At 49.5% G+C, this 57674-nt stretch overlaps 2 protein-coding genes across 2 annotated transcripts; one reads left to right on the forward strand and one right to left on the reverse strand.

Moving 5' to 3' along the window:
- Positions 1-15293: 15293 nt before the first annotated feature.
- On the reverse strand, positions 15294-16175 carry LOC308637321 (uncharacterized protein). The gene has a single exon (XM_081273633.1). It carries the CDS (start codon positions 15950-15952, stop codon positions 15617-15619), a length of 336 nt encoding a protein of 111 aa, XP_081129759.1. The 5' UTR covers positions 15953-16175; the 3' UTR covers positions 15294-15616.
- Positions 16176-21200: 5025 nt separating this feature from the next.
- Positions 21201-48404, forward strand: TOLLIP (toll interacting protein). Its single transcript, XM_081273623.1, has 6 exons — positions 21201-21373; positions 30650-30799; positions 34421-34603; positions 35575-35727; positions 36937-37027; positions 48089-48404. Exons 1-6 carry the CDS (start codon positions 21341-21343, stop codon positions 48301-48303), a joined length of 825 nt encoding a protein of 274 aa, XP_081129749.1. The 5' UTR covers positions 21201-21340; the 3' UTR covers positions 48304-48404.
- Positions 48405-57674: the final 9270 nt, after the last annotated feature.

Below are 57674 nucleotides of genomic sequence, written 5' to 3' on the forward strand. Positions count from 1 at the left end.
TGAGGCCAAGGTCTCCCAGGACCTCCGTGCCACCTCCTCTTGTTCCTTCCTGGTTGGGTGTTTCTGGTTGTGGTGGCTGGTGGGCATCTTTAACCATAAAGCTGGCGGTGGTAAGGAGCCCAGGCAAGCGTGGGTCAGGTTAACCTGCAGCCTAGCTTTGCACAGAACATTTCTCAAGTGGTCAACCAACATACAACATGCAGAGCTGGGGGGACTCAGACCCAAAGTTAAGGCAGTAAAGGGGACAGACACAATGTGAAGGCAGAGATGCCAAGGCTTCCTGTCCCACTCCGGCCACTTTTCTGACCTGGCAGGTTCTAGTAGAGAATCCCTGCCTTCAGCAGAAGTGGATTTTAGGTCCCCAAAATGTAGCCTCAGCTACCACCATCGTGACCCATATGTCAGAGCCATCTACAGCAACGCTGGGGTGGGTCATACTGTGTGGGCCAGCCATGAGACCTCCGCTGGCACTCAAGTCAATGAACAACAAGGAGACAGGACTTCCTCGGGAACAGTTCCTTGATGGGGACCTCATTTGGACTTTGTGACTGGCTTATTTGGCTGACCATAGTGTCCTGTGGTCCGTCTGTATTGTAGCGTGTTGTTTAACTCCAGGGCTCCACCTGGCCTTCAGCCCAGGTGCCTACAGTGCCTGGCAATGACCTCATGCTAACTGATCCCAGAGACAGAGGGGGCAGGACGTGGCGGAGAGGGCCTACACGCTTTACCACTCACAGGCTCCTCCTGGGGGGGGGGGTGATGGAGGACCGCCCTGCGCCCACAAGCAGGGCAGTGTCGGGTAGGGTGCTCGCCCTGCACAGGGGTGTCTTCGGCTGGTTCATGAGCACATTCTCCCACTTCACAACCAGGTCGCACTGCTGTGATCCTCACCTAGAGGCCAGCTGCCGTCCATGTCCGTCCTGTGGCGCTGCCTGGGCCAGGAGCTCTCCCACACGTGTCAGAGCCTCATTCCCTCATAAGGAGGGAGACATGCCACTGTGTGGATGGGCCACTTTGCTCTTCCAACAGGGATGACTGGTCGCCGGCTCGGAGGTCTTGCCACTGCTCACTGCCAGGTGGCTTCTGGCCACATCCTTCCGAACCGTTGCATGTGCAGCTGGGAAATGCCAGTGCCACTGTTGAAGAGCCCTGCCTAAGGGCGGGTGAGTGACCCAGGGCTGCGGACCCACTTCAGGGACTCAGGTGAGATAGCCACAGACTGGGGACTCCATAGAGATACAACTGTTCTCTCCCAGGTCCTAGTCTGGAAGTCTGCAGGTAGGCAGGGCCATTCTTCCTCCCAGTCCCCTGGGGGAGATGGGCTCCTCCCAGGTCCCCCTTGACTTGTGGCCACATCCCTCCTCTGGGCCTGACTCTTCTGCCTCTTATGAGGACACTGCAGAGGGACAAAGAAAACAGAGGCAGCAGCTGGACACCGACTGTCTCCATGTCAGGCCAGACAGAGCAGGTGGGGCCTCAGGGGTGGGGCTTTGTGCTGCTGGCCTGGGGACTGCCACAAATCATCCATCAAAATGAATGTCATTCATCTGAATTCTAATTAGAAAGGGGACCAGAGGGCCTTCTCTGGGACTGCCGTGAGCTTCAAGCTGTCCAGCCAGGGTCATAAAGCCCCATGGGGCCAGGCACAGAAATAGGCTGTCCCCCAGGGAACTGAGTGTGCAGGTCTCGATGGTCTTTCTGAGGACCCCCTTGAATTGCGCCACCTGCAATGGGAAGAGCCACAAACTGCCGCCATCTGCAGGCCCAGCATGACCTCCTCGGACACTGGAGGGTGTTCCCTGCAGCGCGATGGGGGGCTTTCCCTGGGGAGCTCAGTGCAGAGACAGTCCCGCTAGGCCTGAGAAGCAAGCATTTCCTTTGCCACCAGCTGGCCTTGATGTGTAAGTTTAGACTCTCTCACTGGGAGGTGGGTGCACGTCACCCCAGAAACCCAGACAGACACCCTCCAATGCTCACAGGGACTCCCAGCTGGACTGTACGTGCTTGCCACTGTATTTTGGTTTTCATTTGTTCAGAACGTGTGCAGAGAGGAGGGTACTGGCGCTTGGGCCTCAACCCCCTCAGTACCTGGGAGGAGCAGGAGGCAGCTGGTGTACCTGGAAGGCAAGCAGAGACTCCGGAGCAGGCCCCTGCAGCTGCGGCAGGGATCTGGAACCTTATTGCAAAGGAACATCTAACTAATCAATAGGCAGAAATACAGAATCAAGTCAGATCACCTGCTTGGCCACCAGCAATCACTGGGTGAGCGGGAAAGTGCGAGGGAGAAGTCCTGGGCTACTCTTAGCTCTCTTCCCTGTAGGGAGAGGGGCAGGTGGAGGACACCCTGCAGAGGCAGGAGGGAAAGCACAAGAGCTGGGCGGAGAGGCAGCTGGAGATGCCACCTGGAAGTTAATGGCATTTATTAGTAACTGTCCTAACACTGGTGGCAGCTCACATTCTGAGGACAGCTGCTCTTGTACTTCTAATTAATCCTGAGTGTGCATCCACATCGCAAGAGCCATTCCTAGTTACGTTTTAGAGACAAAGAAATGAAACTTACAGAGTCCTGGAACCACAGAAGGCATCCCTGAATGCAGTGGCTTCTGAGTCCACATTCTGCATCCACCACTCAACCACTACAGAAAAAGACCCTTGGAAAAAAGTTGTGACTGTACTGAACACGTGCAGACTGTCCCGATCCCCTCCCGACACAAGGCAGTTTACCAGCTATGACGGGGCCCTCACCCTGTGTTAGGTGTGGAGGGTAATCTAGAGTGACTTACAGTACCGGCAAGGACGTGTGCAGGTTGTATGCTAATACTACACTGTTTTATCTAAAAAACGGATTTCAGTATTCTCAGGGGTCCTGGAACTGATTACCCATGAATATAGACAGTCAGTTGCATAAGCCAAGTCTCATTTTCTCCATAAAAGACCTGATTTTGAAGTTCAGTCAACTTGAACAGCCTAGCCCTGGAGAGCCACATGAAACCAGCAACAGGCGTCTAACCCTGCAATACCCATCTAGAAATGCTGTTTTCTCCCCATTGTCTTTCCAGGGGAGACTTTGGCTCAGACTCAAGGTGTCCACTCCTCCCTGTTGAGGTCATCGTGGTTTTCAGAGCACCTGCTGGGGGCCGGTCTGTACAGCTTGCAGCCCAGCAGGGTCAGAGCTGAGTTCCAGAAGGGTCCTGTCCTTTCCTTCCAAATGGCAGCTTGTCATCCCTGTGGCAATATTAAAGCCCCATCTTTGCCTTTACCTGGCAATGCTCCCCCACAGATGTCTGGCCTCTGACTTGGCTGTCCCTGCACCAAGTGGTATAGTTGCGGATTTTAGGGTGTTCTCACATCTGCAAGGTCCAGCCCTCCAGAGATTTCTTTCCAGCTGTTGGTACAGAGGTGTTTTGCCATGAGAACCTTGCCTGGAACGTGCCCGCTGCCAGGACTCAGCAAGCTGGGTCTTCACTGAGCTCACCTTGAACTCCTAGATCAATGCAGAAGAGCCAGGTCAGCACAAGGCTGGGTCCCACTGCCCACGAGCAGGAGTGCCTTTCCGTTTGCTGTGCACCTTCCTGCATCTGTTGGGTGCATTAAGGAGGTCCCACAAGACTCATGCAGTGTTCTCCCAACAGCAGCCTCTGACATCTTTAGGGCTGTCTTCTAAGCAATCGAAGCCAAATTGGTGAGTTCTGATGCTGGTGCCTAAAAGAAGATCTCCGTGGAGTGCTGAGCCAGGAGGTCCAGCTGGAGTCTAAGCTCCTCCTCCTCCAAATGGTCCTGAAATCACCTTCTAGGGATCATCCACAGCTCCACCCACACCCACAGGAGGACCCCCACCTTCGCCTATGTTTGGGGGGACCCCATGCCACAGCCAGCATCCAGTGAGGGCTACTATGAGATGGCAGCCCCGGCGATGCTCACCCCACATCAGAGGTGGTAAAGGTGGGAAGTGCACCCCTAGAGATTCACAAAGCACAAAGCACAGGACCTCGAGACCAAAGGACCTCAGAGGTATCATCAGAGATTCATGAGGGGCGGCCATGCCCCTCTGAGGCCAACTGAGGCCGGAGGATCACAAGTTCCAGGAGCCTGGACAATTTAGCAAAACAAAATATCAAAAGGGCTGGGGTGTAGCTTAGTGGCAGAGCACCCCTGGTGAAGAATTTTCATCAGCAAAGTTCACCAGGAAAACAGAGAATCATACGGATATGGTCTCCACAGATGCAGAAAAGTTTTTAATACAATCCAACATTCATTCATGATTAAAAGAAAAAAAACCCTAGAAAGACCAATAGAGGAAGGAGAAAGGGAGGAAAGGGGATAGCAGGGGGTGAAAATGAGTAAATCAAGTTTCAGCATACATTGTCAAAATGAACCCAACCATTAGGCATAACTCTAATGCATTAATAAAGAGGGGACCCCTGGCAAAGCAGGAATGGAAGAGAGCTGCCTCAGCCCAGTGCCCGTGAGCCTGTCTCTGAGAGGGGGCTGCCTGGAGCCTCTACTCAGTGTTGGGTGCTGTGGAAAGGAGGAAGAGAAAGAGGAGGGAAGCAGGAGTCGACTGTGTGCTGTGCCCGAGCACATGGAAATCCAAGTCTAAGCCCAGGGCCAGGGACTGTGCCTGTTGGAGATGGGAAATAATATGTAATAGGGTTAAAGTGGGGTCACCAGGGTGGTCCTAATCCATCCATGATCTCCTCTTGGATGACCATCAGGACACAGAGGACCACATGAGGACACAGGGAGAAGACTCTGCCTGCCAGCATGCTACACCTTGATCCTGGACTTCAGCCCCGGGACCCAGGACAGTGAACTTCTGTTGTTGAAGCCACCAGGATCTGATGCTTTGTGGCAGTAGGCCTGAGAACACTACTAATGTGCTTATGGCAAAGTCAATATATAGGGACAGAGTTTCCGTTTGGAGAGATGAGAACACTCTGGCGGAGTTTCTGGGGATGCAGAGCAGGGCGAGTGTGCCTAGTGCCCCTGCACTGTGCACTGAGACGGGGTGGGGGTGGGTGGATGGGGGAACGACAGCGTCAGGGCATCTGGCTTCCTCCGCATACACGTAGGGCTCAGTAAACTGCCAAGTGGACCTGGCAAAGTGGTGCAGCGAATTTCGAGGGTTGCGATCCTCAGCACTACATAAAAATAAATAAAATAAAGGTATTGTGCCCATCTACAACTAAAAAAATTTAAAAAAAAGAGAGAGAGAATTCCACATTGCCTTGGACATGATCAATTCATCAAGATTTTCAAATTGATTGGCATGAGCTCACGTGAAGGCTTGTCTTCTAACTTTCAAAATGTCTTTAGTGGGTTAGGGGTATAGCTCAAAGGTAGTGTGATTGCCTAGCATGCATGAAACCCTGGGTTTGATCCCACAAACTTCTCACACACGAAGTCTTTAGTATCCTATCTGTCATTTCCTCTCCTCTTCTATACAGTTGTTGGCGTTGTCTTTTTTATTTACTTATTTTCTTTCCTTTTTTTGTACTGAGGATTGAAGTGAAGCGTGCTTTACCACTGAGCCACAACCCCTGTCCTTTTCATTTTTTATTTTCAGAAAGGGTCTCTTTAAGTTGCTTAGCGCCTTGCTGAGTGGCTGAGGTTGGCCTCAAGCTTGCAATTCTCCTGCTTCAGCCTCTTGAGTCTCTGTGAGAGAGAGAAAAGTCTGGTAGTTCATTTAAAAATCTACTATTCAGCCTTAATTGCCCCTTCCCTTTTGCCCACCCTAATTCTAAATGTAGCCCATCTGGAGCTTCTCCAATCAGAGTGAAGGGCAGCGCAGCCATTGGGTTAGAGATATAAGCAGGCAGACTGCTCGCCCAGGCCCACCTGCCAGCCAGGTTCTTAGCAGCCCTTCCGCCGGAAGGAAAGGTCTGCCTTGCCCCCCACTTTCCAGCAGCGTCTGACTTCTGGCAGCACCTCGGTATCTCTGACAGCTGGGACCGCAGGTCTGCACCGCTGTGCCCTGCGATTTGTAGAATTCTATTTTGCTTTTATTAATTCTTTTCTGATGGGGTGCGTTTTGTCGATCCACCCTAATTGGCTTCTCATCTCTTTCATTTTATGACACAAGGCTTTATTCTGCCCCCCACCCCCACCCCCCCAGACCTGGGACTTCGTTGGGGGCTTGTTTTCTAAGCAGTTTGCAATCCAAGTACTCATCTCCCCCTACAATGAATCACCTGAGTCACTGTCCACCTTCTTCTACGTGGCTGCCTTCCTCCCTACGCTGCTGCGGGCTTCCAGGGACAAGGTGTGCTCCCTGCACCGGGGCCGCCAGGTGGTGGCAGAGTTGCTCTCCTGCGGCGCCCCCCCCCCCCCCCCCCCCCCGCCCCGCCAGCGCAGCAGGTGGCTAGAAGGAGGGGGTGGGGTTCTCACTTCTCAAATGAGCACGAGTGTATAAACAACTTGTTTGTAATGCAGTGGATCAGGTCAGTGGGGATGGGAGAAACCCTGCGGAGTGGAAGGTGGTGAGCCCTGGGGAACCTAAGACCCATTCCACTGTCCCCAAGGCTGTGCTGTCCCACGGGCTCGGCTCCAGAGTGCCCAAATGCAGCACTGTGGGTACGATGTAGAGAGAGTGAACACAGAGGCGTCTAACAAGGCTGACCTCCTCTCCAGGAAAGCATTCTCTGGAGGAATTTTTAAACCGGTTTTATTTTTAAATTTATTTGCCATGCTTTTTTATTGGTGCGTTATAATTATATATAATAGTGGGATTTGTTTTACCTACTAGTACATGCGCATGATGTTTCGTCCAGCACCGCCCCTTTCCCTGCCCTCCCCCGCCTCCTGTTTTCCTGAGATAAGCCCACCCCATCCCCTTTCCCCCTTTTTCAGAAGAATGTTCCGAAAAATGCCGCCTCACAGCCACAGACGCGCAGAGTTCCAAGTCTAATCTACGTTGTTCACATTCTACCCAACACGGTCTGAAGTCCACGAAGCACCCGCCAAGGCTGATGCAGCATCGCCCAGCGCCGCCTCTGCAGACTGAGCCAGAGGTCCCCAAGGGCGTGCAAGAGATGCCATCCCGCAAGCACCCGAGCGGGCTGCCGCGCACGCACGTGCAACAGGAAGCATAGAAGTTCTGAGTCCCATCGCCTTTGTTTTTGCTAGGATTTGCTCACTTGCGAGCCAGCCTCCTTCCTTTTTTAGTGATGCAGTGTTCGCAGCAGCTCAGAGGCCCTGGAGACTTGGCCAGCAGGAGCTGCTGCAGCGGGAGCCATGGGACCGTGGGTGCTCTGGACGACCTAGCACTTGCTGGCTTCCCGCTTCTCACCACGGAGAACGCAGAGTCCCCATCGGGAACAGTGTTTTTGTTTTAAATATATATATATATCTGCCCAGAGACTAAAAATAAGGGAAAGGCAAGAAAGTGTAAGGAGACAGCTGGTGTGGAGCAGCCCTTGCATGTCAGAGGGAACTCCTAGACAGAAGCACATCAGCTTCTCAACCATGCCACAATTGAGGCAGGGGTCCCAAGGAAGCCAGAGCAAGAAGCAGGGTGCAGCAAGGTGTCCTGGACCTTGGGTACTTCCGTGGAGGACAGAGCTGGGAATATCGTGCCCAGAGAGAAGCTGCAGAAACAGGTAAATTGGGAAGAAGGCCACTCTGTGGGCTGCGTGTCTGGCCCACGGTAAGGCTGGGTGTGAGAACTAGGCCAGGACCTTCAGGGTCTGAGGAACCCAGGTGGAAGGAGATATCCAAGAATATCCAGTGCCCAGCTGGTGCCTTCCTGCTGAGTTACCTCCCACCCACAGGGCCAGCCACCCCCCATCTTCACGTCTGAGTGATCTGCAGTGGCTTCTGGAGCAGCAAGCTGACCGTGGTCAGAGCCATGGTTGATTTGGGCTGATTTTGATTTACGGGGTGTGTTTCCAAGCCTTCCCTATCAGAGGGAGAAGTGATGAGGGAATAAGGAGGTTGCTCCATGCCCCCTGGATTTGGAGCCCTGGGCCCAGGCCAGAGGAACAGACAGCAGGCAGTGGCTGGGGCTGGCCAGGGTGCCAGCATTGGCATGATCTTGAGGCAGGAGGGCACAGCCTTAACACGGGTGGAAGACTGATGGATGCCGGGAAGGACATGGTTGGGCAGGTACGACTGTCCATGCCACCTAGCCCGACCTCACAGGGTGCACTGGCCATTCACAACTGGGCAGGGACACACGGGCCAGCTCCACCTGGAGGAGACCTAAGCACACTGATCGAAGCACAATGCCAGGCTTTGTTACACAGGACATTTGTTCTCAGACGGTGTTGTTCTCAGGGCCTCCAACATCTGAATTAGTTAGCACCTCAGAAAGGAAGAGCTGGTGCTCTCCTGAGCTCTGTGACAGGGATTCTGGGTTCCAGCAGATGTTCTTGTGTGCACAGACTCCCTGATGTGACTATCACCAGCCAACAGCTGCATACTAGGTGTCTGGGTACCTCTGTGGGCACACCTGTAGCACTCCACTGGGGGCTCCAAGCAAGAGCAGAGCTCTGATTTACCCTCATCCTGCAGAATCCATCTCTCCTGCAGATTCACTCCCCACTCACTGCCCACAAGAGCATGGGTGAGTTGCTGCCCCCCAGCCTCAGTTTCTCACCTGTGGCATACAGCTGTTGGCCCTCCTGAAGAGCCCAGGGGGTTGGACAGTCCCCACTCAGAGCCCAGCAGGTGAGCATCATCAATGTTGGCTGTAGGCTTGGGGCACCCTTGTGGGGCCCACGTTCAGCCCACACTCATCTAATGGTACCTGATCCTGCCAGCCTCCACGGCAGCCACCCTTGGTGCTGTGGGAAGACACGTCCCAGGGATGTGTAACAGCAGTAACGTGGTGGCAGGCCAGGGCTGGGTCTTCATAGAAGAACAGGAACTTTCCAGGAGAAGAGCATCAGGGCATGTTCATCAGTTCAGTAGTTCCTAGGAAGGGACCAGAACCTCACACCATGGACAGCGGTCAGATCAGCGTGGATCAGAAACCTCAACAGAGGACCTCAGCTACAAAACACTTGGAAGAAAATACAGGAGTAAACTTTGTGACCTTGAGTTTCTTGGATATGACACCCCCAAGCAAAGCAAAAAAAAAAAAAAAAAAAAAAGGAAAAACAGGTAAATTAGACTTCATCTATATTAAAACATTTCACCAGGTGTCAAGACTACACCTGTGATCCCAGGGACTTGGGAGGCTGGGGTGGGAGGAAGGCAAGTCCAAGGCCAGCCTTGGCAACTTAGCAAGACCCTGTCTCAAAATAACATAAGAAACAGGGCTGGGATGTGGCTCAGTGTTGGAGCACCCTGGGTTCAATCCTTAGGACTGCCCAAATAAAATAAATAAATAAAAATAAAAAATAAAGGGAGGTTATAGAAAGAACTGATAGAACTCAACCATGATAAGACAAACAACCCAGTTAAAAATGGCAAGGGATAGCTGGACACAGTGCCACATGATTGTGATCCCAGCGACTCCAAAGGCTAAGGCAGGAGGATTGTGAGTTCAAAGACAGCCTCAGCAATTTAGGGAGGCCCTAAGCAACTTAAGGAGACCCTGTCTCAAAATAAAACATAAAACGGGCTGGAGATGTGGCTCAGTAGTTAATGCCCCTGGGGTTCAATCCCCAGTCCAAAAACAAAAACAACAAGGCAAAGGATATGAACAGGTATTTCTCCAAAGAAGATAAGTGAATACCCAGTAAGCCCCTGAAAGGAAGTCTGACGTCACCCATCAAAAAATGTAAATCCAAACCCCATTAGGTGTCCCCTTAAGCCCACTAGGATGGCCATAATAGTAACTTTTTTTTTTGTACTAGGAATTGACCTAGGGGTGCTTAACCACTGAGATACAGCCTGAGCCCATTTAATGTTTTAATTTGCAATAGGGTCTCACTAAGTTGCTGAGGCCAGCTTTGAATTTGCAATCCTTCTGCCTTAGCCTCCTGGGATACTGGGATTATAGGCCTGAGCCACCAAGCCCAGTTCATAATAGTAAGTTATTCATTTATTTATTTATTGAAAATGGAAGCCAGCAAGTGTTGGGGAGGACGTGGGGAGCCCTCCCCCTGGGCCTAGGAAGTGGCACAGCTGCTGCGGACCAGTCAGCAGTTGTTCGAATGCTGGGTACAGAGCTGCCATGTGCCTGAGCAGTTCTCTCCTAGGACGTGCCCGAGAGCAATGAGAACCCATGTCCACATAAAAGCTTGTCCACAAATGTTCATAGCAGTCTTATTCACAACATCCCAATGTGACAATGACCTAAGTGTCCAGCAGCTATGGGAGAATGTGTCACACCCCTGTGATGGAGGGTTGTTTGCCCCTGAGGAGGAGTGAGACGTGATTGAAAACAGGGCCTAGGGGCTGGGGAGGTGGCTCAAGCGGTAGTGCGCTCGCCTGGCAGGCGTGTGGCCCGGGTTCGATCCTCAGCACCACATACCAACAAAGATGTTGTGTCCACCGAGAACTAAAAAATAAATGTTAAAACTTCTCTCTCTCTAAAAGAAAAAAAAAAAAAAAAACTCCACATTTATGTTAAAAAAAAAAAAAAAACAGGGTCTAGATGTTCACATCAGTAGTGTCCACAGTAGCCAAGACGTGGAAGCCATCCAAGCATCCTGGTGGGTCAGCTGATAAACACTGGAGTCCACCCACACCATGGGATGTCACTAGGCCCTCAGCAGGAAGGACATTCTGACACCTGCTCCAACACGGGGACCCTCCAGGACACTGCCGAGATGAGCAGACATAGAGGAGTCTGATTCCACTGACGTGAAATGTCCAGAACAGGCCCATCCCCAGAGATAGGGGGCAGTTGAGCAGAGAGGCGGTTGGGTGGCAAGTGGCAGCTGGGGGTGCAGGGCTTCTTTGGGGTCATGAAAGTGTGCAAAAATATATTGTGAGTATGCTGGAGCCACCAACGTGCACACTACATGGGCAGGTGGTGTGTGGATTACAAGAGTGGAGCTCCAGGGGCCTGGAGGAGGGACAGAAGGGACCCAGAGCCCGGAGCACCCAGGCTGGGCTTGCTCTGGGCCACACAGGGGAGAGAAGAGCTGGCAGGTGCACTGGGGGCCACACACGGAGTCTGAGGAGGAGACGGCGGTGGACCCTCTGTGTCTTTCCTTCCCTTCCTCTCTTGATCCCAAAGCTCCTGCAGCTATCTGGCCAGGGCTACTCTGCCCAGTACCCCTCTCCTGTGTCCCAGCTAAGGGAGCCCAGAATTAGGGTGTGTGAGAGAGAGGGAGCCAGGACAGTTGGAGTGACACTGAAATCAGTACCAGCAGGTGACCGCAGTGAAGTCTCAGGTGACAAAGGGGACTAGTGGCTACCTTCAGCAGACTCAGCAGTGTTCCCAGAAAGTGCTGCTTCCAATGCAAACATGTGTGCTTCATGCCTGCGGGTACACTTGTGGGCGTGGGAGACGAGAAGAGGGTGGCCCTGGGCGGTCCTGAGTCCAGTGGCAGAGGAGAAGGCTGTGAGAAGACTTGGGTGAGACTAGAGCGGTGTGACCACAAGACAAGGACGCCTGGGGCCCCTAGAACTGGCAAGGCAGGAAGGTCCCCCGCAGATCTCTCAGTGAGCCAGGCCCTGCAGATCTGATCCCGGACCTTTGGCCCCAGGATGGAGAGGCTGTGGGTGTCTGCTGTCCTGAGGCAGGGCCTGTGCCTGCACCTGCAGTCCTGCCTTGCTGGAGGACAGGCTGCTTCTGCACCATGCACCTGCCTGGCTCACCCCTTCCTTGGGATCATGGGCTCTAAGCAGCCCTGACATTGGCTTCCACCTGCGTCTACCCTGGGGGCTGCTTCTTGTGGCTTTGGAGACCACCAATTCACAGGAAACCTGCCACATCCCCAGGAGACAGCCCCGGCAGGGACCCAGGTTTGGGGATGGCTCAAGAGTTTCCCACTGCACTGTTGGAAGATGGGTCTAGTTGTGGTGGCAGCTCACTGTAGTTTTTTTGTTTGTTTGTTTGTTTTTTTAATATTTAATATTTATTATTATTTTTTAAGGTGGACACAATATCTTTATTTTATTTTTATGTGGTGCTGAGGATTGAACCCAGTGCCTCATGCAGTGGTAGGTGAGCACTCTACCACTGAGACACAACCCCAGCCCCTCTCACTGTGGTTTTAATGCATTTCCTATCTTGGTGGCCAAGTGTCCTTCCAACCCTTCGGAGCATTCCAGTTGGGTTGTTGCTTTTCTTATTTGTCACATTCCATGACTAAACACTTGGGGTCACTCCAGGTGAACTGGGCTGGCATGAAATAATCACACAGAGACAGAGAAACACCTTTTTCTTTGGGTCCTGTAACAGCTCCTCTGACCTTAGGGGTCCATGGAAAAGAGAGAGGAGCATGAGTTGAACCCTTTTATTGAGGAGAAGCCATTCAAATGAGGCAAGGGGTAGGATTACAAAGGAACATGAGTGTAGCTCAACCCCTCTGGGTGCCACCTACTCCTAGGGCCTCGCCTTGTTATCCCAGACAAGGAGAGCCCAAGTCGCAAGTCACAGCACTTCCAGCGCCAGACTACAGTGGTCTTCCAGATCCCCGTGGTGCATCAGGACTTAAAGGTGTGTGCATTTGGAGTGGCTCCCACACTTATTAAGTTTGAAGATATTCAGATCTGTTCTGCACAATGTTCCTTCAACTGATGTGTGATTTGCAAATATTCTCTTAGTCTATTGCTTATCATTTTCTTAACTGCGTCTTCAGGAGTAAAAGTTATTAAATTCAATTAAGTACAATCTCATAAAAATCACATTGGGAGCTGGGCGTGGTGACCCACGCCTGTCATCCCAGCAGCTTGGGAGGCTGAGGCAGGACGATTGCAAGTTCAAAGCCAGCCTCAGCAACTCAGGAAGGCCTTAAATAACTCATGGAGACTCCATCTCTAAGTAAAATATTGAAAGGGCTGAGGATGAGGGGGCTGGGATTGTGGCTCAATGGTTAAGGCCCCTGGGTTCAATCCCTGGTACCAAAAAAAAAAAAAAAAAAAAAAAAATGGGCTGTTGTATCTAAGAAATTCTCACTCAGCTCCAAGTTAACAAGATGTTCTCATTTCTTTCAGGAAGGTGTGTGTTTATACATTTCACACTTATGTCCACCGGTAATCCTTAACTTGTCCATTGACACACTGTGTTGGCCAAGGCTACTGTTCTGCACGTGATACCCAGGTGTTCCAGCACCTTTTGCTGAAAAGACCATCCTTTCTCTGCAGGAGAAAGGCACTTTTGTCCAGAATGAATTAACATGGAATTACTTACCACAGCCAAGAGACAGAAGCAGGCCAAGTGGCTGGACAGATGGCTGGACAGACAGACGCAGCCCATCTGCACAGTGGAGTGTTACTCAGCCATTCAGGAAGGAAATTCTGACATGGGTGACCTTGAGGACACTGTGCTCAGTGAGACAAGCCAGTCAAATGAGGCAAGGGGTAGGATTACAAAGGAACAGGTGAGTGTAGCTTAACCCTTCTGGGTGTCCCCAGAGGAGTCACAGACGTAGAAACAGGGAGTAAAGTGGCTGATGCAGCCAGTAGGCTGGGGCTGGTGCTTATGGGAGGGGGTTCCAGCTTTGCAAAGTGCATTCATTTAAAACTACAGAAATGCCCACTTGAAGGGGGTCAAAATTGATGTTATTCCCTTTTGACCACAAATCAGTATGTTTAAAAACTAATCAGCCACTGAGTGTGACTCTGGTCTGACTGTGCGTTCTGTTCCATTGATCTGTGTTCAGTCTGCCCTGGTGGCGGCAGTACCACAGTGGCCTGATCACCAGGCCTCTATGGTATGTCTTGTCATCAGGTACTGAAACTTCCAATTTTGACCTTCTTTTTTCACAACTGTTCTGGATCCAACCTCCCTCCCTCTCTGTTACCAGGCTGCCCTTGAGCTCCTGGGCTCACGTCCCCACAGCACAGAGACTACAGAATGCACCACTGTGCCTCTGGATTTTTCTATGTCTGTTGCATTTCCATATTAATTCGATTCCTTGTGAGGAGGAGCTTGCTGGGGTTTCAGTAGGATTATGTGTATCCATATATCAATTAGGGGAGATTAACTTTTTTAAAAAAGCGTGTCTTTCCACTTTTTGTGTATTCTTTAATTTCTCTCAGCAACATTTTATAATTTTCACTGTGCAAGTCTTGAACATTTTGGTCAGATTTACCTCCCAAGTATTTATTTATGCATTTAACATGTTTGTTAAAAGAAACATCAATTCACAAAGTTAAAATACTCAAACTTATCAACTGCTAAAATATAAACTCAAGTACTTTTGGCTTCTTAAGTTCTATAAGACAACATATTTTGGGGTTTATTAAATGTGTTTTTATAAATTGTTGGTAAATGAAAAGTCAATTTAAGATGGCTTTGTTTCTGGGTCTTTACCAAAAATAGATGATCAAGGGTTATAATTCTACTTACATGTGTTGTTCTACATGCCAGGAATAACATAACAATAACAAAACCAATCTAGTTTTGATTAAAAAAACTAGAGAGAAAACAAAGTATTTTATTTCATTGACAAAAAGTCATTTTATATACATTCATAAATTTTCAGGAATGTTTCAAATTGTAAACTTAAAAGGTCAACAGCTAGGATTAAAAATGTAGGGGCTGGTGGGGCTGGGGTTGTGGCTCAGCGGTAAAGTGCTCCCCTAGCACTTGTGAGGCCCTGGGTTTGATCCTCAGCACTACATAAAAATAAATATATAAGTAAAGGTATTGTGTCTAACTACAACTAAAAACTAAATATTTTTTAAAAATGTAGGGGCTGGGGCTGTAGCTCAGTGGTAAAGTGCTTGCCTCTCATGTGTGAGGCACTGGGTTTGATCCTCAGCACCACATAAAAATAAATAAAGATACTGTATGTTCATCTACAAATAAATGTTTTTTTAAAATGTAAAAAGTTGTAGATAAGAAAATATATTTTCTTTATAAGGAAAAATGTTTCTGAAAGATATCTGGTACGGTAAAGTAATTATTTTATCCTATAGTTCAAAATAAAAAAGTGAGACAGGACAAAGCTACTTTTCTGCAAAGAAATCACAGAGTGTCTAAGTAAATTACAAAAGGTTTGTAAAAGGTATATCTCAAAAATTTTTCATGTGATTAAGTTGCATGTCCTCAGTACAGACAGTTGAAGTTAAGGAGTTTTCTAAGGTCACCTTTTAATGTACCAATATAAAACAAAGTCTAATTCTCTCTCTGTGCTTAAAAAGGACAAGATTTTTTTTTTTAAAAAATGTTAAGATTTTATTTACAAAGCTTTTTGGTTGTACAGAAAGTAAAAACGCTGTTACAATCTCGGTGTGACTGGTAGCTGCGGACAGTTGACTCACCCATCACAGCTATCCATGCTACAGCAAGAGTCTTACACAAAAAACCTAACAATGCTCACAATTTTGTTGGGGCAAACTCCCCAAGCTGGCGGTGGATTACAAGAGGGACTAAAAGGAGGAAGGCAGAATGTCACAGGAACTCTTCTTTGGCCCTTTGGTGGGTGGGCGTCCTGGGGTTTGTATCACAGCTACCTTTTTTTTTTTTCTTTTTTAAACAGCTATCAAACCCATGAGCAGTCCAACCAAGACTGTTTTGCGGTTTTTCTGGGTCTTAATCATCTTCTTCTTAATCATCTGTTTCTCTTTTCCTCTTTTCAACTTTCTCACTTTCTTCCCCTTCTTCATCCTCATCCTCGTCTTCCTCATCTTCATCTACTTCTCCATCAAGCCCAAATTCTTCTTCCTCCCTGCTGACCTCATCTTCCTCATCGTCTTCCTCAAACTCTTCCTCCTCACCATTCTCATCTTCCTCATCTTCTTCATCTTCTCCTTCTTCCTCCTCCTCTTCTTCATCCACACCATCCACCTCCACATCCATCTCCACGGCTTCCCCGTCTTCTGCATCATAGCCGTCCAGGTCGGTCAGCTGGGGCAGGAGTCCGAACACACTCTCGGTGACCATTCAGATCAGTGACTTCACAGTTAAACAGATCCAGGCTCTTCAGACAATCCAACTTTTTCAAAGGTTCCAAGGTGCTGATGTCTTTCAGTTTATTTCCACTTGAATTTAGATGTGTGAGATTGGGAAGTCTTTCTGCTCACATATCCAGACCTCCATAGAGCTCAGCTTTTTCAATTTAGGTAGCTTGGGGAGATTTGAAACTGAAATCAAGTCTACATTTATTAAACTGAGGGAAAAGGACAAGATTTTTAAAAACATTGATCTGATCTTGTTTATCAAGATAACTTCTTGTGTCTATTAGGTTTTATGAACTAGGGTTCATACCTATTTTAAATTTTTAAAATGATTGTTTTGTAGCTCTGGTTAAATAAACAACTGTTATTTTAGGATATTACAATACAGCTGTCATTCTAGACTTATGTGACTAAAGACATGAATACAAATAAAAAACAAGGGCTGGGGATGTGGCTCAAGTGGTAGCGCGCAACAAATAAAAAACAAAGTATGTTTGTCTCAGCTTTGTCTAAGTGTTATGTAAAAGCTTGTAAAATGGAAGCTATGTATGTTTAATCAGGCATGGTAATGAATGAAGGCTCTTTTATACTTTGTATCTGACATGAAAGGGCCACACTGACATTTAAAAACCTGGCTTATATCTGTTTTCTTTAACTACATAAATGTTTTATTGTTATATAAATGAGATGCATGTATATATCAGATAATGTCCATTTCTGATATCTCACCTGAGTTAAGGCTCTGCCTCTCACCTTACTCCATGTTAGTATGGCTCCAAAACAGGCCAGAATTAAGCTTATTTAAGATTGTGTTCAAAAGACAGATTTTTTTTTGTTATAAAGATTACTGTGATTTCAAAGTAAATAAGGGATATAATGCAAACCAAGGAAAGGTTTGAGTAGATTATAAAAGGTCTTTAAGATTATAAAAGAGTTGCAAAAGAAAATATGAAAAGGATTTTATATGTGATGCATTCATAAATTGGTCTTTGTAGACGTGAAATAGATATCAATATACCTAAGTGCTATTATCAACAACAGGTCTCTTGGTTCGAAGCTATTACACGAACTAAATCCTCATACTAATTTATAATTGTTGCCTGTTAGTATTTTAGAAAATTACTTCTTCTAATGGACCAACCTGAGTTGATTTAAGACAATAAACCATCGGCATCAGAACAGATAGAATGTAATGCTGACTTTTAGTACTAATACTGTCCCTAATTAATTAAAGAGGGTGACTATGAAATTACAGATATTGAAATTAAAACCCACTACTCCTACTTCAAAATGATGAAATGGCCTCTCCAAAACTTGGAGATCAAAGTCAAGGAAGTAAAAGGGCCAAGGAAAAGCAGCCAATATTTTGGCCCCTGCCCATTAAGGTCAGCTGGAGCTCAGGAGATGATGGAACTTTTCTGAGGGCCCTGAACCTGAGGAGGCACTGGACCTCTTCATCAGGGGGAGTGTGGAGACCCTAGAGAACAGGAAGCCAGACAGTGCATATTTTGCAAAGAAGAGGAGTATTGAAGGAGGAAATATCCCTGATACTTCTGAAGGAAGCCCTATGTGGTCAGCAGATGGCATGACTGGTCGAGGAAAGCTAAAGGAGCCAAGAGTCTTCTCAAAGGTTCCCAAGAGCGATCCCTGATAAATCTCTGCTGATTCCTAACAGTAGATGAGAACAGGGTCAACTTTTGACCAACTTGGTCTTAAATACCTGGCAGGAGAATTATAAGCACAGCACAGCCATACATGAGCATTAAAAAAAAAAATAAGAACATGGTTCTTTCAATGTAACCTGACATGTACACTTGTGTCATTCCCCCCAAAAGTAAGTTAAACTGGAGGCTTAAAAAAAGGGGGGGACTCTTATACAGGAGTGTCTGAAAACTACCAAAAAAGATGCTTCCAGTGTGCTAGGCTTGCTCTGAGTCAGTTTGAGACCTACAGTGTTTTCCTAACTCCCAAATAGGTGAGCACAATATGATTTTCACTGGTGTAATTATTTAGCTCTGATATTTGTCCCCTGGATTGCTCTAAAAGATGTAATGTGGCGCATGAAAGCTCTAGCTAACTTTACCAAGAGAGTCCTAAGTGACATAAGTAAAGGGACCCTTCTGCTAACACAGAGGTAAGGCCAATGAGAAAGCTAGTTTACAAAAATCAGATGACATTCCATAGCTCAAGGGGAACCTGTGCCACTACAAAAATTTAGAGTTGTGCATATGTCTTTAACAGCTTCGTTGATGTTTCTAAAGCCTTAACTGGCCTACGCTCACTAGTATAAACACTGTGTCAGGCCACACTTTTTAACAAGTTACTATGCTCATGGTCTTTAGACTAACACTGATTAGTTTTTTAATTTTTAATTATAGCAATATCTTTATTTTTTATTTTTATGTGGTGCTGAGGCTCAAACCCAGTGCTCATGCATGGTAGGCGAGTGCTCTGCCTCTGAGCCACAACCCCAGTCCCGACACTGATTGTTTTTGTGCTATTTGTTTGCAAAAAAATAATGCTTTGCTGTCTTGCTTATTGTTGTACTGGCATGATCCTCATCCTAAATAGACCATGTCCAGTCACCTGCCAACTCTCACCATGGACCTCTGTATTGTCCTGATGCACGAGTCTCCTGAAGATTCTGTTAACTCTAGATGGTCATGGAGATGCTATCTACCATGGAAGTACCACCTCACTTACCAGGGGGCCCATTAGAAAGGACTGTGTACGAAGACCCTGACTGTTCTTCCCTTTTCAACACCCGCTTTCAGCCTAAAAAAGTTAGAGTGGTCATTACCCAAATTCCCTCACAGCAATTAGGGTTACTGCTACAGATGTGGGGGGTAATGATGTCAGGAGGAAGAGATGAGGCTGGGAGAATAGGGAGGTGGGCCCCTGGGTATCTTCCTGGGCAGTAGAACACACACAGCACTGAAGATAGTTGATAAGAAACTTTTAAAATCAGGACCTATGTGACTGGGGGTGGGGTGGATGGGTCCATGCCTCTCCAAAGAAGGGGAAATGACTGATTGATATTTTCATATCAATATTTGGACTAAAGCTGTATGAATACATTGTTTCACTGAATGCCTTACCCAGGATTGGGCATGGGGCTGACTTCTTTAAACTTATAGATCTATATAAACCCCTAGACAGTAGCCTCTCTTTAGTATCCTTCTCTGGGGACCCCATCCTCTTTGGGAGCACTGCTTTCTTTCTATTACTCTAGTAAAGCCTGTGACTTTGCTCTTACCCTTGTGTCCATGGATTTAAATTTTTTTAAATTATTGATAGACCTTTATTTTATTTATATATTTATATGTGGTGCTGAGAATTGAACCCAGTGCCTCACACATGCCAGGCAAGTGCACTACCGCTGAGCCCCAGCCCCAGCCCCACGTGTCCATGGATTTTATTCTTCAAATTCATGAGATAAAGAACACAACCTCACTCTTCACGCTACACTGTAGTCCTGTGTGGAGTGCAGAGAAGATGGGCCCAGGCATGAGGGCGATAAAGAAGGGCCTTAGCAGCCAGGGCAAGATCGCAAGTAGGGAGGTCGGGGGCAGGGCCAGAGCAAATGAGCATGGAGAGAGTTTTCTGATGAGGTCAACTTCCTGCTTGACAAAAATGCTCGTGGACATAAGCAGGGGACCCAATCAGACAGATACTTCTGTACTCATGCCCCTAAGTCGGGGATCAAATAGAAAAACTAAAGCAGATGCATTGTCAGAGAGGGCACCCATCAATAATAGTGAGGAGACCATGGACAGGGGAGGAGGTCAGGAAAGGAGGAAATTCCAGAGACCATAAAAAGAATAAGCCAAGACTTCCCCACCACATTCCTGGCTCTGGGGCCTCTTCTCTTTGGAGAAGTTTGTCTCTGTGACTTTTGCAATAAACCAGCTGCTTGTTTGCTATCTCTGTATCCTGTTCTTCAATTCTTTGCTGAACTGAGACAATGAGCTCAGCACCCCTAGATGAGTAATAGGCTGGAAGGTCCAAGGGTGGTCTTCTCTGGCAGAATCCTGGGGAGGGCTGAGAGGCCACAATTGGAGGGATGAGATACCCTCTGGGGAGCTATGCAGAACACAGGGTGGCCACTTGGGTTCTCTCAGCTCTTCCACTCACCTGCAAACCTGTGCCCTTCATTACAGGGCTGGGACCTTCTTGGAAACTGAGGTAGCGTGAACACCCCCATTCTTGCAACCAGTTCAGAAGATTTTGAACATGTCCTGCGAGTAACAAGCACGAATTGTTAAAGGGCTATGAAGGTGGAAAAGGAACACTCTCGAGGGAGCGTGGGTCCTCTCACAGAGGAGAGGGACAGTGTGCCTCGTCTCTGCTCCAGTTTTATTGGGGGTCCAGAAGTTTCCAAAGAGTCCTGTCCAGGTCAACCTCTTAACTTTTGACTGACAGCAGGATGACATCAGACTTTCAAGGCCCTGTGGCCAGGACAACTCTAGGTCACTTTGGCCCATGCTGACCAGTTCTAATTGGAACCTGTTCTTACAGATTTTTTGGTTAGAGGGAATTATCCTTAGCCTCCTGAGTACCAGGATCTATTCTGTGGAAAGGGTCACAAAAGCCTCTCCTTCAGGGTAGCTCAGGTTCCTCTTTTTGACATTATCTTGGGCATTTCTCCTGCAGACAGCAGGTCGTTTGCTGTGTCCACACAGGCTGTGTCCACTGTAGCCAGGCAGGGCTGGGAGTAAATCGCTTCTTGGAAAGGAAAGATGCGGTTCAGTACAGTCTACAGAACCCTTCCCTCAGCCTCCAGCGCCTATCGCTCTGGTCTGCCTGGCCCCCACCACCCCTAGGCCTGGGCCGGTCTCCCCTGGGTCCACTTCTTTAGCGTTCCCACGTAAATGCTCTACCTCCAAGGGATTCTGAGTGAATAAGGACTGCAGGGACAGCTGCCCATGGTTTGTTCTCAATCTCAAACAATCCTCTCCAGCGCATCAGAAACTGCCAGGGGAGATGGTATCTCCAGACCCCAGCTGGTAGCCTGACCTGCCGGAAGTGAGGAGTTCCCTACGCTGTTGCAGTGTAGGCATGCGCAGAAGGCAGGCGAGGGGGAGCCATTCGCAGGGCGGCCGGGGCGGGAGAGAGCCACGGCGCAGGCGCCTTCCAGCGGCCGTTCCCGGCCCCCCCTGAACCTGGAGCGCGCGTGCGCGGCGAAGCCGGAAGGGGCGGTGCCTGCGCTGCGCCTGCGCAGTGAGCGCGCCGGGGGCGGGGCACGGCGGCCGTCACCTGACGGACGGCGGCTGCCTGGGGGACAACCGTCGGCACGCAGGCTCCGGCGGGGCGGAAGAGCTTATCCTGCGCGTCACTGTCGGGTCGGCGAGGTGTGGGGGGCCGCCGAACCACCATGGCAACCACCGTCAGCACGCAGCGCGGGCCGGTGAGGCCACCGGAGAGGGCCGGGCGGGGGCGGCGACCTCAAGCCACGGCCTCGGGCCGCTTCTTCCGTCAGCGGCGCGGGCGGTCCGGCGCCGGCTTTCCTCGGTCGTCGCGCGCGCCCGCGGGGCTGCGCGGAAGCTCGGGGTGGGGCTGGACCCACTCGCGGGCTGGGCGCGTGCTAGGCCGGAGCTGGCGCCTTCAGGACCCCCAGCCGGGCGGGCCCCGGATGCGGCAGTTCCCTCACCCCTCCACACGCAGCGAGGGCAGTGGGGACCGTTTCTGGGCCCAGTTAGTGGTCACCTTTCCAAGTCGGTTTCTTCCTTTGCAAATGAGAGAGTGGGATCAGGGAAGTTGGAAGATGGAAGACCCTTCTGGCTGGAATTTTCTCTGGAGCCCTGTGTTGGTTTCCGAAGTGATGCTGTGTGCTCTGGAGAGCTGGCCGGGATGGTCTCCCAGCGGCTGACTGAGCCGCGGCTGAGGGTGCTCAGTGTCCATCCCCTGGAGTGCAGAACTGAGTCTAGAGAAGCTGGGTTTACAGGTCCCACCCTCACAGCTGGGTGTTGACAGTGTTGTCAGAGAGCAGACTCTCTGCTGCAGACTTTTTCTGAGGTCTTTGATGTGAACCTCCCGACATACTTGTCACACTTGGTGTGGGAGCTTTCCAGAGTCAGTACGGAGAGTCAGGGTTGCCTCCCTTGCTCACTGTTTCCATGTCTTCGTCCAGAGCCACCCTAGGGAACAACAGCAGGTCATGTTGGCAGTTTTCTCATTTCTACCTGGCTTGCTCAACAGAGATGTGGGCTTTCCCCTGTCCATATCCTCCACTGAAGCAAGTGACCAGCAGGGCAGGACAGCCCCTCCATTGCTGTGTGGTCTGGAAGTGTCCTGACCTCCTGTAAACTCAGTCTGGGGTGGGACTGAGTTCGAGTTAGTACACTGGTGCAATCTGTCTGGAATGAAGTGAGCAACCAATGTTAGCCTTCACCATTACTGAGGGGAACTGTCTCTGTTGCTGTGACCATGTGAACTGGAATAATGTACATACTGATGAGTTATTGGGAATGCAGGCAGTGTTCAAAGTTGGTGGATCTGTGGTGTCCAGTTCTGTGGCTTGGTCCAGTTTTCTACTTGACAGTGTTCTGAGGGGTCACATGGTTCCCTATCTGTATTACATGTAGACAAAGCAAGTGTTTTAGGGGCACCCTAATGACTTGCAAGCATGCAGTAACATTGGGTCTGGGCTCTAAGGCGGCATTATTAGTGAACTGGAGTCTTGGACTCTACTTGGGGTACATGGTGACTAAAATATTCAGCAGTGTGAATGATCATGACATTCAGAGCACCCATGGCTCAGTGAACCACAGGTGTGTAGCACCGGAACAGGTGGCTGTAAGTGGTGACTCAGATGATCCAGGCCTCAATTCAGGAGTTAGGTGCTGTGAAATTTGCTCCCCAGCCTGGGTATGTAAGTCTCATTGAGGCAGTATATCCAACTTGAGTCTTGAAAGGGAAACAGAAGCATGGAGTGGACCAGGAGGGGAGCCACTGGAAACAGGAAGTTCTGGAGATGAAGAAGGGGGTATGTTGTTTGGCCATGAGCAAGCTGTCTTATAGATGGAAGACTGAAATGACCCTTGAGCCTTATCTGGCCAGTGACAGTGTTTTTGTGAGTTTGGTGGACACATGCTCTCTGCAGCTTCACCCTTTCCAGCAGCTGCTGCTGCTAGCTGACCTGCCCATAGCCCCTGCTGCAACAGTGACTAGGATCCAGTAAAATTCTTACTTTTGCCAGGATGTATTGATGTTTATTACATCCCTACTTTTTCTGTTACAAGAAACGGAGTTATGGAGATGTGAAGATTAACAGGGTGCTGGCTTTCCAAACAGAACCTGTGATACAGTGAGTGTGTGTAGTCAGTCCTGGAATCTGGCAGGCAGCCTCCTGCGTGTCAGCCCCTGGTGGGGTTTAGGTCATGGTTCAGGTCTTCCAGCCTGGGAGCCTGAACTTGTGCTTGGGCAGCTGACTCTGGCTGACTACTGCTTCCCGTGGGTGGGGGTGGAATTCCCATGCAGAATCCTGTGGGCTATAAAGGGGCAGAGGACAATCTGACAAGGGTATGGTAGGGCCCTTTGTCCCTTCTTTGAGCTAGGAATGGTGAGGGGAGGACATGTATATACCTAGCATCCTACAGGTCTGAAGGAAGGAGTCTTTGCTTCTGTTAGCAGAACCAGTGCAGTTCTTGCTTCAGGAGAAGCAGCACGTACATCTTCAGGGTAGTTTTTCTTGAATAGCCACTAAGGGATGCCACACCCTGTATTGCATCTGCCTTACTTTTGAAAAATGCTGCTGTTTTGGAATGACTACCTTTCTTCTGCTTAGTTCTATTAGAAAGTTCCAAAGGGGTTCCAACAAGAAGTGACAGAGGGTCCTGTTTCTCTGTGGGTGTGTGGGTATGTAGGCAGGAGACCTGTTTAAGGCTGGCTGGCATTCATGTCAGGAGTGGTCAGTATGTGGGGTCATCTGCTTCTGGTTCCTTGTCCTGCTTTCGGAGATGCTGGTTGATCAGTGGCCAGCTCTGCCCTTTTCTCTGGGTGTCTCTCAGATGGTCCCTGGTGGCACAGGCCTGTCCAGGGTTATGTTGGTCTCTGACTTCATTGATGACTCTTGCTAAGCTTGTGGCTTCATTAGGGATGGCAAGGGGTGGTGTTCAAAAATGGTCTTCTATTCTTCATTTGTGAACTAGTCTGTAACGATAAGCCTTGCCATCAGCCAGAGCTGTCTGTCTGTCTTGAAGGAGCGTGTGTCAGGGCAGGCAAAGTTAATTGCCTAGTCTTTCCCCTTATTATAGGGATAGAGGAAGGGGTTGGTTTTCTTTTGAGGTTTGTATTGGCTGTCTCTTTCTTGAGTGTACCAAGAGCCCATGGTTTTCAAGCCTTCTGTGCCTGAGTCTTTGGCTCTCATCCCTAGCTACATGTTTATGGTCAGGTCCTGAGCAGGCTGAGTGGTGCTCACCAGCTGGGTCATTGGCTTGGATCTCTGGCTGCTGTGAACGTCTGCTTGGGAATCTGAGGCCAGGTTAATTGTACATGCATACTTAGCATTGCTGATCCTCCAATAAGTGGGGCTGTGGCCAGGAAGTGGTGGCCTCTCTGACCTTTTACCTTTGCTCATTTGTCTGATACTAGGATGGCTACTTTGCTTTCCTTCTAGGGAGTGTTTATTTGTTTTTCTTTGATTTACAGATTACTCAAAATCTATGTTTAAGAGAGTGTTTATTTGTTTGTTTTTCTTTGATTTACAGTTTACTCAAAATCTATGTTTAAGATATATCCATCATCAATAGCAAACAGGCACATTCTTTTTTCTTTTTTACAGTACTGGGGATAGAACCGAGGGCCTTATGCATGTTAGACAAGTGCTCTACCACTGAGCTGCATCCCCAGCCCACAGCTGCATTCTTAAAAAGCCAAATATCTAGGTCCAGTGTGTTAGTGCAAACCTGTAGTCCCAGTGACTCAGGAGGCTGAGGTAGGAGGATTGCAAGTTCGAGGCCAGCTTCAGCAACTTAGTGAGACCCTGTCTCAAAAATAAAAAGGGCTGAGGATATAGTTCAGTGGTAGAGCGTTACTGGGTTCAATCTCCAGTAACCTCTTATGTAACAATAAAAACTCTTAGTTTTTTTTTTAATATTTATTTTTTAGTTTTCAGTGGACACAACATCTTTATTTTTTATTTTTATGTGGTACTGAGGATTGAACCCAGCGCCCCGCGCATGCCAGGCGAGCACACTACCACTTGAGCCACATCCCCAGCCCAAAAACTCTTTAGTTTTTATTGTTACATATACGTGTTTGTGTGTGTGTGTGTGAGTGTGTATATATATTTATATATGAATATATTTATATATATGAGTATATATACATGTTTTTAACACTTTTGTGCTTTTATTTATTTTATTTGTTCCTTTTTGATTTATTATACATAGGTTTAAAAACATTCAGTTCATTACTAAATTCTGTGCTGGTTTGGAAAAACATAATGTGTTTTGTTCTCTTGAGTGGTTACCCTAGAGATGTTAACATGCAGATGAAGCTCTGAAGTCAATCATCATAGTTGTTTTGCCTGGCAGTGCCAAGACCTCAGTGCAGCCTTGGATGAGTTCTTCCTAGCCTGGGTGCTGTATATGCTCTGTGTTATAGTTCCTGCATTCTTTTTGACCCTCCCACAGGGAGCAACAGCATTTTTATGCAGTCAGTGCTTGTTGAGATTTGCTGAAATATATGCTGCTTTCTTTACCTTTGCTTAAAGTTCCTCTTTTAGATCTTAATTCCTAAGGACCCATGCTGCTGTGTGTGGTATTGTGGTTGGTATTTGCTTCTCCTCTGGGTATGTTGAAAGTCAGCTTGCTGTCTTCCTCCTGCCTTTCAAACCTTTTTTGCCCATTGAAATTTTGGATATGTAAATTATTTGAGACTTTAAGTACAGCAACAACTCTCAGTCTTTGATCTGGTCACCATTCACAAAATTGTTTTCAGGGCTTAAGAGAGGATGGGTGGAGTTGGTGTGTGGGCAGTGCCTGCCCCAGGCCTGGTGGACTACTGTGGACTAGTGAACTTGCTGAGTGTCTATGGTTCAGTTTTCATTTCTCAGAAACTTGGCTTTTACTGTGGCCAAATCCCTAACTATCTTTGCTTTGACACCAGCTAGACAGTAGAGGTAGGTATACGATGGTTTATGGGGCTGGGGACCTGCAAGAGGCAGGGAGGCAGCATGGCTATGGAACTGGCAGGAGGGACAGCAGCAGCTTGTCTTGTATTCAGAGATCCCCAGTGGGCTCTGGCTCTGGAAGGCTGCACCCAGGGGCAGTAGCCCTTGGCTCTGACTCAGGCATCACAGAAGCTCCAACACCACATTCACCTGGCCAATTTCTCCCTCACTCCCTTGGAGGTCTTCTTAGTGCCATGGCTTTATGTGTGCTGGTGATGGTGCCTGTCCTCTCCTACCTCTTTCCTAAACTCAGAACCTGTAGTCCAGAAGCTCTCTGCTTTCATCTGGAATGTTTTAGACATGCAGGTGGGCAAATCCTCCCTTCATGTTGCTCAGGACAAAAACCTTGGGACCACCTTGTCTCCTTCATCTGCCAGAAAATCCATGGGCTCTGCCTTTCAAGCACACCCAGGAGTGGATTCAAATACTCTCTCCACTGGTTCACTGCTCTGTACTCAATGGCTAGGCACAAGGCAGTGCCAGGTGTGAGGCCCAGCATGTCCCTTCTGCCCACCCTCTTTTCCATCAGGGACCCAGGAGTCTCTTTGTCATGTTAGGAAGATAGGAGCACCTCATTCCTTTTCAAGGCTTGTAGGTCTATGTCAGGCAGATGCTCCTGGCTGGGAGAACCAGCCATGCTGGCACCCCAGATGACTGTTCCTTTTCCCAAGCAAAGAGGCAGCAAGCATACCTGTGCTCATACACCTGTAAGCAAGCATTTTCTCAGGACTGGTCCTTGGAAGTGGAATTTTGGAGTTTTTACAAAGGGCTTTAAAATCATTTGTTAGTGTTGAACTCAGTTTACTTATTTTGAAACTTTAAGCAAAACCATATTAAAAAGACCCATTTTGTGTCTGATATCAAGTTTAATCATTTTCTTTTTACATTCCCACATCTTTGAGCAGGATAAAGCATATATTTTCATGTGGCCAAACATCTCTGTCATAATATGGCAAAAATATGTTTTAGGATTAGCACTGAATTTTAAAAATACATTTGAAATACATGATTATTCATGACATTCTCCAGAACTGCCACTAATTTGAGGGAATTTGCGTCAGCACCTGGACCCACCCATGAATTGTGAAGCATTAACTTATTTTGTTAGCAGTGGTAGCTTTTTAAGGTATAGAAATGTGTCCTCATTTGGACGGATTCATTCTAAATTGAGAAACCAGCAGGAACTTGCACCAGCAGGCAAGCTTATCTTTCTTCTGTGGACAGCGTGTTGGTTGCATAACCAGTTTGCTTGTTGTTTGGCAATGGCTGACACCCCTCCCCTCTCTTTCTTTAGGTTAAGTTTAATTTTTTTTTTCTAATAAGCTGATTTGGGAATAATTTTGTATTTAAAGAAAAACTCCAGAGATGGTAGAGAGTACCCCATGACCCTCATGTAGTTCACTTACTATCAGTGTGCCTATCACTGTGAGCAGAGCTGGCTTTGGTCCTCGCCTGTCAGCCCCACACTCTGCTTGCTCCTTGTATCTGTTGGGGTCCCTACCCTGTACTCATATGTGACTGCTGCCTCTCCTCTAATCTGTGAGTTTCAGGCTTCTCTTGTTTTGGGGGGGATCTTGGTGGTTGGAGAAGGCAGACTGGGCAGAGTTCTGCAGTATGTCCCTAGTGTGAGACATGGTCACTTGGCCTAGGCAGAGTGGGTGGCTTTCTCCATTGTAAACAGACTTTGCTCCCCTTCCCCTGCCTAGTCATACAGACTCTCCTTGTTACCCTTTCCTGTTTGTAACCTTAAGATGAAAGAAAACCTTTTGAAAAGTAACAGTATAGTTGCTCTTTAGATATACTTTTGCCCCATTGAAAAGCAGTCCCATTCTGTAGCAAAAACCTAGAAGAATACAGTAAAAAGGAATCCCACTGCCTGGAGGTCCCTTTCCTAAGAAGGGGACAGACAAGAGATTGATGAAGAAGAGACTCATCCTGACTCCCTGTGAGCAGCTTTTCCTGACTCCCATTTTTGCAGCAGCTGCCAGGACCACCCCCACACACTGACCAGTGCTGGGACACCTGCTGACCTGTCTGCCTGCCACTGGGTGTGTTCCCAGGAGGTGCAGATGTTTTCGACAGCAACCCTAGAGCTATAGTATATGGCATGTGGTAGGCAGCCTCTCAGATTAGTAGGTGGGAATTTAGCCTGTGTGTGTTGACTCCAAGAGCTTGGTTGTTGTGAGTATTGTATTTTCTCATCTCCTCTCTTCCTTTCCTCTCCTCTCTTCCTTTCCTCTCCTCTCCTCTCCCTCCTTCCCTCTCTTCTTTCCTTGCTATACTGGGGATAGAATCCTGGAGCTATACCACTGAGCTACATTCCCAATTCTCAGTCCATTATATTTTTTATTTTGAGACAGGATCTCACAAAGTTGCCCAGGTTGGGGTACAGACATGCATGATTGTGCTTGGCCAATTATGTGTTTGTTTCTGCAAAATAATCTATTCATGGTGAGTAGACAAAGCTGGTGACAGATCTTGGAGATGCAGGCTGTGTGTGAGGACCACAAGACACGGGCATATGTGGTCCAGATGCCTGGGAGACTGAGCCCTGAGCCCCTGTGGGATTTGTCAGCATTTCCCATGTGCCGGCAAGAACAGGCTCTTGGCGTCTCCTGCCACGGGACCTTTCTCAAGGCTCTGCCCAGACTCGTTGTAACCTGTGCAACACACCATGAGAGGGTCCCAGGAGAGGTTGCCGCACGTCTGGGGAGCTGCAGCTATCTCCTGGCAACGGCGGCCTCAACGGTGGCATCCCCTTCCAGCAGGAGCTTCTGTGAGGGTGAGGTCCCTCCTGGCCTCAGCCTGTGCTAGAGCTTAGAGGTGTGGAGGGTGTGTGCTCTCCTCAGAGTGGGTGGGGTTGCTCAGACACTCCTGATAAAGATAGCCTTGCCCTCCCATTGTTCTGGACCTCTGACTGGTTTATCTTCTCTGGAAACCCAGAGATGGGGAGTCAGGCAAGGAGTTTTTCTTTAAATACAAAATTATTCCCAAATCAGCTTATTAGAAAAAAAATGAAACTTAACCTAACTTCATGACCAGAGCCATTGGGGAGAGGTGCTTCCCGGGCATGTCAGGAGTTCAGCCACATGCAGAACTTTCTGGAAGCCTACCTGGCATATGTCAGTGGAAGCCCACAACGAACAAGCATGAGTGACTGGTTTGCACAGTGGAGACATTTGGTGTTGTGTCACCTGGGCCACTGAGTGCTCCTTGTAGCAGTTTTCAGTGAACATGCTTGGCTGTGCTTGCTTCTGTGACCCTCAGGCTTCTTTTGAGCATGATCCTGGCCAGCAGGACCACCATAGGCAACACTGATGCTGGCAGGTGGCTGGACCCACTAGGGCTCGAGCTCCTCCTCCAGCAGCCAGGCCTGCCTGCCCTCCCTCCTGCAGGAATTTTGGGGGCTGGCAGGCTTCCTCAGCACTTCTTGCTCATGATACTTTAGAAGGTGCCCCAGCTATGCATAGGAAAAGCAGTGTCATACCTCAGGTGGCCCACCTTGCTGCAGTTAGGGGCATGTACTTCCTAGGAGGCTTGTGCTTACTCCAGGGCTGCCCTGGCCAACCTTTGTTCCTGGGCCCTCTCACTGTAAGACCTCAGACAGGTGGACCAATTTCAGTGCTGGCTTTCTGTGAAGCCACTGGTGCCTGGCTCTGGACATACACACTTGGGTCCTCAGTGCCTAGTGGATCTTGACCTCTTCTTGCCTTAGGTATCTCAGCCAGGGCTACCTCTAGGAGTCTGTTCCTGCTGACTCTTGCTTTGGTCTCCTCTGTTTTTCTTGTAAACTCTGATATTCTTGGAGCCCTTTAGATCTTGGAAAATCCCTGCTCTGGAGTGTATGTCTTCCTGTCCTCCGGCCTTCCCTCTCCCACTTATCCTCAAAGCTGGGCAAGTGGGTCAACAGGGTTAGGCAAGAGGCCAAAACAGAGCAGTGAGGCCTTCTCTGAATCTGTGTGCCTCTTGTTATCCTCTAGGCCCCTTTTGAATTTGAACTGTTTCAAGTGGAAATACTTGAAGTTTATCAGACAAAGTGTTTTTCAAATAACTTTACATCTAGGTTCTAATTTCATCTCATTTGTTTGACCCAGTGACTTGCAGTACACAGGCCTTGTTTTTAGTTGTGGTGCAAGGAAATGTGGATCATGCACACAGACATGGAGTGTGGGAGACTCCGAGAAACCATCTAGTAAGCCTTTTTTGAGAATGAGAACTCGGTTTTAGTGGCTAAAACATGTTCTAAGCTTTCCTTAGCTGTGATATGTTTTTGAAAACTTTCTGAGCAGGGAAGTCTTGGAAAGGATCAGGCCAGAAAGATTGGTTCCCTGGCTCTCATTTGTAGATGGAGAAACTGAGGCTGAGCACAAGCTGGTGCTTGGTCAGGAACGGGGGAGGGAGGCTGGACGCTGGTCCCAGCATGTAGGGGGAGTGCTGTGGGGTTGCTTGATGCCCTGCTCTGATTCATAGGCCTGTGACATGCATTCTGTCTTTTCTCCTTGCCCAAAGGTATATATTGGTGAGCTCCCACAGGACTTCCTCCGCATCACGCCCACGCAGCAGCAGCAGCAGATTCAACTGGACGCCCAGGCAGCCCAGCAGCTGCAGTATGGAGGGGCAGTGGGCACTGTGGGCCGCCTCAGCATCACTGTGGTGCAGGTGGGTGCCAGGGCTCTCTATTCTGTGGGCAGCTGGCATGGGTAGGGGAGGACAAGAGGTAGGCCATACTCAGGTGGGGGGGTGTGGATTTTGGCCTTTATACCTTTTTTCCCATGTAGACAAATGAATTTTTCTGGTTCCAGATTTTCCTGAAATACCTGTCTAGTGTGGAAAAAAACACATATGAAAATTAGTGATGATTTTCCAGGGTTCTGTCTAAATTAATTGAAATAATTTACTGAGTGTTGGTGGGTGTCTGCTCCATGCCGATACTACTCCTTCATGTGGAGAGCCTGTCCTCAGAGCAGCAGGGGGAAACTGGCATTGCCCGTGGCCCCACCAGCATGTGCCACGTGGGCGGCTCTCTCACCTGGCCCTGCCCTGCTGCCCTGCAGTCAGTGGCCCCTGCTCAGCCCTACAGCTCCATGCTGACAAACAGTATATGTCTCTGGATGGCTCAAAGGACTTTCGTATGAAAGCTAAAGTACACTGTTGGGCTGAAGCTCATTATGACTACCCAGGGTGTCCTACAGAGCCAGGAGGAAAATGGAGAGGTAGGATTATAGGAGGGCCATCAGATAACATGTAGCCCAGCTGGGATGCTCGACTGCCCTGGGTGCTCAGCTAGTCTGCTGTTAGGGTGTTCACAGCCAGCCTCCTTTCCTCATAACTCATCTCAAACATTTGCTGAGGTATGTGTTTCTAAAATAGCATGCTGCTTCCCACTACCTTGAGGAAGTTCCTGGCCCACCTGTAGCTGGTACATCCTGAGCACTGCTGCCTGGTAGGGCAGGGTGGCTGCAGGTGCCCTGCCTCACAGTGCAAGCACCAGAGCTGGCTGAGCCTCAGAGGTGTCCACTGCCCCTGGCCCTCCTCCCTCCCTCCAGAGTCCTGGAGCCCTCTGCAGCAGCCTGTCTGCACCCCATGCACCAGCTTGCCTAAGGCTGTGTCATCAGGGGCGCTGCTGAGGAGCACTTCTGGTCCTCCTGGTATCCTTCTCTGCCCCCCTACCTTTTTTTTTTTTTTTTTTTTTAATAGAATTTAACCTTTATTTTGTGTATTTTTTCAATTTGGTGCCAGGGATTGAATCCAGTGTCTCACCTATGCTAGGCAATGCTGTTCCACAAGCTACAACCCCGGTCCTCCTCTTCCCTTTTGATAGACAGACCTCCTTCTCTCAGCTTTTGGGAGGCCGCTCAGGCTGCTCAGAGTCCCTGTTGGATTCTCATCTCCTGGGACCCCCAGGGGTCATGTCGGTAGCCTTCCTCCTCCCAGCCATTCACTCAGGGCAAGCAGCTCCAGTAGCCCATGTAGATCCTGACCACAGCTGGATTCCTCGGTACAGATCAGGGCCCTGACTTCTCTGGTGTCTAGTGGTCATTTTAGATACAACAAACTCCAGTGAAACTCACGTGTCCAACCTTGCCTTCTCCTCAGTCCTAGTAGGTGTCACTCTCCCATCTCCCCAGTCCTATCTTCTAGAAGTGGAGGCCAAAGGATTTTTCTCCATCTCTTGCCCCCTGCTCCCTGCCCCTCAGTGAGCCCCTGCACCCACCTTCTGTCCCAACCTAGCCTCGGGAACCTTGACAGGGTGGGCTCACTTCCAGTACTGATCTTTCTCTCGCACACTGGGAAGGGAGACCAGCCACACTTGGTAGAATGCATGCTAGGTGTGAGGGAAAGAGGTCTCTTGCTGGCCCCAGGAGAACAGTGGGGTTGAACAAATGGTGAGGAAGGAGAGTCACAGTTCACTTGAGGATGGTTTAGAGGTAAGTGGATTCCCTGGGGAGGGCAAGCCTGTCCTGACGGAGGTGAGCTGGGCTCAGAGGTACCTTTAGTGGTGTCCTTGGCACAAGCTCCGTGGTGGCATTGGATCAAGGAAGAAAGTGTGTGGGCAGGTCGGGAGAGTCTGCAGGCATCGTGGAAAGGCTTTTGTTGGTGTTTCAGAGGGGAAAGAAAGAAACGAAGTGGCTGGAAAGGGCAGGCAGGTGACAGGTTTTTCTGTGGTTTGCAGTGCTTTTCAAAAGTTGGCCTTATTGAGAATATCAACATTAGAATGCATTAATTTTGGCTTTGTGCACTTGAATGAGTTTTGATGAGTATAAGCAATACTGAAAACTTCCCCAACACCTCATACTGTTCTCTCTATCCCTTTAGCATTCAGCACCCCCACCCACCCTGAACTGTGGTTAGAGCTAGCGCCCCTGGAGTGGCAGTGTCTGGCTGTGTTTGCTGCAGTGTGTAGTCTACCCTCCCCCAGCCTTGTGTGGCTGCACCACCATTGTTTGTTCACCCACTTGGAGAACACAAGGTTGTTTCCAGTTCTTGGCAATAGGGCTGAAGCTTCCCTGAACGTGTTTGCAGGTGGCATTCTGTGTGAACCAAAGTCTGCACTTTAGTTTACCAGAGTGGGGCATGTGGCAGGTTCCCTAGTAGCTATGCCATCTTGCTTTGCTGCCCACAGCACATAGAGCTCCAGTGGCCCCACCTCTTGTCAGCATGGGGCTTGGTCAGACATTGTCTTGTTTTTTGTTCCATTGTAGCCATTCTAATAGGTTTGTAGTAGTCTCTGTGGTGGTTGGAGTTTTATTTTGCATCCCTCTGATGTCTTGTGATATTAACTGTTCTTTACTGTGCTGCCTGTATTTATTCACTATCAATATCTCTTCAGATCTTTTGCTCATTTTTTCCTAGAGTTGTGTGTCTTGGTGAGAGTTTCCATGTTCTGGATACAAGTGCTTTATCACATGTGATATTTGCAAATATTTCCTTCCTGTCTTGTATGGTCCTGAAGTTTCTTTCTAAGAATGGGTATTCATAATTCTGATGAAGTCCGGTTTTTAAGATTTTTCTCTGCTCTTTTGCTGGTTCTACCTAAGAGATTTTTTTTTTTTTTTTTTTTTTTTTTTTTGCCTAATGCAGTGCTCTGATTTTTTCCTGTTTTGTGGTAGAGGTTTTATAGCTTTGGGAACCTTGATGCGTTTTGAGTTCCTATTTGCTGTACAGTGATTTGTTTGTCAGCATCTCGTCCCATTCTCAGTTTTGCTTGTGGTGTTCCCTGTAGCACACTCACTCCCGCCGAGCAGACCATCTGGCCTGAAGTAAGGGACTTGTGGTCTGTGATTCAGAGACCCGTAACACAGGAAAGACCATTTCTTGTCCCTGTGAGCCAGTACCATAGTAGAACAGGGTCCAGGTTGCTCCTAGCACTCCCATTCGTGAAGGGAAGAGTCCGGAGCCCCAGGCAGCTCTGGCCACAGTGTCCTGAAACCTGTGCAGCAGGTGTCACCAGGTTCTAGGGCTCTGGGTTGGCTCATTCCTTCCGGGGCACCTTTCCTTTCATTTTCTCCCTTCACCCCTTTTGAGGAGGATATTGGAAGTGTACCTTGCGGGTAGGCACCTTAGGTTGAGCATGGCCTTGAGTGCTTTGTCACAGTTGGACAAGCCCATCAGTAGTTCCTGCTTCTGGCACCCTGGGAACAAGTCACAGCTAAGCTCAGGTGAGCTCTGGTGGCTGAAGTTCACGCCAGCAAAACGCCTCGGTGGGACATTGACAGCCCTCGCTTTTCCTGTGGCAGTGGGGTGGTGGGCACTCATCTTGCTAAACTTGGCTCATTTCAGGCAAAGTTGGCTAAGAATTACGGCATGACGCGCATGGACCCCTACTGCCGCCTGCGCCTGGGCTATGCAGTGTACGAGACACCCACGGCCCACAATGGTGCCAAGAATCCTCGCTGGAACAAGGTCATCCAGTGCACAGTGCCCCCGGGCGTGGACTCGCTCTACCTTGAAATTTTTGATGAGGTGAGCAACACACCATGGTCAACACAGGCCACCCACTGGCTTTAGGCTGCTTTGTACACCTGATAGTAGGTGGGACTGTGCCACAGGCCTCGACTCTCCCCTGGTTTTCAGCTCCTTCGACAGCAACTATTTGGAAACTTCACCAGTGACACAAACACTGGCCACTTTATGGACAGCTTTTCATGAGGAGGTTGAGTTTTTAAGCTGGTTAGATTCCATTGCCTGTGGTAGTAATAGTATTCTTACTGATACAAGGCACAGAGCCCACCAGCATTATCCCTCAAGTGTCCCCTGACCAGGTCAGTAGCCAGGTGTGTAGCATTCTTGAGGGCCAGTCAGGAAGTTCAGGTGGCTATAGGAGGTTCCTTTGAGGTTTGGCTCAGGCCTCATGTGCCTCAAAAGCTGGGGCTGCAGTGTGAGGGCCAGGAGGAGCTGGGGCACAGCCTCCCCTTATCCTCTTCCCTCTGCCTCTTTCTCCAGTCTTTTTTCCTCTTATTCCTTCCTGCCCACTGCTTTCTTTGGCCCACAGAGGAGCACAGGGGAAACAGAATGGGTCTGAGTGGCAGCTCAGCATTCTCCTCTGGTCTTATGCTTGCAGGAGTGCAGAAATGGCATCTGGTGGAGCAGGGGTTGGGCCATTAGAGACTAGGGAGGAGCAGTAGGCATCTGGGCATAGCAGGAGAAAGACAGCGGCACTGGGGATTCTCCCTTTTCTGCAGAGAGCTTGGTCTATCCTGTCTTGATGACTAGGCAGGAGGTACAGAGAGCTGGGCCTTGGGCCTCTCAGATAATCATGGAGGGCTGACATCCAACTGGACAGGGTGCTCCATCAGGAAGGCTGGGAGGGATTCTGTCTTACTGGTGAGATCTGCATCTGATGCAGGCTGGTCCAAGGGGCACGCAGCAGCAAGAGCTCTGGTTTCTATGACATGGATCACATGGGCCTTGATGGGGTCTCCTCTTGTCCTCAGCGAGCCTTCTCCATGGACGACCGCATTGCCTGGACACACATCACAATCCCTGAGTCCCTGAAGCAGGGCCAGGTGGAGGACGAGTGGTACAGCCTGAGTGGGAGGCAGGGAGACGACAAGGAAGGCATGATCAACCTGGTCATGTCCTACACGGTGAGCATGCCCACTGGTCAGTCTACAGAGGGAGCAGCCTGCCCTAGGGGACCTCCACTGTCCCTGTAGGCCCTGGTGCCCTGGGGTCGCACCATGCAAGTGATGTGACGCAGCCAGCCCAGGCCTCAGGTTCTGGGGCCTGTGAGTCCTTCCCCAGGAGGCATTGACTGACCATGAAGTGGTGAGGTGCTGGGGAGAGAGACCATAGGTAGCTTGGGTGCCTCAAGGATGGAGCAGAAGCCTGGCTCTGGAGCAGTGGGCCCAGCATGTTGGGCCCCCTGGCTCCTGCCCACTCCCATCCTCAGGGCCACTGTGGCTCCTGTACTCCTTGGGCTAGGGTCTGGGTTCTTAGACTTCCCCATCTTTTTTGTGTCACCCAGGGCTTTTTCCTTTTTTTTTTTTTTTAAACTTTTACTGGGAAAGTTTTAAGCTATGAGAGTGGAGAGGACCATGGTCAGCCCATATGTGTGATGAGGTGGCATAGCAGTGACACCTTCTGGTCTCCTGTCTTTACTGCTAGATGTTCACATCTTTAACCGGCCTTTTCATGAGCACAGAACCATTGTTTACTTAACTAATTCAGGTGCTTTGGTTTGTTTTTGTGGTTTTTTTTTTTTTTTTTTTTTTTTTTTTGATACCAGGGATTGAAACCAGGGGCATTTAACCACTGAGCCACATCCCCAACCCTTTTAATATTTTAGAGTCAGGGTCTTGCTAGACTTGTTTAGGGCATCACTAAGTTGCTGAGGCTGGCTTTGAACTTGCCACCCTCCTTCCTAAGTCTCCCAAGTTGCTGGGATTATGGATGTGTACCCCCATACCCGGCTCATACTTTGTTTTGAACTGAACTCCAGGACTGTTGAGAGAAGCTGCTAGGGTAGGTATGAGCTCTCAAAAACAGACCCTAAAATTACACTTAGATGTGCCTTCTTAAGCCTGTGCTCCCCGCTGCACCCTGTAAACCTGGTGCTGCAGGTCTGTAGTACCTCCTGCCCAAGCCCCTCACCCTCTGCTCTCCCAGCCCAGGAGAGCTGGTGTGTTGGTGTGAGTAGGCACAATGGCTGAGGCCACAGCACCCACACTGGGACTCCACTTTCTTGTGGAGTGAGTTCTTGTGTCTGGGTTCTGGTGAGACTGGAAGTAAAGAAGCTTTTACATGTGGTGTAGTCCTTCTTCCCTGACCCCCTGATTGTCTTCGGTGTGTTTCAGTCGCTGCCGGCTGCCATGATGATGCCACCCCAGCCTGTGGTCCTGATGCCAACTGTGTACCAGCAGGGCGTTGGCTACGTACCCATAGCAGGTTTGTGTGCTGCTTCTCCTTTAGTCAAAGGCCCTGGGGCAGAGAGTAGGAAAGAGGAGGGAGGGACCCTAGAGCATGCATATGGGGCTTGGGCTAGTGTAGAACTGTGAGGGTGGTGGCCTTGTAGACAGACCTTTTGAAGCAGAGTCCAGGGTTGCCTTGGAACTTACTATGTGTGTGTAGGAAGCAGTTTGTGTTTTCCCTAATTGTTTGTGCATAGAAGGAATGTTGAAAGTTTTGGAGAAGTGGAAATGAGATCTCTCAGTGCCTGGTGTGGGAGACACTGTGGTAGGCAGCTTCTGCTGGTGAAGCACACCCTGCCTTTCAGCATCCTGTCTGCTACCTGCTCGCCTATACGAGTTAGCCATCATGGTGGCAGTCACATCAGCTGGAAGGCACCTTTGTGTGCCTGTTTTTGAGTTTTCATGGTAACCTTTGGTTACCTTCCATCTGGGGCCATGATAGCACCTGGTGCCTAACTGGCCCTTGTTCTAGAATAGCCATGAAACTGGGCAAGGTGGACAGGGTGACAGCTGTTTTCCAGTGTCAGCCACTAGGCAAGAAAAGACCATGTCATCCTGAGAGGAAAGACAACAGGACAGACTGTAGTCATCCTGTTTCTTTGCCACAGTCCAGAGAGTTTAGATCTAAGCAGAGAGTGGGGAGTTCTACTGCCCTGAAGGGGCAAAGGCCAGAGACTGCGGCAGTGGGAGTGGAGACTCTGTGGGGCAGGGGCCATGTGAGAGGGTCCTGGGTTTGTAAGACACCCAGTGGTGGGTGCCTAGGGTGCTGCTCCAGGCTGGTGCAGGACAGAGCAATGTGGGGCACTTGGGATCTTGCCCAGTCAGAGCAGAGGGGCTCGTCAGCCCCTACATGTGCTGAAGCCAGCCCTGACAAGAGCGGGTAGAGCTTAGGGACTTCAACCTTGATGAAGTTGCTTATGAGAACCTAGGGAAATGGTCTTTAGAGCCCAGGGCAGGACTCTTGCAGTGTTGGGAATGTCTGCCAAGACCAGAGCATGAGGCTGACAGAGTTGCCCAGGGTGATCCAGAAGCTTTAAAGCAGCCATGGTCATCAAGAGCTCAAGGAGAGAACCTTGGCAAGTGGACAGAGAGGGTGTCTCAGCAGGGAACCTCGTCTTCTCAAGAGACCCAGATGGAAGTTTGGTACCTGTCACACTCAGCATCAGGGCCCTGAGGTCTGGAGGGCTCTGTCCTTGGAGCATCGACTTGGGCTGCCACCGTGTTATATCCAGCGCATCATATCCTGTTTATGTGAAATTTCTGTCGCCCAGTTATCCTGAGTTGAAGGTCTGGGACAGGAGCAGGGACTTGTAGGAACACAGGCTTTTCATGTCCCAGGGAAGGTGCAACTAGGGCCACAGGTGGGAGGTGGTAGGGAACTAAAACACAGAAATCTGTTCTCTTTCAATTCCTGAGGCCGGAAGTCCAGAACAAGCTGTGGCAAGACCACTCTGTTCAGAGGCCCCTGGTGGGCGGGGGGAGGGGAGGGTCCCTCCTGCCTCTCCCAGCTTCTGGGCCCATAGCTGTGTCACTCCAGTGCTGCCTCCCTTGCATGGGCCTCCCCACCTCCCCGCCTTTTGGGGTGTCTTCTCCTGTCTTGAACAAGGGCTCAGCCTGCTCCAGCACGGCCTCATCTTAGTTCAGGTACATCTGCAAAGACCCTGTTTCCAAACATGGCCCCCTTATTCACAGCACTAGGAGTCAGGACCTGAACATCTTCTGTGGGGACACTATTGTGTCTGCTTTAGTTACCATCACCAGAACATATTTGGTTAATAGGAAATCAACTTCTGGATAAAAGAAAAGCTATTGACCTGTTTATCTTTCTGCTTCCTATCCTTTATTCTTTTTGCAAATGTGTTTAAAGTTTGCCGTAAAATGTTTATTTTAGGAAAGGCTATGTTTCTTATAAACAGAGACTTTGAACTTTACTTTTGACATATACTTTTAGATTTTGAAATACTCTCTTATAGAAAAGTTAAAAAATAGAAAAAAAGAACGTTTTGCCAGAATCTTTGGAGACTATAGCCTCCTGGTGCCCACCTTTGCCCCCACGCGAGTGTGCATCTCCTGTAAGTAAGGATTCCCATTGCTCAGGACAGCATCCATGCTGGGGTCTGCCACAGAGCAAGCAGATGGTGCCGTCTGTTGATGAGACCCCACCAGACATCTCAGGGCAACATCCAGGCCCTGGGCTGAGACTTTTGGGTGTGTCTAGGGCCTTGTGGCAGGCCCTGTGACACCACCACCTGCCCCAGGGCTGTGCTGCCCCTCGCCCACCACCTCTGTGGGTATGCCCAGCTTCTGCCCTGGAAGGCTGCCCTCCCTCTTCATTGCTGCTTAGTCCTCCATGCTTGTGTGGGTGGGAGATGAGGTGACTACCTTTTGCACATGGATGGACTGAGCCTGGACACCCTCCTGGTGTCTGCTTGTGGTCACCGCTGCTGCCTAGTTGTCGTGAGTCTGAGCTGTCCCCTGACTTAGCTGTAGCCGTGTGGGCCTGGTTGGTTTTGCTCCCTGGGCTGGAGTCTGTTACTGTACTGTCTTTCAGTGACTCCAGGTTTGGCTGTAGTCTGGACACTCTGTCCTTTTGATGTGTTCCACCTTCTCTGAGTGCTTCCTGACTCTGGCACCACTGGAAGGACCCAGCTCGTATGTATTCCCTCCCTCTGTCCTGGAGTTAGCTGCTTCTCCTAGGTTCTGGAAGTTTTGGTCCATTCTTAGTTAACTTGGTAGTGTTGGCTGGTGCTGAAGTGCCCTATCTGATAGAAGTTGATGCCCAGTGTCCCCTGAGTCAAATCATTCCTGAATGTTTGTGATGGCAACACTGTCTCTCCTGAGCTGGCACTTGCTGGGTGAAGGAGGGTGCCATCCACTAGTCACCCAGAGTCTCAGGCCGACCAGGTGGGAGCAGCAGCACTTACATCAGGGTTTTCTTTTCTCCAAAGTCAACTCTCAGAAGTGCATATTTTCCAGTGCATTCCTACTCCTCTCCTGCCTTGAAAATACAAGGCTGTATTCAGTTCATTTGATGTTTTTTTGTCACTGTTGTAGCTCTGAGCTTGTGCTGCAAAGTCTCTGTTGTGAAGACTCAGTCCGTGACTCTGGGTGAGGTGCACACACGCACGTGCCATGCTGTACATGTTAAGAGAGTCAGGGCATACGTTGATACAATACAAAAATGTAGCCCATGGCTTTTTAAGGAGGAGTTGTTGAATATATCACAATGGGATCATCGTGGTGAAGATTTAAGGGACAGGGAAAAGAAAAACCCAGGAACTCTGCCTGTTAGCACATTGCCATTGTGGATGATGATATGATTTTGTTTGCCTAGTCCAAACCTTTCAGTTCAGATTATGGTAGAAGACATATTAGATCAGGAAAAAGAGGAGGCCTCTCGAGATAGTCAGAAAGGGGAAGAAAGTTTAGAGCAGAAAAAGCCATCAGGGGAAAAGTTACAACAGGAGGCTGCTACTAACACCTTTCTATCACCACAGGGCGTAAGTGTCCAACCAACAGCTCCGCCTATGGGGCCCTTAACCCCCGTAGTTGATAGATGGGATCCTGAGACAGGACCTCAAAGATTAGCATGCCCTGTATTTGAACAGGCAGGAAGGCAGCGAATTCACCATGTTTTAGATTTCAAAACAGTGAAGCAGCTGAAAGAGGCTGTAACAACCTATGGTCCTCAAGCACCCTTCACCATAAGCCTGGTCTAATCCATTACCAACTTGGACATGACACCAGCAGATTGGGCTAGTATGTGTAAAGCTGTGCTAAACGGAGGACAATACCTGTTATGGAAGGTTGCCAATGAGGAATTTTGCACGGAGACAGGCGAAGTGCAGCAGCTGGTTATCCTCAGAGAAATCTAGATATGTTGTTAGGAAAAGGACCTTATGAGGATCAGCTGCGACAAATTGCATAAGATCCTGCTGTATACTCACAAATTGCTGCAGATGCAGTGAGGGCATGGAAGACTTTACAAGGACATGGAGATTTACAAGGTCAATTATCTAAGGTAATATTAGGAGCTAATGAACCTTACGCTGAATTTGTAGATAGGCCTATTCAAACAGCTACCAGAGTTTTTGGGGATACAGAGCAAGCAATGCCATTAATTAAACAGCTAGCCTTTGAGCAAGCAAACAGATTGTGCAAGGAGGCCATTAGACCATGGAAACATGAAGATTTAAACACATATATTAAATTACGTAGAGACATTAATGAACAAGGGCAGTTGCAGTACAACAGGCTTTAGATGCCAGGCCAAAAACATGCTACAATTGTGGACAAACAGGACATTTTAAAAGGAGTTGCCCCGTAGGAGGAGGGTTTAACAAAACTAAGTATCAAAGAAGTAGAATACTGGGTATTTGCCTACGATGCCGTAGACGGAGACATTGGGCTAATGAATGCTGTTCTCAAACCACCATAGAGGTTACTCTGTTCTCAAAAAATGGACAAGGACCAGGTGTTTACCCACGATATCGTGGAGAAAAGCATTGGGCTCCATTGCCAAAAAAATGGACAGGGGGGCCCAATCTCCGGGGCCCACAACCACAAATATACGGGGCAATGGAGGAACCCAGCAACACCATCAGGGTAGTGCCCAGGACACATTATCCATTAGATCCCTCATCAGACAAACCAGAGTGAGTGCAGGGTTGGACATCTGCGCCTCCGCCAGAGCAGTACTAACTCCAGAGATGGGAATTCAAATAATTCTCACAGGAGTAAAAGGACCTCTTCCCCAAGGAACAGTAGGCTTATTATTGGGACGCAGTTCTTCCACTCTAAAAGGACTTAATGATAAGTCCTGGGGTAATTGATCCCGATTATGAAGGTGAAATAAAAATTATAGCTAGTTCTCCAAGAGGTATATCAGTAATTTCACCAGGAGATAGAATAGCGCAGTTATTAATAATACCCAGCCTGCATGATAAATTTTCCAGTCGTACTGTAGAAAGAGGTTCCAAGGGATTAGGCTCCACAGGTGTAGATTGGGCTATGCTGTCTTTAAATTTAGATTCTCGCCCAATGCTAAAACTAAATATTCAAGGACATGAATTTAATGGGCTAATGGATACAGGTGCAGACCTTAGCATCATATCTCGTCAAGAATGGCCGAAACATTGGCCATTACAACAAGGCACTCAAACGCTTCGAGGCCTAGGAGTGGCGACTAATCCCCATAGAAGTGCAATGGTATTAGATTGGAAGGATCCTGAAGGATGTGAAGGAACTATACAGCCATATGTATTGGATCATCTTCCTATAAATTTATGGGGACAAGATGTCCTAGATCAATTAGGTTTGACATTAACAAATAACATCAATCCTAATGTGCCCACTACTAGGGCTAGACAAGGTTTTAGGAAAGAAAAAAGATTAGGAAAACAAGAACAAGGTATAGCAGCACCAAGTCAAATAGATCAAGGAATAAATAGACATGGATTGGGTTTTCAGAAGGGGTCACTGAGACAAAAAAATTACTTGGAAATCAAAAAGACCAGTATGGCTTCCTTAGTGGCCCCTGACTAAAGAAAAGACACAAGTAGCCCATGACCTGGTCAAACAACAATTAGCAGAGGGACATATATAACCTTCCATATCTCCCCATAATACTCCCATTTTTGTCATCAAAAAGAAATCTGGTAAATGGAGATTATTGCAAGATTTAAGAGCCATTAATAATGAGATGGTTATTATGGGACCTGCTCAATCGGGGATTCCCCAATTGTCTGCTTTGCCAAAAACCTGGTATGTTTTAGCTATAGATATTAAAGATTGTTTTTTTTTTTCAATTCCAATTCATCCCGAGGATAGTCCACGTTTTGCATTTACTATCCCTGCACTAAATCATGAAGGTCCTGATCAGAGATATGAATGGAAAGTACTCCCTCAAGGGATGGTTAACAGCCCAACTATGTGTCAAATTTATGTTAACAAAGCAATCCAGCCACTTAGAAATCAATATCCTGAACTACAAATATTTTCACTATATGGATGATGTATTATTAGCACATAAAGATAAAAACACATTGCTAGAATGTTATGCCACACTTACAAATTTATTAAAAAATTATAATCTAGAGATAGCAATAGATAAAATACAATTAAATTTTCCAATTAATTATTTAGGAGTTCTATTATCCTCAACCATGGTCCGTCCACCAAAAATTCAAATATGAGTAGATAACTCAAATCACTTAATGACTTTCAAAAGTTATTAGGAGACATAAATTGGATAAGGCCTTATCTAGGCATACCAACAGGAGAGTTGGGACCTTTATTTGATATCCTAAAAGGTCCATCAGATCCAAATTCACCCCGCATGTTAATGCCTGAAGCAAGAAAGGCATTAAAAATCATTGAAACATATATGAAAAATATGCATTTGGATAGAATTGATATAAGTTTGCCTTTATTATTTATTGTACTACCAACAAAAAATATTCCTACAGGAGTATTTTGGCAAAAATGCCATGCGTCATTCCAGCTCGGCTATGGCTCTCGGCGTGTGTGCACACTCTCGGGCCAGTGATGAGACACAGCCCTGCAGGAAGCAGAGCAGGAATGGGGAGGCCGACTTCTCAGCTAGCCCTAGCTACCTGTCATCCCTCACCTGACGTGTGCACAGGGGGTGGTGCGCAGCTGCCTTTGTGTGCTGATGGACCCAGCCCTGAAAACCCCTCTCAATGTCTGTGTTTGAGGCTCTGAAGTCAGAATTACCACTGCTGCCTTTCCAGACCATGGGACGAAAGCCACGGACCCTTCCACCTGTTCTTTGGAAGGAACCAACCACTTCACTGGTTAAAAGACCGGGGGTCCCATGATTCGCGGACTGTGAGCCCATCAGAACTGGGTTGTCCCCTTTAGGTTCTTTTCCCTCTGCATTTCCTGGAAGTGCAGACCCCACAGCACTGAAGCGAGGTGAGGGTGGAAAAGGGAAATGTGATTAGAGCTTTCTGGCCATCAGTTATAGCCTGAAGATAAGAGTTTATGTGTGTGTGCTTTTTAAATAAAGGAGCATTTTGATTCCCAGATTAGTTTCCTTCAGATTCAGATAGTTAACCGATACGATTGATCACATGGTTCTATTGGGGCTTTTAACCTGGTTTTGAGAGCCTTCTTGAGGTGGAGTGCTGGAAGATGTGTGCTGTGGAGCTCCTTCCTTGGCGATACACAGTGGACCGAGAGAGCCAGTTTGGTGGACACCAGCCTGCTGCGAGTTCCCCAAGTGTTTCCCACTTGTGAGGAGCAGCAGGTCCTACCTGTGGGGGATTGGGTGCACTCTCTTCCTCCTCTTGCTGCTGGTCCTGGGGGAGTCTGTGATCTGAGTGGGGAGAGGAGGAGCTGCTGCTTGGCCACCTGCCCATGTGTGCAAGTTGGGGAGAAAAGGTGACCCTGCCCCTAACCTTGGGAGCCCCTGGCAACTGCTTGTCCTAGGCTTCAGACTGCATGTCCCATTAATTGATACAGAGGGGCTCCATGAGGTTGTGAGCCACTGAGGGGCAGGCAGCAGCCACCCATGTGCTATTTTGGGGAAAAATGACCTTTTATAACTTTCCTACTCCTCTGTGTTGCTATTCTGCTTCCTTTTTCCATGTGGTGTGGAGAAAGTTGAGTGGAAAGTTTATTTTCAGGTGTCTCGCCAGGTGGGCCTCTGACAGACACCCCTGGGTGTGAACACAGGGTTTGGGTCCCTGCACTGGCTAGCGCTAGCAGGCGTCCCAGTGTGGCAGTTTCTGTTTCCTCCCGTGCCTCATTTCACCATAGGCCTGGAGTGCTCTGATCTAGGCAGGTGAGCAGAGCTGCTCCCACTGTTCCCTGCAGCTCAGTCTCTTATCCTCGTGGCTGGCATCCTTGGGCTTCCGTGGGGCTGCTAGCTACCAGTGTTGATGCCCCCAATACAGCACAAAAGCAGAGCTGAGTCTGCATCCACTTTTTCCCCTCTCTTCTGTTCCTGGGGCAGGTGAGGGAGGAATCTAGAAGAAACAGTACCTGGCAGCTTCAATGTGAGCAGCCAGCTCTGAGGCCACGCCCTGTTTTGGTGAGTCCAGCAGGTGCTGCACAGATGCCCATCACCGTCTTCTGCACACATGTTCACAGTATCAGAGGACTTGAAGCCTACATAAATGATTTGTTCCATTTAGAGTGAGCATTTTGCTTTTTATTTTTCTTTTCTTTACTTTTTTTTGAGTACTGGGGATTGAACTTAGGGGTGCTTGACCACTGAGCCCCATCCTCAACCCTATTTTGTATTTTATTTAGAGACAGGGTCTCACTGAGTTTCTTAGCACCTTGCCATTGCTGGAGGATTTGGTTTTTATTAACTTGTAAGTTTTGCTTAGAATTCTTTTCCTTTTGGCTGCTACTCTGTGTTTCTGACTCCACCAACTAGAAAGCTCAAGACATAACATCATTACATAGATTACATAGTATTTTGTTCTGGGCATGCTCCATTGTGTTGGACGGCTAACAAGCCTTGAGCTCACAAAGCAGTCCTGGAGCCGGGTGGCCCGACCCCAGGTGTTCTGCGGACTTCATTCTGCACCATGTCTCCTGTGCAAGGGGACCTCGGAGGCCGTGGCATGGGTGTTGCGTGCCCTGTGTATTTGGGCGTCTCGTGAGGTCATGGTGGGTTACAAGTGACGTGAGTTGGTGTGCCTTTGCCTCTGCCTGTGTTTTCTGCATGCTCGTGCATTAAGCACCAGCTCGTTTTGATCAAAACACTGCTGCGTTTGCTCTTCTCAACTTTCTGTTTGTGAGTAGAGAATCGGACTTTGCTGAAATGTGCCTACCACAGGTCCCCACAGTGTGTCTGTTGTAGCTAAGTGAGGCAGGTCCTGCCCTGTCCGACAATGCTGATTTGTATCAATGCGCCAGGGGAAATGGCTGGCTTGAGGCCCTTCCTCCTCTCCTGTGGCTCCCTACCTCCACTGCCTGAGCCACAGTGGACCTTGTTTGTGTACCACCAAGGCCCCAAGGCTTCTGTCCATTCTTTCCCCACAGCATCCCCAGCTAGACCCCAAAAATCTGCCCTCACAATTTACCAAGTGTTAGACACATCCACAGTCCATCATGGTGACAGGTTAAATGTAGGTCAAGTATGTAGGGTCCACCCTGGAAGAGGGAGGAGCATGTCATCTCAGGCTCATTCTGTTCATTGTAGCTTGATCCCTGAGGTGCCACAGGCTTTTGAGTTGCTGTGCCACCTCACATGTCCTGATTCACGAGAGCAGGGGACAACAAACTGGGCTTCTTGGAGCCTGCCTCACTGTGATACAGTCAGCCTGGAGGGTTGCAGGGAGATGTATAGCTGGCTGCATTTACATGGGCTTCCTCGTGCTTCTGTAGTAGCCCAAGTGAGGCCACGCGGGCCCCTCCAGTGCCTGAGCCAGGCAACATCCAGTCTGTGCTCTGTGAGCCTTGTGTCATCCTCACCTGGCCACGTGTGGTTTTTGCTTGCTTTCTTAAACAGCAAGATCTTCATTTTCATTTCTGTTTTCATTGTTGTATACGTACTGGGGAGTGAACTGAGGGGTGCTCAACCACTGAGCTGCGTTCCTAGCCCCCTTTCTTTTTTTGGTCCAGGGATTGAACTCAGGGGCACTCGGTCACCGAGCCACATCCCAGCCCTATTTTGTATTTTATTTAGAGACGGGGTCTCACTGAGTTGCTTAGTCCCTTGTCATTGCTGAGGCTGGCTTTGAACTCAAGATCCTTCTGTCTCAGCTTCCCTAGCCTCTGGGATTATAGGCATGCGCCACCACCCCTGGCTCCCTAGCCCTTTTTACATTTTTATTTTGAGACACGGCCTTTCTGAGTTGCTGAGGCTGGCCTCGAACTTGCCATCTTCCCACCTCAACTTCCAGAGTGGCTGGGATGACAGGTGTGCACTACCACACCCTGCTGTGGTTTCCTCCCTTCTTGTTATGGAAGCTGAACAACTCCAGGTGACTCAGATCAGCTAGGCAGGTGTGTGGTGTGAAGGAGAGCATGTGCCGAGGGCTGTGGGAGTGGTGGTTTTCTGCGACCCTTCTCTTTAGGCTGGCTGGTTGGGCAAGAGTGCTGGGGGTGGAGACATGCAGTCACGCAGCCCAGTTCCACCCATTAGCACCTCTTAGTGCCCTGTGGCCTTTTCTGCCTCAGAATGTGGCCTTTAGGGTCTTCTGAATTTATCTGGGAAAGGAAAGCTGTGTCCTAAAATCAAGTTTGTTCCCTGGAATCTGGTTGGGAGGCTTGTTCACACTTTTAAAGCTTAAAGAATTGATGACGTTGTGACCCCTTGTAACTTTAGAGAGAAATTCAAAGGGAACTGTCGTCGTTAGTCACCCAGCCCTTCCAGTGCTTCCTGCAGGCTGGGCTGTCCTGTCTTAGACAGCAGGGCTGAGCTCAGTGGTCCCTGAGCCTCTGTGGCAGACTCCGCCTCCCAGTGTGGGCCTGAGGCTAGGTGACGAGCTGCTGTAGGCACCGTGGCAGAGCCACCCTGAAGGCACTCGTGAGCATTTGCTTGGTGGGTTTTGGTGAGTGTGGTGTTGGTCCTGGGGTCAATGTGTGGCCTTGCTGGCTGTTGAGGGCTTGCCATGCTGTTCTCCCCCATTAATAATGTCCTTGCCCTACTGCAGAGGGCGTCCTAGAGACACCTGATGAGGGCATGTGCTCATTTCCAAGCTGAGACCTGTGTCGGGGCCTCTGTCAGGCAGGATTCTCGTCTGGAGTGGGAGTCCCTGAGGTATTGGGGGATCAGAATGTGTGGTCACCTGTAATTGTGCGGTAACTTCATGTGAGATTTGGGACATCTGACTTGGGTTTTGTGCATAAAGAAAACAAATTATCTAGCCCAGCTTGCCTGTGGTAGGTGTGAGAGGCCACTGGGTCTGTGGGTATGCCTGCAGATCAGTGTTCAAGGAGATCTGAGGTTACCTGTCCCCTCAGGAGCCAAGCAAGTGTGTTGTTTTTTCTTAAGCAGAAATGGACACCACACTGCTGTGACACTCATATTCTTCCACACTCAATTTTCTGCTTTCAGGAATGCCTGCTGTCTGCAGCCCTGGCATGGTGCCCGTGGCCATGCCTGCACCAGCTGTGACCGCTCAGCCCCGTTGCAGCGAGGAGGACCTGAAGGCCATCCAGGACATGTTCCCCAACATGGACAGGGAGGTGATCCGCTCTGTGCTGGAAGCCCAGAGAGGGAACAAGGACGCAGCCATCAACTCCCTGCTGCAGATGGGTGAAGAGTCCTAGACCCGCCTGTTTTTCATGGCCTCTTGCCACCAGCCCTTTGGACTTGGTGACCCAGGGTTTCCCAGGGTCACCATCCCAACAAGATTCCTATGAAGACCACCCACATACCCCTTCCTTGGTCGTCTTTGCTGACCCTCCCCACTGTTCTTGAAGATGCATGTGGGTTTTCAGTTCCCGGCAGTCCTGTTGACTGTTGGTGGGGTGGAGCAGCTCCCTCCTCATCTTGGGTTGGGGGTGATGGGCAGCCGTGTCACTACACAGACCCATGCTCCTATTGCTTAAGGACCTGTGTCTCCCCTTCTCACACTGTTGTGGAAAGCATTCTTACAGAAAGCAGCTGCCTCTGCCAGGGTGTTAGAAATTGCTGAGTGTCTACTGTGCCCTTCGCCTGCTGGAGGCTGATCTCTGACTCTGTGGTTGCTATGCCAGGGCTTCTCTTCCTCCTGGTAGGCCCTCACCACTGGGCCTGATGTTGGGGAGGGAAGAGAGTGCAGCACTGCTTTTGCTCCTACGTGTTCCGGTCCCTGGCTGCTGCTGACGTGACATAGGCGAATGCTGTGCACCAGGACCGTAGTCCAGTGGGTGGCAGAAGTGGAAACCCAGCTGGCGTCAGTGTTTGGAGACCTCTTAGGCTGGAGCTGCACTTGTCTGTCATGCAGCCCCCTGGAGTGTGGTGGGACCCATGTTCTGGTGAGCATTGCTGTGGGGGCAGACTGGGTGACATGTGGTGATAGGCCCGACTCAGGTCACCAGTGATGCACTATCACTTTAAACTGTGTGCCGAGAAGCCAGGCTTCGGTGTTGCCTTTTGCATTGAATTGCAGTTGCTTTTGCTTCTCTTAAGTGTTTGCACCTAGCCTTTGGCTGTGAGATACAGGTGTGAAGGTGCATCCTATCAGTTCGCACTTACCTGAAACATTTAGATGGAGGACGTGCTTAAGTCTCAACCTCTGTCCCTCTAAAACTGCATTTGGAGGTTCACTAGAGGACAGTGCATTCTTCATAGTGTTTACTTCCGTAACCCTGAGGCAGCGTGGTGGTACGGGCAGGAGGAGGTACCCCTTTGATAAGGCTCTGAATTGCAGGGTACAGAAGATCCATGTGCTTTTGATAGACTCTTGCTTCAACACGCCAGCCAGCCGCTGGAATTCTCCACCCCAGGCTGCGGTGGGCCTGTGAGGGGGGCGTGGTGGGCAGCACAGGACTTCCCAGGCAGCTGGCTCAGTGCTCTCAGCAGGTTTGGCATGGGGCTCGCTGGCTTGCAGCACCCACCTCCAGGGCCTAGGTATGATTGCAGCTCCTGGGTCCTGTCATAATTTTGCTGTCTGTCTAATGCATGTGTTGCTGCTGGGCATGTCCTAGGGAGAGCGTCACAGAACCAACCCCAGAGCTGCCACCACAGCACCTATGGAGGCAGCTCTCGTGGGTTGGCACTCATGTGAGGAGAGTGGCAGTTTTAAGATGACTTTGAACTTCCTGTGGTTTCTTCCTTTTCTTTTTCATGAACACTTTATTTTTTTAATAGACCAAAAAAAGACCACATTTTCTTAGGCCATTAGTTAAGTAGGACTTCTTCCATTCACTGTGTGTCATCTTCTGTTGGGAGTCCGGGGCAGTGGGAGGTGTCGTGCTCTCAGTTCTTGTTCACTCACCATGTCGCAACCTGTGTCCAGTATTGGTAAAAGGTTGCCATGCTTGGAAGGAGTGTTTTGACCCAGCTCAAAGGCAGAGGTCAGGGCAGAGCACACGGGCTCCTTCCTGGCTGGGGGCAAGCTCTTGCTGGGTCTGGCTGCTCCTGTCCCTGTGTTTGAGGATGCAGGCTATGGCAAGCCACACCCAGTGTTCAGTGAGGCTGGTCTTCCCTGTCAGCCCCACTGTGCGCTAGAGCTTGTGCCCTCTGGCTTCCACCTCGCCCTCTGTGTGATGAGAAGGACTTTGTGTAGTTTGATTACGCCGCATCCTCTCGAGGCCGTCTCTTCCCTTAATGGACTCTCTGCCGTTGGCTGAAACCCGCTGTGCGGGTGTTGGTGGGGTCGTCTCAGAACTGTGTGTCCCTGGATATTTGCTATGTGTGGGGGAATCCATATCCAGATTTTTCTTTGACTGTAAAATATATTTTTACTTTTCAGTCTTCTTATTTAATAAACGGTCCATACAAAAATAGAGAAATAAAGTCCCCTAAGGGAAAGTTTGCCATCTTCATTCTCGAGTGTTTTTTAATGAGGCTCCTGGTGTGCAGTGGTGATGACCTGGTCAGAATCGGCAGATGCACTCAGTAATAGCAACTTGCTTCAGGGTTGTAAGGATGAAAACTGAAAGTGAGGGAGGCAGAACCGTAAAGGCCTGGCCTTTTTGTTGTTCCCACTAGAGGTACGAGAATTGGAGCTCTGGCTCTAAAGTGGCCATAGGCGTGGATTGCAGTTGTTACTGGCTCCCTGTTGTCAAGCACCTTTCTTATTTTTTGTAATTTCTTTCTTCCAGACTACTTTGACTTGGTAGTGTGCCAGAACTGGGTACCACCACTTGTTTCTTGGGGGTCTGATGTGACTCCCTGCTCAGGGACAGTGCGCCTCAGACGATGACTAGACTAGTTAAGGAACCAGCTGTCCACCTGGGAGCAATGGGGCAGAGCCCCTCATGACAGAATACCTAAAATTCCAGGGGGAAAAGCTCAAATACACTTTTCTGAGTGTAGAGCTGGGCCCACAGGAAAGTGGGGAAGTCCCCAAGGTGGGGGTGAGTTGTGTATGGAACCGTCGAGGGCTCAGAGGAGGGCCTGGTCTCCATTGGCTGCATTTTCTTCAGGATGTGTCACAGTGCCAGCACTGGGAGACACTCCATTGGCTTCCCTTTGTGGACGGGCGTAGAGGTCTGATGCCTTGAAACATACAGGGCATTAGCTGATGACAGGCCTGGATCAGGATCAGACCTCATTCAAGCCAGGACATTGGAGAGGAGGCAATACTCTCCTAGTGTATGGAACCTCATCCCTAGTGTATGGAAACACCCACCTGTGGGCACACACAGACGAGAAGGAAAGGGGCTTGCCAGGGCATTGGAAGTTCATGACCCAGTCCTCCCTACTGACTTGGAGTTTGGTCCATGCTCCTGTGCAGCTCAGGAAGCCTCTGTGAGATCCACGGGTGTCCCCACAGGGTGGTAGAAGCAAAAGCACGTCTTCCTATAGGAACGTGTGGTTGACATGGGCTGCCAAACATGCATTTACCAGTTTGAGAGCACCGGAGGCGTCTTCCACAAGGAAGCAGCAAGCAGTCAGACCCTTGGGCTCCGGGCATTCAGGGTTCCCTGACCTTTATAGACTAAGGTGCAGTGTGAACAAGAAGGGACTGTTAAAGCACACGGCATGGGAAGAACCCGAGAATGCCTAACAGTGGGCACTGCCACCCCAGAGTGCACATCTCTGCAGACGTGGGTCCTCTGGCAGGCAGCATAGAGGAGAGACACGTGGACAGGTTGAGAGGTAGGAGATGAGACCTGGCCTCTGAATGGATGGTGGGGTCAGTGAGGGACTCAGGGTCTGAAAGGACAGAGGCCAAGAATATCTTGGGTCTAATGAGAGAATAATAGTCACAGTGAACAGAGCATGACTATGTGAACAATGTAAACCATAATGTTTAAGGTGGGATAAAGTAATCTTAATACTTGGCAACAATGCAAAAGAGGGACATGTTGGGTAATTGGAGGGACAGTAGGTTCTCCTCGTGTTTTATTTATTTATGTAATTAGCGTGATGCTGGGGATTGAACCCAGGGCCTCAGTGCATGCAAGGCAAGCATCTACCAACTGAGCTATAGCCCCAGTCCTCTCCTTGTGTTTTAAAGGAGAGAAGAGATGATTAACTTCAGCCTGGGCCACGGGCTCTGACCTCTGGGCTTGGGTTGTCAGCTCAGGCTCTGGCTTGCAGGTCAGTGCACTTGCAGTGTGGTGGTTTCAGGTCCCACTTGGCCTTCCTGCTGTGGTTTCTTTTACTGAACAGGTACAGCAGTCTCTGGGTTGGTGCTGGCTACTGAGTATCCCAATTGTGTGGGAAATGAGGTAGGTCTGTTATGAGGTGGACAAAAAGGCAGACCTGGGCCAGGACTCCAGCATCTGACCCCACACAGCCTTACCTAGCAGAGGTCACAGTGGTGCCATGGGAAGGCCCAGGTTCCCAACACCTTGGATGACTGCGAGGGCCCTTATAATAAGGGAACCCACCTCTCCGTTACCAGTGACTTGGAAGTGGGTGGAGGGGTCAGGGCCTTCCACGAGGGGACTGATATCAGCCTGCACTCTCTGTTCTTGCTCTGTGCATTGTTCTTGTTAGCTACCTCTGGGACCTCTGGCATTGAGGTGCTGCCACCTTGCTCTGCTCTCAGGTTCCTCTTACCTCTGCTGCTGTTCAGGGAGCCTGATTCTGTGGCAGATATTGCACCTTCAGCACCCCCTGCAGAGGACAGCTCCTCCTGGGTGGCCTCCTCTACCTCCTCCTCACTGCCTTTGTAGGTGAGGCATCTTTCCCAGGCCCTGTCTGGCTCCTTCCCTCATACCCAGGAGGTCCCCATTCCTCAGCCCAGCTGTGCTTGGGCCTGAGTTCCTGGACTATTGCAAGGAGCAGAGGTGTGGGTAGACTTGCAGTGCCAGCAGTGCTCTGCCAGGTATCTGCCTCCAGCAAGGTGGGGCTCCTTCATGGAGTCTGAGCAAGGGGGCAGCTCTATCAAGCAACCAGTGAGGCTGTATCAGTAGGCTCTGCAGGTCTGGGGGGCCTCATTTTCAGGGGCCTCTAGGTGATATCCCAACCCTGGGTCTCAGGGTCCCACTCTTTCCATCAGGGCCTGGCATCAGCAGAGGAGACCCAGTGGTGCATGCATTTTCACCTCCTGCCCTCTTGAACTTGAGTTCTGGACCAGCACTCAGTACCTTCCAGCTGCAGGAGATGGTCTGGCTTTAAATATGCCAGAGGTCTGGCTTTCCTACCAGGCCTTCACCTGCATTGACAGACAAGAGCCTATTGTCTTTCTCTCCAACCTCAGTGGTGTGTGACCCCAGCCCATCAGCTCCTGGGCCATATTTGTCACCTCTTGTGCCAGGGCATTTGGGCCAGCAGCTTATCTCATGCCTGCACCCCCACTCGGAACAGGTGAGCATCTCAGGCTCTGTAGGAGGCCTATGTTGCCCTCTGGCTGAGACAACAGATCCTACCCAGAGTCCCATTGCTACTGGTTGCTCACCAGAACTGCTTCTGGTGCTGTAGGTCTTGGATACAGTTCTGCAGAAGCAGACTGTCAGAGGACCCTTAGTGTGTAATTTTTTAAGGACGTACTCTCAGGGGAATGCAAGGAGGGAGGGAGTGGGGTGCCGACAGAAAGGGCAGCTTCAGGGGAGCCCTTAACCAGCCAGGTTTTCCTGTAGTCCCGTCTCAGTCACTTTGGCTTAACGTCTCCTCCCAAGGGAGGCAGTTTCAGGCACTTGAGCACAGCCCTTCAGAGAGATGCCAGGTGTGAGCTGGGGCAGAAAAGTACAGGCCCTGGGAGGTGGTGCAGAACAGGAAGGGGCCTGAGGGGGGCAGCAGAGCTAGGCAGGGCTGTGGCCTACTGGAGTGGATTCCCCTGGAGGGTCTGTTCAGTCGCTGTGTTTGAGTCGTTTGAAATAGTTCTCTGAGCCCAGGAGGGACCTGAGATCTTCAGGCCTTTCCAGACCCCTCCAACCCCGCCTGCCAGGGCAGCCTCTCTACTTGAATCTCTTTCAGAGAGTGAGATTGAGTGAGTTTGAGGGATGCTTGTTTTCCTTTTTTTTTTTTTTTTTTTTTTTTTTTGCAAAGAATCTCTTCTGTTTCTGGCTTACATTGTCTATTGTCTTCAGGACCACTGGGCTCTTCTCTGTTCTTAGCTGCTCTTCTGTATTGGGGGCTATGGCTGTGTTGCTGGTCTGCCTTTTGCCTTTTATTTTGCTGTTGATTTTGTTTCATGTACAAGTTTTGTTTTTTAATATTTATTTTTTTAGTTGGAGTTGGACACAATACCTTTATTTCACTTATTTATTTTTATGTAGTGCTGAGGATTGAGCCCAGAGTCTCGCACATGTGAGGCAAGCGCTCTACCACTGAGCCACAATCCCAGCCCAAAAAGTACCCCCCACCCAATGTTGTCAAATTTTTTATTCTCTCCTTTAGAGTTTCTGGATTTCTCTTCATAATTAGCAAAGCCTTTTCCATTTTCAGGGCTTAAATATGTTTACCCATATTTTTTTCTACTGCTTGTATACTTTAACTTCTATTTCTTTGGTGTTGGGTCATCCATCCAAGTAGATGTGTCCTTGGCATGAAGGATGGGGTTAGGTCGTACCCAGTGGTAAAGTGTGCGCCTAGTGTGCCTGAGGCCCTGGGTTCCACCTCCAGCACTGCCAAACCACAGCAGCAGAAGGGCTGATGTGTGAAGAATGGGTCCAAGCCTGCCATTTCCTAGCTGCTACCCAGTCATCCCCATGGCCACCTTGCCTTGGTCTGCATGCTGTCCTCGCTGACAATACACAACCCCATCAAAGTCCTGCAAGCCAGTTTTTTTGTTTTGTTTCTTTTTGTTGTGGCTCTTTGGAAGCTCCTTATGCAGCAATTGGGAAGGCTGAAGAGATGGATGCATCTTGTGGGAATAGCTCAAAGTGAAGACCCTCAGCTGTGAGATGGCAGAGGCTGCTGTTGACACTGAGATCACAAAGCCCAGGCAGTTGACACCACTGTAGGAAGACCTGGCCCAGGGTGATGGGCCAGAGGAAGGAAATACAGTGGCTCAGACCCTCCTTCATACCACTCCGACACCACCCCTGGTGGATGCAGAGTGTAAGGTGGAAGGTGTAACTGTAGCACTTCCAAAGAGGGCCCCAGCGCAGGCAAGTGCTTTCCCGGAAGCACTAGCCACAGAGAAAGACGCAGACCAGTGTGCCTATTGAGAGGGTGAGCTTTTGCGTGATTTCTGGGTGCTTCTTCTTACAGTGCTTCAGGATGGCTGCTCTCTGTCACTCTTCTTGCCACAGGCCAGCTTCACCCCTAGTTCATGCAGGGTCTGTGTAAGGCATCTGCCTGACTCTTTGTCACCAGTGTCTTCCTGCCACTCTTACAGAAGAGTTTTGTTGGGTGTGGAACTTTGTGCTTAGAGACATTTTTCCTTGGCACCTTCAGGCACTGCACACTGTCTCCTGACGTCCAGCACAACTGACATGGGGCCAGAGGCCACCAGAATTGTGCTCCTCAGCAGGTGACCTGCTGTTTCTACCTGGCAACCTTGATGTTTGTGCTTGGTGTTCCAGAGTCTCACCGCGTGAGTGAGGAGTGGACTGCCTTTCTCCATCTCTGTGGCATTCTTGGAGTGCCTTCAGTCCCGGGGCTTTTGTTTCTCCTTCTGGAAGGTCACTACCTCGTCATATACTGCCTCTCTGCCCTCTCTGTTCCTTTCTATGGAGCTCAATAGAAAGATATCAAAACTTGAGATCTGTCCTCAGTATCCTTAAATCTTGGGGGAGAAATCCTACTACCGGGCCTTTCACCCGTTTTGTTGGAGCTTTGGCACTCTAGAGTGCTGGCTTCCTGAGGGGCTGGTGGCTGGGGCCAAGAGTGCACTTCCTGTAAGCTCACCGTCAGTGCTTCCAGAGTCCGTCCTTCTCAGGAGGGCATCTGTCCTCTAACTCACTGTCACTTTCAGTTGCTCCTACTTTAAAGTTCCTCTCATTGTCATGCTTTTATCTTTGGGAAAAGAGGTGCCCACTTTTCCATCTAGAAGCCAGAAATCCCTTTAAATATATTTAAAGTAACTAGCACTCTTGATTTTATTCCTTGTGTCTGTTTTTGCAGTTACCTCCCCTGGCACTGCAATGAACCTGTGGTTTAGAGAGGACTTTTACCCCTTCTGAAGCATCTTCTTATTTCTGTCCTCAGTTTCCCATCTGTAAAGTGGGAACAGTAATAGCACACACTGCATGAGACCTTGGTCGGGATGAAAGGATGATGCCCTGGCACACTGAAAGCTTGGCATGTGTGCTTGACCCAGGCAGGTGACTGTCACGGGAATGACTGGTGTGATAGAGACCCAGACAGAGAAGGGACTTGCCACACTTTCTAGGAGGTCAGACTCCGAGATGTAGAGTAAACATGAAGAAGGTGACCCCAGTGACCACATGTGCCCCTGCTGTTCACCTGCGGCCTTGTTAGTCCCTTGGACTACCTCTGGTCCAGTTGTGGGGTGGCCTGCCTGCCAGGCTTGGCCATGGCCATGAGGGGAAACCAGATGCTCTTCATCAGGCCCTAGGAAGGAGCAGGAGCTCTATGTTGCAGGGCCTGACTACTGCCACGTCCTGGGGGCTGGACAGCCTGAGGCAGAGACTCCCTGCCCCTTCAAAGGCTTCTTGGTCAGCATGGTAGCCAGCATGGTCTCTGCCTCCCCAGGATGCGGCACCACCTATAGTAGGCCCTTGCCCACTTAATTTCTTGCTTTCATTTCTTGCCCTTCCTATGCAGCCAAGCCCAGTTAGGGTACCCTGCGTCCCACACTATGTGTCCTCGTTGGTAGATTTCCTGTTGCACCCCACCTCCATATCCCCAGCCTTTGAGTTGGAGGTGGTGGTGGACATGGAGTGCCAGCATCAGTTGCAGCCCCTGGGGCCTGAGCAAGGCTGTGCACATATCCGGCCCCCACCTCATACTCCCGTGCTGGGAGGCAGCCACACCTCCATGATGTCTGGGGTCAGGGTTGCCTCTCTGCTGTCCACAGACTCTTCAGTCTTTGCATGTGATCCAGTCTCACATACGTTAGCTGCCCCCCTCCCCCCATCCCTATAATGGCTAGGCTGGTGTCTGCAGGCCTGGCCAGTATACCCACAGCCCAAGATTGGCATCCAGTGGTGCCCAGGGGCCTGCACATGACCCACAGATTCCCATTGCCCTGCTGCCTGTCCCTCCCAGAGGCTCTTTGTGTGTGTGGCCCTGCCGGTTCAGCAGCTAGAACAGGCCCACAGATAGAGCTGGCAGATAAAGACTCAGGAAGGAGACACACAATGCCAGGGTTTATTGTAGTTTGAGGCTAAGTGAGCAGAGGGGTACTTGGGGGCTCCCCTCCATCCCACCCTTAGCAGCCCCCAAGTCCCCTCCTGCCAGCCCTAGGGTGCAGACATGGACAGGTAGCCCCCATGCCTGATGGAGCTCCCTGGCGCCTGGCAGAAAATCTTGCCTCTTAGAGCCCTGTGGGTTGGGGCCCCCAGGTCTGTGGTGAGATGGCAGCAGCAGGTGCTCAGTTTTGCTTCAGGGCATCTTGATGCCATCAGGAAGGCATAAGGCCAGGGTGGGGCCTGATGGTAAGTGACCCAGACTGGCTGGAGGGTCTCTG

Source organism: Spermophilus citellus, assembly GCF_964194105.1.
Source record: "Spermophilus citellus genome assembly, chromosome: 2".
NCBI lineage: Eukaryota > Metazoa > Chordata > Mammalia > Rodentia > Sciuridae > Spermophilus > Spermophilus citellus.

Bases quoted from the DNA above. Each gene is read 5' to 3' on its own strand.
- LOC308637321 (XM_081273633.1), bottom strand. From the start codon at position 15,952: ATGGTCACCGAGAGTGTGTTCGGACTCCTGCCCCAGCTGACCGACCTG.
- TOLLIP (XM_081273623.1), top strand. From the start codon at position 21,341: ATGGCAACCACCGTCAGCACGCAGCGCGGGCCG. The intron at 30,800-34,420 runs GTGGGTGCCAGG...GGCTCATTTCAG, and splicing joins TCAGCATCACTGTGGTGCAG to GCAAAGTTGGCTAAGAATTA. The intron at 35,728-36,936 runs GTGAGCATGCCC...GGTGTGTTTCAG, and splicing joins ACCTGGTCATGTCCTACACG to TCGCTGCCGGCTGCCATGAT.